Below are 72,089 nucleotides of genomic sequence, written 5' to 3'. Positions count from 1 at the left end.
TCTAAATTTCGGTGTTCGGTTTTAATTGGATCTGAATAGGCCAATCCGAAAATCCGAATTTTCAAAAAATCTCAATCTGATCCGATCCGATTTAAAGTTTGGATCCGATCCGAATTGATAATTCGGTTTGGATTGGATTGGATTTCAGTTTTTATCCGAATTATGGACACCCCTAATGATGAGTTTTATTTGGAATAAAATATTATTATTTTATTAAAATACTATTTCAGCATATGTACGGATTCCATAGATCAAATTGGATTAAAGATTGGATTTCGCGTGGAAAGCGCGTGAAAACCAGGCAGTCGCCAAGCGACAGAGTGTTTTTGCGGCAACAGCTTGTAGTTTTATTCCTTATCAAATTATATACTTTTCCGGACTATTTTTATTATAAATAGGGTCCTAAACCTCCGTTTTTATTCATTCACAATCACCTAATTCTCTCTATTCTCTCTTGAGCAATTCTTGCTATCTTTCTTTCTCTCTTTCTAAACTAGCTTTTCAAACACAATTCTGCATACACAAGATCTAGAAACACCTAGCCAAGTTCGAAGTTCTCTTTGCCCTAGACGTGAAAGGTTGATAATTTCTGAGGGTTTGGTCCCAAATCTAATATAAACTTTTTAACTCTTTCTTTCATTTATTTGATTTAACTCTTTAATTTTATTATTTTCATTGAAGTTTACTAACACGTGTATTTTGTTATTAGAAAGAGGTACGAGCCTTCTAAGTAAGTGTAGACACCCATTTGTGTCTCCCCAAAACGAAACCCAGTGATGAATACCTTTCGCTTCGAACCATAATCGAATGAGGTGAAAGTGTGAAAAGTCAAGTGTTGCGGTTAGTTTTTATTAAAAATCTTTCTTTCTGTTTTCGAAAACCCACTCTGTTTTATAAAAACGTCCAATCTAGTTTATTTTGGTCCATGATAAAGGTCCAATAATAGTGTAGTTGGATGGGGCTTGAAAAGACCTTTTCAACGATATATTATAAGCCCAATTCCGATGAATAATGAGGAAGTTATGGCCAAAATACTAAACTGGGCCAAAATCGGATTTTACCTACGACCCAATGATCATGAGGAGGGTCCAAAGGTTTAATCCTATTCCTAAACTAATTAGGATTGATTAGAATCTTATATAAGATTTTAAAATATCTTAATTATCCTTTTTTGAAAAGATAAGATCATGAAATTTGATTTAAATAAAAACTTTCCTTCTTTATAAAACTTTCCTTTTTTAAAGTCCTAATTCTATTCGAATTTAAACATGTTCAAAGACAGTCAGATATTATTTTCGTGCCTCATATTTTTTATCTAGACTTTATATGGTTGGATATATCTTGAAATTATCTTTCCAATGATATATTATAATATTAATTCCGAGCTATAACGAAAAAGATATGAAAGGAATACGAAACTCTATCCAAAAATGACACCCTTCCATTGTTTCGGACATATCTTTTTATCTACAGAAGATTTTAATCTGATTCCAATTGCATTAGAAAGTATACTTCAAGAGCTTTCCAACGACATATATATTATATGACTTATTTGGACTTCTAGGTCAAAAGATATGATAAAAACATAATCCGCAAAAACTGTCTCTATCGCCAAACGACAGGTTTGTCACCTCGCGACAGACCCTGTCGCCTGACGACAAGATGAATTTCTGGCGACAAGATCGGCTTGTTAGCGAAAGAGTGGAGTTTTATTCCTTATAAAATTCTATGATTTTTCGGACTATTTTCCTATAAATAGGGTCCTCGACCTCTGTTTTTATTCATCAACTCTCATTAAGAATTACTTAATTCATTCTTTCTCTCTCTTTCTAAGATAGCTTTTTTATTAAGCACAATTCCGCATACACAAGACTTAGAAACACCTAGCCAAGTTCGAAGTTGCCTTCGCCCTAGACGTGAAAGGTTAATAATTTCAAAGGGTTTGGTCCCAAATCTAGTCTAAACTTTTTAACTCTTTCTTTTCAATTTATTTAACTTTAATTTAATTATTTAATTCTTTATTCTTTTCATTGAAGTTTACTAACTTGTGTATTTTGTTATTAGAAAGAGTATGAGGCTTCAAAGTAAGTAGATTAGCTTACTCCCTATTTCTTTCACAATGTAGAAAGCATGTTTTTTTAATGTTTAATTCCTAGTATCATGTTAGGATGTTATTTAATGCTTTCTAGTGTCATGTTTAGGGTGCCTTTATCTATTTCTAATATCATGTTAGTACCATGTTAGGTTTAAAGCTTTGAATTTTATTATTTAGTGACATGCTAGGAATTGTTATTAATGTTGTTAGTATCATGCCTAGGATCTTGCTATTATTATTAAGCTTTATTATGCCTTATCATGATTATGATTATATTATTATTATTATGCTTATTATTATGTTGCTTGATATATTTTATTGTTATTGCTTGATCACACCTTTTATGCTTGCTAAAGGGAATTTGTACTTGAAATCACGCTTAATAAGATGATTAATAATTTGGCTTAGGCTAATGTGATTTTAATTCAAGTGATCGCCATAATAGTTTTATTTGTGCATTAATATTCAACCAACATAGATTAAACAGGTTAGGTATAATATAATGTTTGTATGTTATTCGAAAAGCGCACATGAATACGAGCAGAACAAAGTAGAGGCCTATTTTATAGGGCGGGTCCTTTCTTTTGTAGATTGGATTCGTATCCTCATCCCCGAACCCTATTTGGTTCAAGACCTTATGGAGTTGATGTTCCTTTTGGATTGTCTTTTGGGTTTACAAGTTCCTAAAACTTGTTGGCGACTCTTTTGCTCTAGCTTTCTTCCCTTTGGAACGCCACCATACTTAAGTGTATGATCATAGTGAGGTTCAAGTTTGGGATAATAATGCTTGAAATATTCCCTACAGTGAGTAAATTAGCTTACTCCCTATTTTAATTCAATGTAGAAAGCATGCTTAGATTTGATTAATTCCTAGTATCATGTCAGGATGTTTTTATTGCTTTCTAGAATCATGTTTAGGGTGCTTCTTATTATTTCTAATATCATGTTAGTACCATGTTAGGTTTAAAGCTTTTATTTTTATTGTTTAGTGACATGCTAATATTTGTTATTAATCTTGTTTGTATCATGCCTAGGAACTAGCTATTATTATTAAGCTTTATTATGCCTTATTATGATTATTATTATGTTGTTTGATCTATGTTTAATTATTGTTATTGCTTGATCACGCCTTTTATGCTTGTTAAAGGGTATTTATACTTTAAATCACGCTTAATAAGATAATTAAAAATTTGGCTTAGGCTAATATGATTTTAATTCAAGTGATCGCCAATAATGGATTTGTTTGTGCATTAATATTCAACCAACATAGATTAAACAAGTTAAGGATTAATATAATGTTTGCATGTTAGTCAAAAAGCGCACATGAATAAGAGTAGAATAAAGTAGATGCCTATTTTATAGGGCGGGTCCTTTCTTTTATAGATTGGATTCGTACCCTCATCCCCAAACCCTATTTGGTTCAAGACCTTATGGAGTTGACGATCCCATGGATCGTTAAGGGGTGTAACCTTCACCTCGTGAACGGTTTACAAGTTCCTAAAACTTGTTGGCGACTCTTTTGCTCTCTTTTCTTTCCCTTTGGACACCAACGTACTTAAGTGTATGATCATAGTGGGGTTCAAGCTAGGGGTTATGATGCTTGAAATATTCCCTACAAAAATGAAACCTCTACGAATTTGGACATTACAAAGTAACTACAATTGAAGTGAATAAACAACTTTCTTAAGCCATAAGTGTATGCACGTTCTAAGAAATCTAAGGTTGATTGAAACATAGAATATGCTAAGCGTAGAGAACTAGGTATCACACTCCACTTTCTTCCCGTTCAATCTTACCGTCTTCTCCCTACTAGTCTCAAATCTCCCTCTAGTGAGCATCTCAATGGTACCTCGAAGGAACCAGAAAACGAGAAAGTTTTAGGCTACTCGACATCTTGACTATGCATCCCTTCCCCTTAGGCTAAAACTCATAATTCCCTCCACCGGAAAGTAACTCAACCTCTAGGTCGAAAGGTCTTTCCCCATGGTTGTAACGTAAGGGCACAAGGTGAGGGTAGGCTAAAATTTAAAATTTGGTGGTATTCCTAATTAGTGAAGCAAAGAGTGATCAATCCTCAACACTATAATCAAGTAATCACCAAACAAAAACAAACTAACACCCCCAAGCTTATTCAAAGCTATACTCACAAACATATATACAAAGGCATAAGCACTTCTCCCCAAGCTTAAATGAAGCATTGTCCTCAATGCTTAGAAGGAGAAAAGAATACATCAAAATATTTTTTGAATTTTTCATTTTTCACTTTTTTTTCGTTTTCATAACAATTGTCCTCGCCTCTTTTAACTATGGACGGCTTTTACAACTTGCATATGCATGTCCTTGCCTTTTTTAACGTTGGACGACCTTTTCATTTATTCACTTGCCATTATTAACAAAGTATACAAAAAACACAAGCTTCCTTTCTTTTTGAACCAATGTCCATGCTAACATACCACAAACTCCCAAATATGATCATTTGCTTCACAAAAACCAAGAATGGAAAAAAAAGAAATAAAGGTTCAAGAATCTAAAGATGTGGCTTGGAAAAAAGAGTAAAGGCTCAAATGGTAAGCAAGTAGGCAAATGTAAACCAAAAAAGAACAAAAATGACGAAAACTATCGATCCTAGAAAAGAAAACTTACCACCCTGAAAAGATGCATTTGTCCTTCTTAGATGGTTCGGTCTCGGTCTCAAGAACTATGAGTCAAGATTCAAGATTGGGTCTGCAATAGTCAAGGATCCATGCCGCTCATACAAATAATGTTGAAGGCTTGAAAAATTATAAACCTCACACGGATGTAGCAAAAACTCACTATTGGTGTCAAATCAACTATAAGGAGAAACTACCAAACATGCCACAAACTAGTAGACTCTGGTTTCATGATCCTCGTAGTTCTAAAACATGCTACCTTAGCATACGCCATCCTAGAATCAACCGAACACATTCTCAAACCGTGCATACCATTACTACCTAGGAAGGTGATTATTCAAAAGCAAAAGTTCATTGTATATTTTCCAATTCATAAGAGAAAGAAAAATGAAAAAGCTTCAAAAACTCTAAACAAACCAAAATCAAAAAGAAAAGAAAAAGGAAAGGAAAAGAAAGAAAAATAAAGAAAACATGGAGATAAAGATAAAGGAAAAGTAAGAGAAATAAATAAAAAAGCAAAGATGCAAGCAAACACACATAATTCCCAATCATCATACAAGTGATCAAATGGCAACATCGCCAAAGATCCCAAACACTCTAGGTATTATATGCATACATCCTCGAACCATTCAACTTATCCTAAAACTAATTCTATTCTATGCATCCAAGAAAGGAAAGGAATAAAATAAGGGAAAAAGGAATTATCTCACCGGCATTCCAAGCAATGCTAAAATAATAAGGTGAAGTACCAACCACCTTAAGAAGCTCTAAGAAACAAAGCATCACCATCAAAGCCATGTGAGAAACAAAAATAGAAAATAGAACTAAAGACAAAGAAAACGGTTAGTAACTTCAAAACAAAATAAAAGAAAGCAAAGTAAGAAGGAAAGAAATTAAAAAGAAATAATAAGCTAAACTAAACTATCAAGAAAGGAAAATAAATAAACTATTAAGAATTAAACTACAAAACAAGTAAGCTAAAGAAAACTACTCATAAATCTAACAACTAGCACTAAGCTACAAAATTTGGATTCATAGGATTTTGGATTTAACGGTTTTGGATATTAGGGCTTTGGACTTGAGGGAACAACAACAAGCATCATCAATGAGAAATCACCACAACAACATCAAGAATGAGAGAAATAGGCATGAAAAGGAAGCAACACCCAAGAGAGATCAAGAAAGAGACCAACACTCAAGAAAGCATAAGAAAACAAAGCAAGCTTCAACAGCAAATTGGCTACCGAGACACACCCCTAAGAAAAGTAAAGTTCCCCTAAGCTAATCACAAATACATCTCAACATCCCATCAATACGAAGTAAGCACGCGTAAGATAAGGGATGGAGGCAAAAGGCACAAAAATGAGGGAACAAAGAACCATCACCACTACTACTCGGTCCGGCGCCATCGTGGTCATCGAAGGATGGGGGATCATAAGGATCCCACCCTCCGGTGAACCCGGGTGCCCAACCATAATGCCCCTTAAATTTTTCTTGTTCCCAAGGGGCAAGAGGGGTAAATTGATCGGGCAAAGCGAGCGGTAATGGGAGATTATGGTGCACATAGGGCTACTTAGGATCACCACTATAGTCGCTCCCTCCGGGAGCACGATAATCGTAGTTACCATGTTCATCGGGTAATGAGCGAGGCTCGGTAACGAACCCCGGAGGTCCTTGCTAATATGGGTACGTAGGTACCCCATCATCCCCATAAGAAGGAATAGGTCCTAATTGGGGTGGATAATATGGGTAGTTAACCGGGGGAGTGATGTCTCCCCGATTAATACCCGCATCATAAATTTGTTTTTGTTGGAGAAACATACGTTGTTGCATCTCTGAGATGCCCCTCATTTGATTGTAGAGGGCCTGATCATACATGCCCTCCAATAGGATTTGCATTCCCCTCATTTGGGCACTAAGAGCATCCAAGTCGGAGTTGGCATATTAGTGTTGTTGATCTTGATGTTGTTGTTGTTGCGGTTGTTGTTGTTATTGTTGGTTTTGTTGATGTTGTTGTGGCTCTTCTTCTTCTTCCATCTCTTCATCATCATCAAAGTAGGGGTGGCGATGAATCATGGGGACATACCAAATGTTGGGCACATTCTCTCGGTGGAGAGAAGTCAAGGAAGGGTTAGGAAGATAGCACCAATGCTCGTTGTTCCTAAGCCATTTGAGTACCTCATCATCATCATGCTTAGCCAAAAATTGAATCTGTTTTAATTGCTTGACGTTGAGGTAGACGGAATCGGCATCTCCCACCAGAGTGAAAATGGCAAATAACGAGCGAGATCAAGGTTGGTCGCAAGCCTTGTGACCATACCACCACATGGAATCTCCCCGGATTTCCTATCGTGTAAGCCTTGGCAATACTGCCAAACATGCACCCCAAATTCAAACGTCCTCGGTACTCTTCCCTAGTCGCCAACCGAAGTATTCGGAGCTCTAATTGACTCATTTTTTGCAATTCTTGTTTCGGGATTACCGAATATCCCAGGAGTCGATAGAGAACCCGTAGACATGGTTGGTAGACCTTGCTAATTGCGGCGGACCGAGTCTTAAAGTTGTTTTCCCTCGAGATGAATTCCACCAATTATTTTGATTATACTCATTATTGAAGAAGAACTAGAGATCCAATATATCCGAGTTTGGATCAAAATCAATGGTCACATTAAACTCCTCTAGAGAATGATCAAAATGGTGGTTAAAAAGTTGAAATCGAACCTGGTAGTGACCACCCTCCACGGCCACAAGATCGACCGTAGCTAGAAACTCAAAGGTGGGCTCAACATATGTTCGGAAGCTACGATTTACGAATGTACCCATGCGGAGGTTGGCAAATAACCCTTAAATCCTCATCTATACCCATCTTTACCATGTCCGAACGAAAGTGATGGCAAGTGGGTTTGAGGGATCGGGTTTTTCGTAGCTTGGCAAATCTTGTCTTTTGAATAGGGCCGTTAATTTTTGTTTAAGGAAGAGGAATGGGTTGGCTAGATTGAGAAGTAGAAGGGGTAGGAGTGGCATCATCGATGTGATGTTGGTTTTTTGTTTTTCTAGGATGTTCTTGAGGGTTTTAGACATGGTTAGTTTTTGAGGAGATCAACCCAAAATCCGAATACACACAACCACGACCACCACAAGAGAACCAACGAGCAATCAAACTTTCCAAAAACACACTTCTTAACCAATACCACAAATCAACTCCTTACTACCAAGATTAAGCAAATCAACCTTCACAACCACCACACTTCCAATACCATCAAACAATTGTTTCTAAAATCAATCACTAACACAATACTATCATCAACAATATTCACCAAACTAAGATCAAGCAACCATACTACCAAAATTCGATTTCACCAAATCACAACAAACTTGCACAAATTAGCTACAAAATCAACAAACAACACAATGTAAGCAAAAATCAATCATTAAACAACACAAATAGCCATCCAAAATCCAATTTCAATCATAAAAATCATCAAAATACATACTACTACTATTCACTACCATGAACTACTTAAAACATGAAATTATATGGTATAATAAAGCAATTAAGAGTAAGAGAAGATGATTATACCATACAAGAAGCAAGTTTGAGCAAGTTTTAGCCAACAATTTCCACCCACACGAAATGCCACAATTTAGCTGAGGAGAGAGAATGGAGCTGAGGTTGTTATGGGTGAAAGGTAGTATGAATTTGTTGAAAATGGAAGAAATATAAGAGGATTTAATGATTTTTGAAGGAAATTTGGAGGATTTTGAGTGAAATTTGATGAAAGGGAGTAAGGGTCTGGTGCAGTTTAGAGATGAGGGTGAAGGGTGTGTTTGTGAGAAAGAGGGGAAATGAGGAAATGAGGGAAACTAAAGAAGAGGAAGAAAGAATAAGAGGCTCGGCATAAGGGGGTGCGCCGTCGCGCGACTTGGCAGCGCACCCGCGCTAGCTAGGCTCCCTTATGGTTTTGCTCATTGGTGCGTTTATTGTGTGGGCTTATCAATAAATACCATCCCGAGGCTATTGAACCCACTAAAAGTGGCAGTTTCAAATCAAGTTGACAATCCAAAATTATGATAGCACCACTATAAACTCACCAAGTGCAAACTTTCTTCTCAATTAAGCACAAATTTTCCTATTTTATCTTACTAACATTTCTTACCCTTTTGCCACAACATTTGATAAAATGGCCGCAATGATATTTACAAACGTTTAGACATTAGGTAAGATTACTAAACCTTAAACACAATCGTTTTTGGTTTGTAAACAAGCAAAGAACTAACTTGCTTTTTTGAACATGACTTTGAATGCAAAAGCCATGTCATTATCCTAAATATCTCAAAAACAAAAATAGGATATATACATAGGTCCATCTCAATATCATGATTATATGAATGGCCTAAACAATAGCAAGTCATTAGAATTACCCAAAATTAGGGGCTCCAAGACTTGTGAAATAGCAAGAATGCGTATAACCGAACACATAAGGGCTCCAATATCAACAAAAAAACAAAATGATATATTCATGCCATTCGAGCTACTTTCGAGAATCGTCTATACTACAAATGGTTTACGTAGTTCGAGCCTTACAATTTTCAAATGTACCACAATGATTTAACAATCATGGTGTTCCTTTGAAAACTAAGTTTGCAACTAAATTTGGCCATTAAACAGGTTACATACTCGAGCCATTTTCAAATTCAACTTCAAAAACTAATCTTAGTGCATAATAATTGTTTCAATACTTCAATTTACTCTAGAGATTAGAGAGTATGACTAGTATAGAACAAAAGAAACAAAATCATGATGCATAAAACATACTTGCTCATACGAAATTTTAGTATTTAATCATTCATCATGAAAATCGTATCAAGACACATTATTAACATCCACTACAACAAAAGCACTCTTGTGCCACGGAATTAGCCACGAGAAATTAGATATTTGTGGCACAAGTATTTTTTGTAGCCATGAGAATATTAGTGGCAAACTTTACAATATAATACAATTTTATAAAGTTTTAGCCACAGTCAATTTATCCCGTGGCTACATTTTAGCCAAACAAGCCCACCAAAAATGTAGCGGGAATTTAAGCTCCTATACGCAAGTGATTATTTTGGAATTTTCAATATTGATAAAACTCATCACTTAACACCTTATTCTTGATAAATTGATGTTTTTTAAGGACATATATTCTCTCACATATAAAACCTAACTTTCTTATTATATTTTTTAGGATACTCATACTCTAGAAATTTCCCACTCTTCCTCACTTGCCGGCATGGATATAGCTCCAATTTCTTCCTAGCTTGTAAAATCCTTTCCCTTTTGCTTGAATTAAGAAACAAACTTCACATAATTAGTGGTTCATTACTTCAATTTTGGGAAATTCTATAAAAATTGACGGTTTGAGTTAATTTTGTACGCCGACCACCGAGTGACGTTGGCTCATATTTTCAATTCATTTATTCCTTTCTTCTGGTGAGTTGTTCATCTTCCCCCTAACTTTAGTTTCTATGTTAAAAAAAAAACCTTACTTTTGAATTTCTAGGTATTTCATTTTAGATTGAATTGGGAACATGGTTAATCATTATTATTGTCAAGTTTGATGGGGTTTGTTTGATATGGGGGATTTAAAATTAAGAATTTTTCATGGATTATTATACAAGGGGCTTATCTCAAATCCCACTGTTAGTTATCAGACAAACAATTTCATGAGTTAAAATGTAAACAAAAGACTCCTAAATTCTAAATTAAGGAGTCTTCATTTTAAATTATTCTCCACTGTTGCACACATTAGAATTTCGCAAGGAGGATAACATCTACTTTCTCGAGCTTCAAAACAGTGACAAAATTCGAACCCAAAAGAAAGAATTTAAAAGTAGCAAGAATAGACGAAAAAATTTGAACAACATTTCATTTTTCCTCTTACTTATTCTTATGAATGACCAATATTACTAGACTTAGCACATTTCTTTGTTAAAACTATGAATGGTAAAAAAAACGATTTAAACACACTAGTTTAATCGTTTCAAAGATCCTAGTTGTTATCATAATTAGACGAAACACAGGATTTCTAGACCAATTTCAAGCAACATATATGAAATGGTCTAATTATTAAAAACAAACAAGTCATCGAAGTCACCCAACATTGGGGGCTACAATATTCAAAAAAAAAATTGGGGGCTCAAAAGCCCAAAGTATAGCCAAACTACTCTAGTTCGATGATGTCTTCAAGAATTTCCTAAACTAACTAGTTTGTGCAAATCTTGAGATCACAGTTTCATAAGTGAATAATAATAACCACTGGTTATTTTTTATTATTGATAAAACCAATTTTGCAACTTATGCATGATAAAAAATAAACATGAGTCACAAGAACAAATTCATGCTATTATTTTGCCTTTTTCCCTTTTATTTGTTTGTTTTTCGTTCATTTTTCAGGTTGAGATCGTGATTCAAGGATTCTCGAGTCTCCTTCCCTTATTTCACATCATTTTAGATGCCTCTCGCCTACCATTTGAGTTTCAAGTTTGAATGAATGCAAGGGTCAAGTTTTCGAGTTGGTGCATTCATGCGGTGGGGGCACCATTCTTGGTGTTGAACCCACTGTGGAGGCCATTTCAAGACTGCCACCTTTCGTGTTCATCTACATCATCAAGTGGAGCGCACGAAGATGAGCAACATCGATGAATGGAAGGGGATGCCTTGCTCCTAGGCGCGGGCGCGCCTCCTTGGGTCTTTGTTCCGTACCCATTTTTCAGCAGGCGCGCTTCCACCTTGGAGAGGCCACGCCTTTCTAGGTCTTTTGGGGACGATCTAACCGACTTTCTCTTAGTTAGTTTTACTATTTATAGATTTTTCTTCTATTTTTAGAGAGAGGATTAATTTGAGAATCATTAGGAAGAATTAGAGGATAATTGTAGAGAGAGAAAGAGTTGATTTGTAGAGAGAGAAACTCTTGATTGATGATTGAAGATTGATGATTCTAAGAATTTTCTACTTTGATTTGGCTCAAGTTGTAAGGATTTATTTTACTTTAATGCATTCTTTAGTTCTTGATTTCAATTGTTTTGTTAATTGTTCAAGTTTGATTGATTTTAGTTTGATTAAATATGATGATGATAAATTTGTTGTTTAGCTTAGTTTTGATCTTGATTTCCATGGATTGTGAGTAGTTTACTTGCTAGGGTGATGGTGAAGCATATATGAGTAATGGATTGATGTTAATTGGGGATATTTGATGGAGTTGATGATGTGATTAAATTAGTTGATTGATTATGTGCATGTGTGTGATTGATTGAAGAGTAGCTAACTTTCATTGTTGCACTAGATTGCATTGTAGGTTTACATTGATACGGACCATTGATTTGTGGCCTACCATTGTAGCTAACTTACAATGGTCCGTATCAATGTGAACTTACAATGCAATCTAGTGCAACAATCAAAGTTGGCCAATCTTCAATTAATCACACACATGCACATGATTCATCAACCAAATTTAATCACATCATCAACTCCATCAATTATTCCCAATTAACACTAATCCATTACTCATACATGCTTCACCATTACTAGGGATGTCAATGGGGCGGGGTGGGGCGGATGTTGGCCTTCCCATCCCCATCCCCACCTAATATTTTCATCCCCATCCCCATCCCCATCCCCGCGGCGGGTCCAATTTTCATCCCCATCCCCGCCCCACCGGGTACAACTCCAAAACAATCCCCGCCCCACCCCCCACTTGGATATCCATCCCCACCTTATCCCCACCAAAGACCCGCCTAATCCCCACCCAAGATCCACCTAATCTCCGTATCTCAAATAAACAATCTTACATAATTAATACGAATTATAAAATAAAACATTCTACACACATTTTTATGTTATAATATAAGTTTCATACAAAGTATTATAATTAATATTGTATTTCACGTAATTATTTTATAAATAGAATAAAAGTATGCAATTTTGCTTTAAAAGATATATAGATGTGGGTATGAGGTGGGGATGGGGCGGGTATGAAGTGGAGCGGGTGGGGCGGGGCGGGGATGGGGCGGGTACAACTTAAATCCACCCCCGCCCCATCAACCATGGCGGGTATGGTTTTTATCCCCATCTCCGCCCCACCACCCGCCAAACCGAGACCCATCCCCGCCCCAGTGGGGCGAGGATGTGGCGGGTCTCCTACTTGACCCGCCCCACTGACATCCCTAACCATTACCCTAGCAAGTAAACTACTCACTAATCACGTTAATTAAGATCAAAACACAACTAATCTAAAATTTCATCATGATCATATTAAGATATCTAAAATCAATACAAAAATCAATGAAACTTCAATCAAACTTCAATCAAACATCAAACAATAAACAATCATATGAAAAACAAATGAAATCAACTAAAATCAAACTTATATTGAAATCAAAGATGAGTAAACCTTACAAAACTTGATCAAAGATCAATTGGAATGAAGAAATCTTGAATAATCAACAATACACGATGAATTTCTCTCTCTTCAAAGTAGAGTTTCTCTCTCTAAAAAATATGATCCAAGCTCTAATTTTCTCTCTAATTCTTATGAAAATCTAAACAAAAAAGAATATCTCCCTAAAAATGGAAAGAAACTACTATATATACAAGGGAGAAGTTGGTTATGACGTCCAAAAATAGACCCACGCAGATGCGGCCGCACATAGGGAAGGAGAGGGCGCACAGAGCAGGGTACGGGCACAAACCCAGGGGTTGCGCCCGCACGCGCCTCCTGTGCGGCCGCACGCGCCACCTGTGCGACCGCAATGACCCCATGTACGCCCGCACCTAGGAGGGTCTCCTCCTCCCCTTCTCCGATCTTGATGATCCTTGTGCACACAACTTGGTGATGGTGATGAACATCAAAGTAGGCAGCAAGTATATGAGCATTTTGGTGGGTTTGTGTCATAGATGATGCCCCCACCGGTCTTGAGACTTGCACTTCGAGTTCCTCTAAGTTTGAAGCTCAAAATGCTAGCACAAGGCATCCAATGTGATGATAAATGTTGGAGGGAAGCTCAGAAATCTTTGGATGCTCGATCATAACCTAAAAACAAATGAAAACAAACAAATAAAAGAGAAAAACAACCAATAAACAAGGAAATGCACAAAATAAATAAACTAACTACGAAAAGTACAAAGTAAAGAAATAAAGAGCAAAACTAAGGAAAACTAAGGAAAAGAGCTTCAAAATGAAATGAAATTCATCCAAAAAGAGATTAAATGAGTGCCATAAATGTCACTCATCAAATTCCCCCAAGCTAAAATTTTGCTCGTCCTCGAGCAAAACAAAGCAAGAAAGAATAAGGATGAAAAATTTATTAAAAATGAAAAAGAAAGACTCAAGATAAGAATGTACACTAAGACTCACTGTCGTAGGAATCATGGTTGTTTTTAGCTACAACAAGCCCTTTAAACCCCAAAGTCGCCTATGAGGACGAGTGAAGTCTCGTAAGGGTGTCCTAAGAGTTTACCCACAACTCTCCACCAAACATCAAAGGGGCAAATCCATAAAAAGAAAAGAAAAAAAAATGGAAAATAAAACCTTTGCGAAATGGACTTACATTGAGACTATAATGCAGATGAATGAAAGTCTTTCTCAAGTAATCAAGGTATGCACTTTTCAAGATATCCAAGGTTGATTGAAACATAGGGTATGCTAGGCATAGGAACTAGACATCAAAATCCACGTTCATCCTAAACGATCTTACCGCGTTCTCCCCAATAGTCTCAAATCTCCCCTTAGTGAGCATCCCAATGATTCCTCAAAGGAACCGGAAAAAGAGATTTTAATTAGGCTACTCGACAATCTTGACTATGCATCCCCTTTCCTTAGGCAATGACCCATGATTCCCTCCCTCGAATAGTGACTCAACTTTCTAGGTCGAAAGGTCTTTCCCCAAGGTTGTAACGTAAGGCATAAAGGGTGAATGTAGGCTAAAATTTAAAATTTGGTGGTTTTCCTAAAAAGTGAAGCAAAAGGGTGATCAATCCTCAACAACACAATCAAGATATTACCAAACAAAAGAAACACCCCCAAGCTTACTTGAAGCTATACTCACAAGAAATATATACAAAAAGCATAAACGCTTCTCCCCCAAGCTAAAATGAAGCATTGTCCTCAATGCTTAGAAGGAGAAAAGAATACATCAAAATATGTATGAATTTTCACTTTTTCAATTTTTTATACTTAAACATGCAATGTCCTTGCCTTTTGCTAAATTCGGACAGCTATTTCTATAATGCAATTTATTTGTCCATGCCTTTATGATTAAGGACGGCTTTTTCTCAAACACTTGTCATTATTCACAAAGAAAACTTAACACAAACTTGCACACATAAAAACCAAATTTCCAACTTCTCCACCACGAACTCCATCAACTATGAACAATTTTCTTCTCAAAAACCAAGAAAAGAAAGAAAATGAAACAAAAGGCTAAAGAACTAAAGATGTGGCATGAAAAGAAGGTATAAGGCTCAAATGGTTGCAAGAAGGAAATCGTAAACCCAAAAATAAAGATGATACAAACTATCCTAAAAATGAAAAATACCACCCCGAAAAATGTGCCTTTGTCCTCCCTAGATAGCTCAGACTCGGGTTTAAGAATCATACATCAAGCTTTATAGATTAAGTTTGCATAGTCAAGGATCCACGCCGCTCATGCAAAATAGGTTGAAGGCTTGAAAAACGATGAACCTCACATGGATGTAGAAAAAACTCACTAGTGGTGTCAAATTAACTATAGGGAGCAACTACCAAGCATGCCACAAACAAGTAGAATCCGGCTTCATGATCCTCCTAGTTCAAACCAACTACCCTAGCATACACCTATCGTAGAGTCAACCGAACATAGTCTCAAACCGTGCATACCTTCACTACCTAAGAAGAAAATCATGCAAAAGACAAAGTCCAATGTACAAAGTCCAACTCATAAAGAGACAAAAAGGATAAATAAGCCTCAAAATCATACCACAAACAAGAAAGAAAATTAAAAGGAAATAAAGGAAAAGGAAAATAAAAGAAAAGAAAAGAAAAAGAAAAGGAAACATAGATAAAGGAAAATAAGAGAAAGGGAGAAAAGGACTAGAAAGCAAGTTAATCACATATAAATCCCAATCGAAAAACAAGTGATCGGATGACAACATCGTCATCAATCTCAAACACATTACGTGTTAACAAGTATTCATCCTCGAACCATTCAACTTCCCCTAAACTAATCCTAGTCTATGCAACCAAAGAAAAATAAAGAGAAAAATTAGAGAGGTCTCACCGGGCTATCCATGCTTAGCAAAATAAACGAGGGCAAAACGAAACCACCTTCGTTGCGTTCCAAGACCAAAAGCATCGTTAAAAATCCAAGTGAGAAAAGGAAAAATAAAAGAAGCTATAAACAAAGAAAAAGGTTAGTAACTTTAAAACAAAGAAAAGAAAATAACAAATAAAAGGAAATTAAACTAATCAAAAACTATAAACAACTAAGCAAAACAAGAACTATACTATCAAAGAGTAAAAGAAATAAAAGAAAGAAAAGTGAAGAAAACAAGAAAAACAACTATCTAACTAGAAAGCTAAACTAAACTACAAGATTTGGATTTAAGGAATTTGGATACAAGGGAGCAAACACAACAACATCATCATAGTCAAATCATCACAACAACAACATCAAACCAAGAATATCGAGCAAACAATCATGCATCAAGAGGGCTAAAGATCAAGAAAATAAAGCAAACCAAACAAGAAGAGCATAAAAATCAAACAAGCAAACTAAGTATGCATACAACAACAAATATTGGCTACCGAGTCAAGAATTAGTTCCCCCAAGCTAATCAATGATACATCTCAACATCCCAACCATACAAAGCAAGCACAAAAACATAAGGGATGGAGGCAAAAAGCACAAAAAGCAAGGGAACTAATGACCATTACCACCACTACCACTAGGCCCGGCCCCATTGGGGTCATTGTTGCCCACGTGGTCATCGAAGGTTGGAGGTGGATAAGGCTCCCAACCTCCGGTAAAGCCATCGGGCCACCCATAATGCCCCTTAAAGTTATCTTGTTGCCAAGGAGCAAGAGGGGTGAAGTTATCGGGCAAAGCTAGCTCGTAGGGGTGGTTAGGGTCCACATTGGGGTAGTTAGGATCACCCCTATAGTCACAACCACCGAGAGCCTTGTAATCGTAATTACCTTGCTCATCCCGGTAGAAGCGACACTCGGTATCGGGAACGAAAGGTCCCTGCCAATACGGGTGCCCATATGAAGGTATAGGACCTTGCTGGGGCGGAAAGTAAGGATAGTTAACAGGGGGAACAATGTTCCCGCGGTCCACTTCCGCATGATAAAGTTGTTGTTGTTCAATGAACATACCTTGTTTTATTTCCGAAATACCTCTCATTTGGTTGTAGATTGCTTCGAAATCTTGATTATACATGCCATCTAAGCGGATTTGCAAATCGCTCATTTTCTCACTAAGTGCCCCCAAGTCGGCACTAGCATAAGAATGTTGCCCTTATTGTTGTTGTTGTTGTGGAACTCGTTGTTGTTGTTGACGTTCTTGACGGTGTTGTTGCCAATTTTGTTGTTCTTCTTCTTCATCATCCTCCTCCTCATCATCGGAATCAAAGTTGGGGCGCCGATAAGACCTGGGAACGTGCCACATGTTCTCGGTGTTGATCCGGTGGAAAGAGGTCAACCCGGGGTTAGGCAAGAAGCACCAATGCTCATTATCCCTCAACCATTCATACTTCCCATATTCATAGAGCTTGGAGATGAATTGCACTTGCCCCAATTGTTTCAAGTCAAGAAAATTAGTAGTGTCATCTCCAATTTCCTTGCAATAAGGCAAGTAATGATCGAGGTGGAGGTGAGTCAAGAGCCTAGTAACCATACCCCCACACGGTATCTCACCGATGCTTCGGCCCCTCAAAGAAATGCAATATTGTGCAAACACATACCCCAAGTTTAAACGGCCACGATACTCGGGACGGGTGGCCAACCACAAGATCTTGAGCTCTAACTTGCTCATCTTCCCCAACTCTTACTTGGGGAACACAACAGAGCCTAAAAGACGGTGTACCACCCGAAGACAAGGTTGGTACACACTGTAGGAGTTTATAGGTACTACGCAGCGGAAATAAACATGAATCATATTCATACAGTACCTAATCCAAGGATCTAATGCATAACACATAAAGCACAAATAATCGTACCTTTGAAGCGTGATTCCACGTGCGATCGAGCAAGAACAAAGGGAGATAAAGAACCCCAAGCGTGATTCCTCTACTTGGTCCACGGGCACAGATTAAGACCTCCACTAATGCTAGTTAGTCGTGAAAGAACACTTCTATCGACCTTCTACGGAGATGAACAAACGATCAACTAGCCAAGAACCACCGCGCAGCACCACGTGGCCACTAGGGGTGGCCGGCCGTGGGTGAGAGGGGAGTGAGAGGGGCGTGCGTGTGAGAGGGAGAGAGTGAGGGCTTTTGGATGATGGTTGCTTGATTCACAATTCACTGTATGTCAATTGTAACTTGTGTGTGCAACCCTAGGCAAGGCTATTATTTATAGATCGCATCTCTAAATAATAGTCCAAGTCCAAATCCAAGCCCACTTCCTAATCCCACTCAAACTATACTTAGCCCACTCATGCTTATGACTAATTAATTGCTCATGAGGCCCATTAATGGGCCTCTAACTTGCTTAACCCAATAACCTTGTGTGTGACCAATATAGGATCCATTCTAAAGGGCTTTGGGCTATTTGACTAGCCCAAAGATCATCTCTCATAGTCTAGCAACAGAGGATGACGCCCCAATGGAATGAACTTATTATCTCCATAATAGTGATCCTTGATATATCTAGTAATTGCACTTATCGAAGACACAATTCCTTCAATCTCCCACTTGTCTGAGACAAGTGCGCAATATTCAAATTCCTTAAGTCATTTTGTGTCGATTTGATAATATGATTGCATCTTATGTAATCTATATTAATCTACAAATCATTTCTTGAAATCCGAGTTAGAATTACAAAACAAATGGTTACTATGTAACACATTTGAGCACGGCCATGCATTTTCTGAATTCTCCCTCTTCAAGAGGCCAAAACATGACACATTCCTAATTTAATAGGTAGACTCTATCCAATCTTGTGGCAACCAAAGCTCCCACTCAACTTCTGAAATAACCAGGAAACACCCTTTATAATCTCCAGTTACGGGAAGACGTTTGAATGTACCACAGTTATATCATCCATTGAATGAAATCAATGTTCCACTCATGTCAAACGAATCCACTAATATATCCGGAAGTTCTATACTTGAAATTCAAAGTTGGTCTATAGTTCGATCATGCATCATTCATGCATATCCATGTGATTGACCGAGTATCACTACACTCCTATAGCCCATGAAACTGCGCTATCCAATCAATCTTAACATGCTAGTTCAATATAAGAAATCATTTATGTCCACTTTAATGATTCCGAACTAGGAACTTAATAATATATGAATTTTGTTCACCTGTGGGGATTCATTCAAAAGGTCATTAACCTAGTGAGCCCATCAATTCATAATTATTTTGGACATTTTATTTAATATTGAAACCACGATTAAATAAGATTGAAACTTTGTTTCAATTGATAAACATAATTCTGCAAGCTAATGTATTTACTTTTGTAATATGCTTTCTCAAAACATACACAACTAAAATTACATAACTTGCTTCAATCCAAAAACCTTAGTATGGCTCTTATACCTTGGTCATGGAAGGGGTTTAGTAAGTAGAGTTCATGAGACATTCTCATAAACATGAATTTTGCAATTTCTAAGTCTTATAATCATTTTTATCTCCATACACTAAGAATTTTCCTTCGCCCTTTCGCAGGGAACTTTGGAATTTCTAATTTGTATTTCAACGTTACATTGGATTTCGATTAAAATCTACCATCACTTGTTCTAAGAACACGTGAATCAAATAGACGAGTATAGTCCATGACATGCATGATGGATCCTTTGCGAATTGCATAAGGATCATCACTCAAAATCTTAATTTCATCAACCTTTCTTAAAGTATTGAATCATTAAGCAATGTGCCATGTTACATGGGATTGAAACTCCTTTCAATATAATGTTGAACCCTATAAGAATCTTATCAATATAAGCTTCTTAACCAAACTCAAACATGATTCGAGACCCATCTATATAGATCTTGAATCCCAAATGTACTCATCTTCTTCTTCAAGATTTTCATACAAAATGCATTAACCATTACTTGACTATTCAAGCAACAAATAATCGCTCTTTGTACTAGACCAAGAAGACTTCATAGCTCCCACTAAACGTCTTGTACACTCAAGACCTTTTCCTTCATTTTACGAGAACATCAAACGATTTGACTAACTCGCAAAATTAAGAACATTAACTCCCTGATGCTAACTTCAATCCATTATGGATCTTTTATGCATCCCTAGGATTATTGGATCTCTAAACTTTTGATTGTATCATATACAAATCTTATTTCATGAACAATTTCAAGAAAGTGTTTTGAAATCCATCTATCAAATCTCATAAGGTAGAAATCACTAAAGTATCTTTAATAGATCTTTGCAACATGACTAATGTAAAGGTTTCATTGTAATCATAGTCATACTATAAATTAATTGAATCCTTTAAGAAGTCTTTACTTTAGTTAGAAAACATTTTTCTTTCTTGTCTGCTTTGCTTACAATGGGTTTCACCCAATTTAGGCAAATTATTCAAGTGTCATACACTTGCTTACAGATTTAGAATCTATTTCAGATTTCCTGGTTTTAAACCACTTGGAGTAATAACTTGTCAAATCATCTTTATTACTTGCATAATCATAATGTTCCAAAATAAATATTTTAGAACTCTTAGTCAATATGAAATCATATTTCTTTGGCTAAGTTTTACGTATGCTAGTCATCATTGTGGGTTTTTATGCAACAATTGAAACTCATACAACAACTTTGTTTAGCTTTCAATGAGAAATGACAATAGAGGATGTGCACTTGGAATGTACTACCTTCGACACATGGTTATTAATCCCATTACACTTAACGAGACCACGCGTTGTCATTTGTATCATGAGGTGAATCATGCTCATATTGTTGCTGTTATTCGATTGCTTCTCGAATTTCTTCAAGAATTTCGAAGTCACTTTTCTTGAACTCTTTCAAGGCTCTCGAACTTTTCAAGATTCTTATACTCCCACTTGCCTTTTGAGGAGGCATATTTAGCATAGGGTGAACCAACCATGGTTTGAACCACGTTTGTTTGTTGCTTTTCTCAAACTCTTTTGAGATTTACACTACTCCCACTTGACCTTTTGGAACAATTTCCATAAGGGCACCTACTTGAGCAACAAACATTTTGTGCTAAGCATGGTTGTGTAGTAGTACCCCGTGCTTTATTTAGGAATCGAATGTGCATTAAACGTTTCAATACAACTTTTATTCCTTGCTTTGTAGAAAGACTTTATAAGAACTTTTCTTATCCATATCACATATGAAGCCTTTGCTACTTTTGATTTGACGTATGTAGTTTTTGTTTAGTTTTGTAGCTTATCTTAAAAGTATATCCCTTGAACAATGGTTGGAAGATAGGGTATTTTCATCCGTTATCAAAATATATCTCATATAGATTGATAGCTCCCTTCATAAACACTTCACAAGGTTTTCTTTCGGATTTTGTTGTAAAACGATTTCACAACTCTTGGATGTTTATCAATGTGTTGGCTTAAATTCTCATTATTACGATCATATCACAATATTTCGAATATGTTGCCAATTACATGTCTTGACTTAAATTTTCACAATTACAATCATATTGTAATGTAATCATTTTCTTGTCAAGTTGATACTGAACTTCATACTGAACATTTTGAACTTTTCAAAATCTTCACTCTTGTGCTTCAACTAAGCACAAGTGATCATATCACAAATGAAGTTTCAATGTCCGTCTCTAGCCTTGAACCTTTGGTTTTCTTACATCGATATGTATTCGACCTCGAGTTCACATCATCATTTCTCTAAATGGTGACTTAGTCAAAATTTCAAATTAGAAAGATAATTACATATATCAATAGATTCATAATCTAATGATATTGAAAGTCCATCCTTTTGGATCTTCCGCATGCAATTTTCATTTTCATTCGAATTAATTGATATTTTAGAGAAAATTGATATATATAGAAATGGTTTAATTATTTCTATCATATAGAATTTTAAACCTATTTAGCAATTCAAAACACATTATAACTCAATGAAGCATAGAATAACATTTATTCCACGTTTTGAATCTTCGATGCTTAGGCATTACTAACATTGAATGGTGTTTTGATAATGGCAAGAATGAATAACATTTATTTAATTCTAGCCAATTATTAGTGGTGAAATACTGGTTCTACTTGTAAAGTTGCAACTTTTGCTTCCAAACTTATAGATTCTACTTGTGAAGTAGCAATATTTGCTTCTAAACTTGTAGATTTATTTCTCCTTTAGCAATAACTTCTTCCTTTAGTTCAATCACATTGTGCAATGAATGATCTAAACAAGACATCATATGTCCAAGAAGTAGCAATATGCCAAATCAATTTCTATAATATAATTCTTAAATTGGAACATTTCCATTCTTTTACCTTCCAACTATATGAGGTAGCATCTAATCAATTGGAATTGATCCATTTAATTTGAAACATTTGTTGTTCATAACAACTTTTAGTATGTAAGTAGTTCTAGGTTTGAGAAGTAGCAACTTGTTTGCATTTCTTGGCCTAAAACATCTTAATGCAATCCTCATATATTCCTAAACCTTTCCATTTGAGCCACTTAGAACATTTCTCTTAGGTTCAAAATGATACTTTGCTCAACTATTTTAAGCACTTTTCATGATTTTGCTAAGTCTATTCTATCATTATTTATATTTGAGTTTAATCAAGTATTAAACTCTATATAAAATAGATGAAGAATACTATCATTTGATCAACTTTTGATCATAGAGATTTCCAATCACTTTCTTATATTCAATCATATTGAAGATAAGAGATTTTATTGGATTTCTATACTTGTCTTTTGGAGGATTTGTACCTCCCATCTCATTATATCTTTTGAAACATTTTTCAAAATGAAGATGTGTTGGTATTTTACTCAAACATTTTGAATATAACCAACCTTAGACATGTGACATGAATTTCTAAAATTTGCCTTTTAGAACAATCTTAGCAAAATTGGAATATAGGTTTATGGATTATCTTTTAAACTTTTTGAGAACGTTTCTCAACTTTATTTTCAATTGAGGAAATTATATATAATAATAAAATTAGAACGACATGTTACTTATAAGTAAACGCAAAATTCAATTATGTTTATTAAATTTAAAGTACCATAAGCGAATTGGTAACTTTAAAGCACTCTATTCAATTTAAGTGATCCCAACTTGAATTAAGTGATTCCAAGATCCTTTATTCGTGCAATAATTAACCGGACTGAGGCCCTGTCATCAACCATTACATTTTCAAGGTGAGTAAACTCTTTACTGATTACAACTCTTGTAACTCTTGGTTGAATAATTAATCATCACATGTTTAATTATTACCCTTAGCTTCAAGGTTCTAAACTGATCTTTAGGTAACCTTGTTGAATATAACCAATTAAAAGTGTAGAACGTGATCTACCCCCACTTCCCCAAGATATATTATGATGCTCTGCTGAGGCCGACCCATCACAAACGATCAAGGTTTTCGTCGGGTTTTTAATTGGAAAAGCTGCATCAATATTACTGGGATCTAGATTTATTATGTTGTGATTAAATAGTGAACTCTAGCGCATTATCACAAAACATCAATAAAATCTAACATGCATAAAATACTGAATGCATAAATAAGACATAGCATGGCCCCTAATCCTAAGAAAACTAATAAAGTAAATGCTCCCACTTGAATCATCATGGATCGCATCCATCTTGCTCCTTTGGGCCTTCACTTCATGGGCTTCTTGGATTAACTGCAACCTGTAATTCTACTCTATTCTATCTACTACTTAAATAAAATAAAATAAAATTACAAAATACTTTATCGGTACGTAGACCGTACTAAGATTACAAAAATACATCACGATGCGCAGATCGTATTTAGCAATCTACTGGGCCATACTAGTCATTATATAGCAATAAACAACATCATATATTATAAAATTGCCACATAATAAATCACTCATCATGCTTTCCTAAACTATAACATCGAATGATCATAATTAAGGAAACATGGCATCTAAATATCTCATATTTTAATTAATGTAATTAGATAATATCATATATTATTCATGATCATCAATAAAATATCATATATTCTAAATTAGTCATGAGATAGAATCAAATCTTATTTTAATCTTAAAAGATAAATTATATTTATCCTCAAAGATTATCCTAACAAAGTTAGGAAATTTTATCCTAATTACTAGCCAATCACAATATTTTAAATCAATTATATCCAAAAAATAATTATGGGATAATCACATTATTTAAATCAATTATTATCCTTTTGGAATATGCTCAGAATATCCTAACAAATCTTATCCAAAATTAAACACTTTAATTTAGGATAATTACTAATTTAACAACTTAAATATGGATAATATCAAATATAACAACTTTTGAATATTTGATTTTATCCTAAAATAAAAGATCTTATCCAAATAAAACCAATTTTATCTTTTAAAATAAAAGATCATATTTTCAAAATATTTTAACTTATCCAAAATAAAATTGATTTTATCCCAAAATAATTCATAATTATCTTGAAATAAATTTTCAAAAAACTGATTTTTTGTTTTTATTATTAAAATGCGCCAGCCACCGTGGTGTGGCCAGCCGAAGCTAGCCACTGTGGCCGTACACCGTGAGGTTTACGCTGCTATAGGCAGCGACGCACAGCAGCAGCAGTGCCGCGCAACTGTTGCACGGTGCTGCTGTTGCTGCCCCTCCTCGCCCCTCCCTCCGGACCACCTGGTGCGGCAGTCGCCATGGCAGCGCCACCCAGCCGCGGCTGCCGTACCTTAAGTCCTTTTTTTTTGTTTCAATTTTAATAAACAACTTTTGTTAAATAAAATTCATGTGGTCCATGATAAATTAAAACATAACTTTTATGCTAATTCATCCAATTAAAATTAAATTCACAATCTAATTTTAAAACTAGGGTTCTTCATGAAAATAATCCCCAATTCAATTTAACTCTTAAATTAAATAATTTGATCATGAAAAATTCATAATTTATCATGAAATCAAATAGATTAAATTCATTAATTACATAGTAAACGAATTAAATCAAAACCAAAACATAAAATTCATAATTTAGGGTTAGGGTTTCGAAATTTTCGAAATTAGGGTTTGGGGGGTCGAAATTTTCGAGCATAATAGGGCAAAATCGGATCTCTTCATGGCTATTTTGAGCATTATTAAATTAAATTCAATCAATTCCAAGAGTTAAATCACATTTAATATAATAATTGACCCATAATTAATTATTCTCCCTCCTAATTGAATTAAAATTGTGGATTATCAAAGAATTATTGGCAATATGCGTAAATGCAATAGGCTAACGGATACCACAGTAGGAGTTTATAGGTACTACGCAGCGGAAATAAACATGAATCATATTCATACAGTACCTAATCCAAGGATCTAATGCATAACACATAAAGCACAAATAATCGTACCTTTGAAGCGTGATTCCACGTGCGATCGAGCAAGAACAAAGGGAGATAAAGAACCCCAAGCGTGATTCCTCTACTTGGTCCACGGGCACAGATTAAGACCTCCACTAATGCTAGTTAGTCATGAAAGAACACTTCTATCGACCTTCTACGGAGATGAACGAACGATCAACTAGCCAAGAACCACCGCGCAGCACCACGTGGCCACTAGGGGTGGCCGGCCGTGGGTGAGAGGGGAGTGAGAGGGGCGTGCGTGTGAGAGGGAGAGAGTGAGGGCTTTTGGATGATGGTTGCTTGATTCACAATTCACTGTATGTCAATTGTAACTTGTGTGTGCAACCCTAGGCAAGGCTATTATTTATAGATCGCATCTCTAAATAATAGTCCAAGTCCAAATCCAAGCCCACTTCCTAATCCCACTCAAACTATACTTAGCCCACTCATGCTTATGACTAATTAATTGCTCATGAGGCCCATTAATGGCCTCTAACTTGCTTAACTCAATACCCTTGTGTGTGACCAATATAGGATCCATTCTAAAGGGCTTTGGGCTATTTGACTAGCCCAAAGATCATCTCTCATAGTCTAGCAACAGAGGATGACGCCCCAATGGAATGAACTTATTATCTCCATAATAGTGATCCTTGATATATCTAGTAATTGCACTTATCGAAGACACAATTCCTTCACACACGCGCATCCTGTGCGGCCGCACAGACCCCCTGTGCCCCCGCACCTAGGAGGGTCTCCTCCTCCCTTTTTTCGATCTTGATCATCCTTGTGCACACAACTTGGTGATGGTGATGAACATCAAAGTAGGCAGCAAGTATATGAGCATTTTAGTGGGTTTGTGGCATAGATGATGCCCCCACCGCATGCGTGCACCGGTCTTGAGACTTGCCCTTTGAGTTCCTCTAAGTTTGAAGCTCAAAATACTAGCACAAGGCATCTAATGTGATGATAAATGTTGAAGGGAAGCTTGGAAATCTTTCAATGCTCGATCATAACCTAAAAACAAATGAAAAGAAACAAATAATAGAGAAAAATTACAAAATAAACAAGGAAATGCACAAAATAAATAAACTAACTACGAAAAGCACAAAGTAAATAAATAAAGAGCAAAACTAAGGAAAACTATGGAAAAGAGCTACAAAATGAAATGAAATTCATCCAAAAAGAGATCAAATGAGTGCCATAAATGTCACTCATCAAAATTCTCATCAACAAGGTGGATTTGATAACTATAACGGTAATTATAGGAACCAAGGAAACCAAGGTTTCCGAGGTAACCATAACAATCAAGGTTATAGTAATCAAAACCAAGGACAAGGGTATGGAAATCAAAGCCAATCTCAAGGATTTGGTGGCCAATACCAAAATATTGGCAACAATCAAGGGAGAGGTAATTGGAACAATCAAAATCGGGGGAATTTTTAAAACAATCAATGGGGACCCCCACCCGGATTTGGTCCAAGACCTCAAGGCAATGGTGAAAATTCCTATTCTCAACCTTTATCGTCCAAGTCCAATTTGGAAGAGTAATTGAGAACCAAACAAAAAACTTGAACACCTATATGGCGGTGAGCGATAAGAAATTTAATGAGATGATGACACATAACAAAATGCTTGAGACACAAATCACTCAACTAGCTAACACCTTGAAAGATTTTGCTAGTCCTTCTTCATTACCTTCTCAAGGAGTGGATCCTAAGAAACCCGTTTATTCTATCACCACAAGGAGTGGAAAAGTTCTTGAAGAGAGAGTTACTAAGGATTGTGAGGAGGATGAGAAAAAGAGTGATTCAAGTGAAGAAAAAGAGAAAGATGTGTCAAAGAGTGTGAGCAAATAGGAAAACAATGAGAAAAAGAAGAGTGTTGAGAAAATACAAGAGGAAGTGAGAAAACCCGACCTTCCAAACCCCTAAAAGTTTATGAGGAATAAATTCAATGAACAATTTGGGAGGTTCCTTGACATGTTGAAGGAGGTCCATCTTTCTATCCCTTTTACCGAAGCCATGACCCTAATGCCTAGATCTATTAGTTCCCAAAAGCAAGAGTTGAGGATGTTCCCCTTAAGATAGGTGGTTTCACAATTCCCTTAGATTTTATTGTGCTTGAAATAGAAGAAGATGACCACATTCCTATTATCTAAGAGAGACCATTTTTAGCTAATTTGGGAGCTTTGATTGATGTTAAGGGAGACCGTATCACATTGAGAGTTGGTAACAAGAAGGAAAGCTTTGAGCTAAAACCGGTGCATGAATCCTTATCCCTTGTGAAAGGAATCAAGAGTGATAATTCCCTTCGTTCATTTTGATAATGTGTATCTGATTGATTCTTCATCTAACAATGTTAACGAGGTTTTTGATGATGTGCTTGTGAGTTTTGATTGCATGAAAGTTAATGAAGAAAAGAAGGAGCTTTCAAAGGCTAATGACGAAGAGGTAATTGACATTCTGCGTCGGTATGAGCTTTGTCCTCAAGAGGTTGATGATTCAATGGAAGTGGATGGTGTGAAATCGTCACAAAAAGGAACAAGGCTAAGAAGAAGGCAAGAGCTTCTAGAAAGAAGAGAATGAGATTGAAGTTGAAAAACGAGAAGATTGCATGTTTTTGAGATTCAAGCAAGTGAGGTTTCATCAAGCAACAATGAGAGGTTGCTCAAGAATGAAGAATAATTCGTGTCGTCCACCTCTTTGAAGAAGGTGGTGTTCTTTGACCCTCCACGATTTGGAGGAAGGGTCGAGCTTAGGACAATAAGCAAGCACTTCCTGGGAGGCAACCCAAAGATTTCTAATGGTTTCTTTTGATTTCTTTTCCTTAATTTTCTTTCTTTTATTTTCCTTTCTTTCACTTGTTTTTCTTTTGGATTTATAGGTTTAATTCTAGGAGTTGGATTAATTCAAGTAAGCATGAATAATGGAAAGTTGTTTCGCGGTTTTTGATATGATTATAATCGATTTTATCAAATTTTGATGTAAAAGGGGAAGAAATGTTAGTGACGTAAGATAGGAAAATTTGTGCTTAATTGTGAAGAAAGTTTGCACTTGGTGGGTTTATAGTGGTGCAATCATTATTTTGGGATGTTGAACCCACTGTTAACTTGATTTGAAATTGCCACTTTTGGTGGGTTCAATAGCCCCGGGATCGTATTTATCGATGAGCCCACACAATAATCGAACTAAGGAGCAAAAGCATAAGGGTGTGTTTTAAGAAAGGTCGCGCGGCCGTGCACCTCCTTATGCCGAGCCTCTTATTCTTTTTTCTTCTTTCTTTTCCCTCATTTCCTTATTTCCCCTCATTTCTCATGAACACACCCTTCACCCTCATCTTAAAACCGCACCAAACCCTTACTCCTTTTCATCAAATTTAACTCAAAGTCCTTCAAATTTCCTTCAAAATCATCAAATCCTCTTACATTTCTTCTATTTTCAACAAATTCATACTACCTTTAACCCATAACAACATCCATTCTCTCTCCTCCATTGTTGAAGCTAAATTGGGGCTTTTCGTGTGGGTGGAAATTGGTGGCTAAAACTTGCTCAAACTTGCTTCTTGTATGGTATAATCATCTTCTCTTACTCTTAATTTTTTTATTATACCATATAATTACATGTATTAAGTAGTTCATGGTAGTGAATAATAGTAGTATGTATTTTGGTGATTTTGATGATTGAAATTGGATTTTGGATGGTTATTTGTGTTTTTTGATGATTGATTATTGCTTACATTATGTTGTTTATTGATTTTGTAGCTAATTTGTGCAAGTTTGTTGTGATTTGGTGAAATCAAATTTTGGTAGTATGGTTGCTTGATCTTTGTTTGGTGAATATTGTTGATGATAGTATTGTGTTGGTGATTGATTTTGGAAACAATTGTTGGATGGTATTGGAAGTGTGGTGGTTGTGAAGGTTGATTTGCTTAATCTTGGTAGTAAGGAGTTGATTTGTGGCATTGGTTAAGAGTGTGTTTGTGGAAAGTTTGATTGGTCGTTGGTTCTCTTGTGGTGATCGTGGTTGTGTGTGTTTGGATTTTGGGTTGATCTCCTCAAAAACTAACCATGTCTAAAACCCTCAAGAACCTCCTAAAGAAACAAAAAACCAACATCACCATCGATGATGCCACTCCTACCCCCTCTACCTCTCAATCTAGCCAACCCATTCCTCTTCCTAAAACAAAAATCAATGACCCCATCCAAAAGACAAGATTTGTCAAAATACGAAAAACCTTACAATATGGAATGCTCTTTCTAACTCCCACTCAAGCAAAGAATTCTCAAGCCATGCCATGACTATTTATAAGGAAGTATGCCTTGTGAATTTCACTCATCTTTCAATGTGGGACTTTTCACAAAAAGATCCCACATGGAAAGATTGGTGCATTCAACCCTTAGTTAAATAAACAAACGAACAAGTAACAAGTGTCACATGGTTAGGTCTAGACCACTTTCTCACTTGGTCCCCAAGGCATTTCACATGCAATGTGAACTAACCATGTGTCACCCAACCTTGAGCCCCAAGTTGGGTTTGGTTGGCCCATTTTCTTTTGGCCCGTGTCCATGACCCATCAACCCGGGTCCACGGCCATTGCCACATGTGTCGCCACCGTGGCGCGCCGCCACCATGGCGCTGCCACGTGGCACGCTGCCAGTTGGTGGCTGCCACTAGGTGGCTGCCAACATGGCTGCTGCCACTTGGCGGCTGCCACTAGGTGGCTGCCAATGTGGCAGCTGCCAACATGGCTGCTGCCACTTGGCGGCTGCCACTAGGTGGTTGCCAATGTGGCAGCTGCCAACGTGGCTGCTGCCACTTGGCGGCTGCCAACGTGGCGGCCACGTGTGCTGCCACGTGTGCTGCCACATGGAGTTTTTGCCATGTGTGCTGCCACGTGGCACGCTCCTATTGGGCATGCATTCCTAGCCTTTTGTGTGGCTAGGATTTTACTTGTTACTTGATGCATTTTCTCGTCTCGCCAAATCCTAAATTTTGGCTCGACATTTGAGATTCTCCGACGTCCGACGCTTTGTTTTGACCCTCCAAGCTCGAATTTCCGACGTCTAAATGTTTAACACTCGGGCAACGAATTAATTCGTCGAGTCGGTACGTATATTTTGCTTGGGGGTGACCCGAAGGGTTCAGTAAAGATAAAGCTGTAATATTAATTATATTAATATTACTGATCGAAAGCGGCCTCCACCCAGGCATTCCAATCACTTGACCTTGCTGAATATATTAGCTTTCTAATAATTCTGATCCCACTATCAGAATAATACACTTGTTCGAAGGACACCATTCCTTTCAATCTCCCACTTGTTTTTCCGGACAAGTGTGCATTTAGTGTATAGCCCCTTTACTATATCTCTTCATGTCTCTTCATGAACTACAAAGTAAGATTACTCGTCATCTCTGTTACGTCCAGAAGTGTTTCTCAAAATCTGTGTTTGACTGTCAATAAGCAGATGTTTTCTAAAATCCGTCTGAGCACGGCCACGCATTTTCATAGTCTCGGTCTTCGAGAGGCCTTGTAAACGACAAGACATGTTCCCTATTGTTAGTAGGGGGACATTTCCAGTCTTGTAATGTAGCTTCTCTTACTAAGAGGACCTACCCGCCAGATATATGTCGTTATAATCCCCAGTTACGGCAGACGTTTGGCAGATACCAAAGCGGACTAGTACTCAAACAAGAGATCTCCCACTACTCATGGTCAAAGGAAAAGAGTTCCGATAGTAATAATGAGAAAAATACTTATGACGATTTTTAAATCTCTTAAAGTATTCTTATAGGTCGATCCAGTATGGTTCTAAACCAATACCTGTGCAAATGATTTATATCCTCATAGCACAAGAAACGGTGCTATAAATAATACTACACACTAATCTCTAATGGTCATTAATCGTCCACAAAAATATGACCTTGATTCGGGATAATTTTTGATTAAAATATACAATGTTCACTTAATAGGTGTTTCTTTATCCAAGCCATTGACTTGATACCCTATTTTGAATATTTATTAAAATCGAATGGACTCATTATTTAATTCTAAACCACAATTAAATAGTTTTGTGGAATATTCAGAAATATTTTATTCCACTATAGCCCCTTTCTAGAAATACACTACTTAGAGCAACAAACATTTTGTTCTCAATTAGGTTGTGGAGGTAATGCCCGTAGTCTTACTTGAATGCTTACCAAGAGACATGTATATAGTCTTTGGTTAAAAGTTCGTTGTGCAACAAACAGTTAGCTCCTACTTGAGTTATCTTAGTCTTTATTGAGCCATTCAGCTCCCACTAAGCCACCTAGCTCCCACTGAGCCACTTAGCTCCCATTGAGCTAGTGAACTCCCACTAAGACTAAGAGCCTTAGACATGTACTTAAAAAGACTTTTAGAAGTTATTTCTATCCATAACTGAATATGGCATCTTTTCTTAGCTTCGACATACTGTTTAGCATAACATTAGTCATTTGTGCAAATCTTTAAGAACTTTATAGGAAGATTTGTGAACCATCATCGTTCGAGTCATTTTCAAATGACACCGAGGTCTCCGTGAAGACACACTATGTTCTTTGTGGAGTTATTTATGGAAATTTCCATTCATAACTTTGAGTTGGTCACACTTGGCTCAAGCAAACATCGCTTGATCTAATCTACACGTTTTGATATCTTGCCAAGTCGATTCTGTACTTCACTGAACTCTTGAGCTACTCAAGTCAAGTTTGTTCACATTTGATGAATATAGCCATATCCTTTGAAATTCTTTGTGAAACGTTAAAGTAATTGAATCCTCTTTAGCCTTCGGAGTCAATTGTCTATACCAAGAACAATAGCTCTCTGCTTTGTCGTTTTCAACAAGTAAGACTTTCTTGTCTTAGAACGATTCCAATTTGAGCAACTATCAAGAGCCTATCTAATAGAGCCTTGAGTACGTTCTTGTCGACGTGACATTGCTAAAGATGTTTGGAACGCAAATCAAGCCCATGACTTGAAATTAGTGAGTTTATCATGTTAGGGAAATATTTTTTTATAATCAAGCATTCTTGACTCATGCTTGGATAACAATGCCATTCAAATAAATCTCTCAACTATTGCTGATTACTTTGAATGTGAGTCTTTCCGTATGTAAACGGATCAATTGCTGATTATGGAACATAATAACCATTACTTGTTCCAGCCTTTGGCTTAAAATATCTTTAAACAAAACATACGACTTTACAACTGATGTAGCTCTACTTGCTTTATCCTAAGCTTGTAAATCGATAACTTAGCTTAACTTGAATAGTTTGAGGTCACTATCATAGTGGAACACTCAAGCAGTATCCGATACTTGTGAAGATAATGAATCGCTAAGTTAACTATAATAACATGAACTCATGAGTTGAAATGAAATCTAATTCCTTTTCTTCGTTCCTTCTTTCCTATATTTCTTATCATACAATATCTTATAATCTTACTTTAAGAATCATTTCTTTAAGTACCTTGAATCTTATACTTTGTTAGGCATAATCAAGCACCTAGTGCGCCCTAAAACAAAGTTCCATCTTTTCCATTAATTCTTACTCGAATTACTACATCAATGAGTCCTACTCAATTATGTATGATGCGAAAAGATATGTTGGTTGTCAAACATTGACAATCTTGAGTTTGCAACTCAATACCTCATGTTTTATCAAAACTACCTAGTATTTTGAATACATGATGTCCAACCGTCCTTTCGGACTTAGTTATAAAAGTCATTTATGAGAATTGTATTTTAGAAATGTTTTTCCATTGTTTGAGAACTATTCTCAAGGATTTCCATAATCAATCATGGAAACGATATCATTTGATTTACAGTACTATAAATATAAGTGCAAAGTATAACCATTTATCAAGAACATAATAAGTTTGAAATAGCATTCATGCAAACTTCAATCTTATTAAACGTCTTATTTACGCATAAAAATTATCCCTATTTGGCGAAAATAAGGCGATTCCAAGATCCGAAGAAACAAAGAGTGGTTAAGCATGCTTTGGCTTGTCTTAAACACTCAATCTTCTAGGGTAAGCATTTCCTTGCTAATGGCTCTAAGCCACTCTTGGTTAGACAATCGTTGCATCTAATGCATCTTTGACGATGTATCTCTTTTGCCACAGTATGTGAGGACTCCTCACTCATACCGATGAGTTAAACCGAAACCAACGTGCACACCCGGTGTGCCTTACGCGCCTTGGAGAAGTGATGGCACCTTGCTTTGGCGTAGCCTACCATCATCCTCGTCCGGTCAATAAGTGTCGTTTTGGAAAGGCAAGTTTGACTCAATATTATTAGGGACCTAGGATTTCTATGTTGGTTGATTTAAGTGAACTTAACTAATCATCGCATTATCAAGAAAACCTAAACATGCATCTAACGAATAATTCACACACACACACACACACACACACACACACACACACACACACACACACACACACACACACACACACACACACACACACACACACACACACACACATATATATATATATATATATATATATATATATATATATATATATATATATATATATATATATATATATAAGCATAAAATATAAAGCGAAATTATAGATGCATATTGGCAACTAGCATGATCCCTTGAATTCATCAAATCTTCAAAAGGTCTTCCTTTGCAGTTCATGGCTTTGTCTTCCAAGATACACCGTCTTCAAGACTTAACCAAACTATGCAAATACTAGTGTCTACGACTAGAAATAATCTAAATATAAAAGTACAAAAATACTTAACGGTGCGTAGACCGTATTTAGATTTACAAAAATACATAACGGCACGTAGTCCGTATTTTCTATCCTAGTCGGGTCCCACTAGTTGCCATTTCGTAAAACCTGTGAGACAGAATATACATTCCATTCATCCATTCACTATTTGTGAATGGCCCATGCAATTTAAAAAATCAAACAAGTAAAATGCATTTAAACAACGCGGGCACTAGTAACTAATCTAGGTGGTTAATCCGATTAACACGCCTAATTAAAACTAGTCAAAGTTGTTTAATCGATTATGTAATTGACGTCATTAATAATTGAAGCTCCCACTAAGTTCCGCATTTCCCTTAATTAATCTAATTAATTAAGTCGGTAGCACCCAAACTTGTCAAAATATAATTTTGCCAAAGCCGCTCAAAACCGAGGCCTAGCCTCCCAAAATTTTAATTAAAATAAACAATATTAATTAAAATAAATAAAACGGAAAAATAAGCAACATTAAGCCTATTACGGCTAGTCACCTCACCGCACCAAGCATACGCACACACCCAAAAATCCGCACACACGGCCCACGGCACGCGGCCACATGCTGCTGCCACGGCGCGCCCGCGCGTGGCTGCTGCAGCCTGTGTGTTGCTGCCGCCGTGTGGCCGCACGCAAGGCGGGGCAGCCACTGTGGTAGTTCTTTGCCTCGTTTTGCGGGCCATGGCCTCGAGATTTGATTCCTTTTCGCGAGACATAATTAATTAATTCTAAATTAATTTTAGAACTAATTTACTGAGCAAAATAAAATTTTAAACAAGTCTAACTTAATAATGTTTTTAAAGTGCAAATAACCAAAATAATTCCAAGAACCATTCTTAATTAAATTGGTTTAGCTTGATGCAAAAATAAATTGAGGCAATTTCTCACTTTCAATTTAATCAATTTAAATTAAACTTGAGAATTTGACAAAGTAAGGCACTAGTAGAAAAAAGCATTTGGCCACCGCTTCAAAACCCCCCTATGCCACTGGTTTTGAACCGGTGGGCATTTGGGGGGTGGCAATAGTCTGATGCAAAGCCACCGGTTCAAAACCGGTGGCAAAAACTAGTATTGCCACCGGTTAACCGGTGGCAATAACCCTTGGCGCTTTTTTTGGTCAGGGTTATTGGCACCGGTTCCTGTTCAAAACTGGTGCCAATAATGGCCAAAAAAAATTAAATTTTTTTTTTTTTTTTTGCATTTTTTTCGCTTAAAATGATATATAAACACTAACATATACATAAACTTACTTATTTTCATAAAAAAAATGATGTAATATTACAATTTTTGTCCAAAAAATTAAAATAAAATACAAGGTTACAAACAAAGAGGCTGCACAGTAGCAGCACAGCAACACAGAAGAAGCAGCAAAGAATTGCGATAATGAAGACATTTGTAGCGCTCAGCTTCATTCATAACAGACAACAGAGATATATGATCAGAAATACATATTCAAGGCTTCACATAACTATCTGCAATCTGAAAAAAAAATAATAATAATAATTAACAAATGATCTTAAATCAGAGCTGACAAAATAAGTTAACATCTAAAAAAACAAGACAATGTATCCAATTGAAATTATCAATGGATTGACGAATAAATGAACAACACCATGAACATGAACATGTTTTTAAACGGGAGGAAATGTGGAAGTAGTCTTGGCAAGCCCTCCTCTATCAGCAGATTAGCATATAGCAGATTAGCAGCAGCGAGAGTTGAACAGCAATGGCGTAGAGCATAGCAGCAGCATCAGCAGCATAGAAGCAGTAGCGTAGACCAGAACAACAGCAGGAGCATAGAAGCATGCAGCAGCAGTCTTGTGATGCGAGGCAGCATCAGCATATATAGAAGCATCTACATATATAGACAGCATCAGCAGCAGCTGTTGCAGCAGCCGCCTTGCGAGGCGGCAGAAGCTGCAGCAGCAGCAGCCGCCTTGTGAGGCAGCACTTATATGATATATGACCTTCAAAACTGGGTCTTATCTAAATAGAGAAAAAAAAAATCTCAATAATTCACATATATGATATATCACCTTCAAATATTTGTGACAATCACTTCAAATACAAGAAAAGGTGTTAAGTATATCCATTGTATCTCATAAAAATACGAGATGAAAAATTATTAGCCAACAGAAGCATTAATTCATGCTATTATATTTACTGTATATATATATATGTTACAAACAAACAAGCACGACCTCATTTTACCAGGATGGACTCGTAACCTTATCAACAAGAATTTGACAACGTAAGGGAAGTTGGAAAAATGTGAACTTTAATGTTCAAATGAAAATTCCAACATCTAAATTTTGTGAATCCTTGAAAATTATATCTTCCAACATGAAGATAACCAAATTTCTATCACAAAAATTGAAAATTTATGTTTCCAATCAACTCAAAATGATTAAAACAACAAAGTTTAACATAAAATAACATGGAATTTAGTGGTTTTTAAAGTTTCAATCACTTATCACAAATAAAGATTGAGTCTTTAACACTTAGGAAGCCTCAAAAATAAAATTTTCACACTAAAAAGCAATTAGTTTGCAATTATGTGAAAATAAATCAACCTTTAAGCATCAAATACTACCAAGTAAGTGTGATTTAAGGGGACTTAAAAATGCAGAAAATAATGCAAATAATCAACCACATAATCAACAAGTTATGCCATTAATTTCAAGGTTAGAAAAGACTTAAATTTTTTTGCAAAAACAAAAATCTCTTGAAAAAGGCATTTTTGGTCAGAATTTGGCTAAAATCACAGGCCCCTTGTGGTAAAAACCTTTCCAGAACACGTTTTCCACCCAAAATTCACTAGTCTTGGGCGAAAATCAGGGTTCTGGGCCAAACTCGACATTAAAAACGGGATTTAAATAAATAAAACCGAGCTACTAATCTAATTAGCAACTTAAACCAGAAAAATAAGCCAAAATAAACCTTGAAAAACATGATTATAAAAATAAACGAGCGGGGCTCCGATACCGCTGTTGGGGTTTGGTGAGTCCGACTCACCGCGGAAACAACACCGACCCAAGGAACCACTCGCAATTAATAAAACCATAAAGCATAAATAAATAATCACAAGAAAGGAAGAACGAATCATACCCTTGAAGCGAGGTTCGCCCTTACAAAACGAGCTCTTACTTGAAAGCCTCGAGCACCGCAAGCGCTGTGCCTCCAACGGTATCCACCCACAACGGACGAACACGACTTTAAGGTCCGCTACCTTGGAGTTAGCAAAGTCCGACCAAAACCCGAGTGTTAATAGAGTTTAAAAGTTTTCCCAAAAATATGGAATGCTCTTTCTAACTCCCACTCAAGCAAAGAATTCTCAAGCCATGCCATGACTATTTATAATGAAGTATGCCTTGTGAATTTCACTCATCTTTCAATGTGGGACTTTTCACAAAAAGATCCCACATGGAAAGATTGGTGAATTCAACCCTTAGTTAAATAAACAAAGGAACAAGTAACAAGTGTCACATGGTTAGGAGTGGACCACTTTCTCACTTGGTCCCCAAGGCATTTCACATGCAATGTGAACTAACCATGTGTCACCCAACCTTGAGCCCCAAGTTGGGTTCGGTTGGCCCATTTTATTTTAGCCCGTGTCCATGACCCATCAACCCGGGTCCACGTCCATTGCCACATGTGCCGCCACCATGGCGCTCCCACGTGGCACGCTGCCACTTGGTGGCTACCAATGTGGCGGCTGCCAACGTGGCGGCCACGTATGCTGCCACGTGGCATGCTCCTATTGGGCATGCATTCCTAGCCTTTTGCGTGGCTAGGATTTTACTTGTTACTTGATGCATTTTCCCGTCTAGCCAAATCCTAAATTTTGACTAGACATTTGAGATTCTCCGACGCTCGGTTTCGACGCTCCAAGCTCGAATTTCGGACGTCTAAATGTTTAACACTCGGGCGACGAATTAATTTCTTCCAAATTAATTCGTCGAGTCAGTTCGTATATTTTTCTTGGGTGTGACCCGAAGGGTTCAGTCAAGATAAAGCTTTAATATTAATTGTATGGGATGATATCTGGGCATGACCGATATCTTGTGAAAACACACGACCGGGTTTTAATAATTATAAGAAGATGCTGATATGTTGCAGAAAGAAGACATGTCGGCCTGCCGAAATTCAACACGTGGCAACAGAAGCTCAACACTTGGCACAAAAGGCTCTGCATGGATGAGAGCCACCTGTCAAGGTAAACTATTATAAATAGTAGGTAAGACCTCATTAATGAGGGAATTAATTATTCTCTCACTCTCTCTTTCTCTACTTTCTCTCTCTTACTTATCTTCTTTTCTCAAACACTTTCTGACTTTATCATCGGACTGGTTATCCCCGGATCACACCGGGGTTAGCTAACTTCTTCTCATTGTGTAGGTTCTCAGCTTGCCGATAGGAGTATCAAAACCTCAAGTTCGAGTTCTTGGAGAACTTAGGATCAGACAGAAACAATTTGGCGCTAGAAGGAGGGGGCAGTTGATCACTTCTATCGCCTAAGAACCTCACACAAAATATATATATACAACAACAATAATCATGGCCGGAAACAATGGAATACCAGTAGGACAACCCCATGTGGAGATAGTGGATGAAACCCATACCCTAGAGGGTAATCAGTTCCATATGCCGATAACCCCCCTTGCAGGAGGAGGAGAGGCAGAGGATCCTATGGCGGCATTCACTCCAGACGAGTTGGAAATAGCCGCAAGAGTGATGAGTGCAATGAGTAGGAAGAGGAAGGAGGCCGAGGCAGCACGGGCTGAAAGAGAAGCTGCTCAGGCAGATAGAGGAACATTGCACCGTAACTAGGAAGAACAATATAATCAGTTTGAGAACTCGTCGAGAAGACCCCGACATGAGTCGTCAGTAAGGACGCATACAACATCACGGCAGGATGAGCAATCCTCGAGTCATGTTGCGAGTACCAGAACTCAGCACCAAAGAAGCTCGCAAGTAGAGGGTCAAGCAGTACGCACGGTAGTGCAATTAAGGGCATCCCCATTTGCCCAGCACATCTTAGATCAGCCAATGGAGAAGGTGAAAATGCCGACTTGTAGGTATGATGGAAGGGGGGATCCGGCAAGATTCATAACGTCTTATGAGGGACACATGATGCTGTACACTAACTCGGACGCAGTTTGGTGTAAAGTCTTTCCGATAACTCTGATTGGGGCTGCAGCTGATTGGTTTAACAACCTTGAAGTTGGATCAGTAGATAGCTTTAAAAGACTGACTGAGATGTTTGTAGGTCAGTATGTCAGTAACAGCGTAAGGCAGAGAACCTCTGGAGAATTGATGGTTGTGGAGCAGAAACCGGATGAATCATTGAGGGATTACATCAGGAGATTTAACAATGAAGCAAACACCATTCCGAAATTGCAACAGGAAATAGCTGTGATGGCTCTGATGAATGGGTTGGTTGATTCGGATTTTAAAAGATATCTTACAAGGAAGAGCCTGCCGACATTGGCAGCGGCGTTCAGTAAAGCTCATGATTACATAAAGAGCGAAGAGTTGATGAAGACGAGTAGCAGGCATGTGGTTGCCGGAAAGGGGCAAAGTCAGTATGGGGGGACCTCATCTGGAGGAAGCAGGCCGAGAGCTCCTGCCCCAGGAAGGGGAGGAGGAAGTCGGCAAGATACTAGACCGGCAAGGCTGCCGATGAGATACAGCACTTACACCCCCTTGAATACACCAAGGGCAGCAATCTGCTCAGTAAACCAGAACAGAGAAGATTGGTCAAGACCGATTCCCATGAAGGCAAGGCCAAGGGATGTAAAGAAATATTGTATGTTCCATAGGGATGTGGGACATTATACGGAGGAGTGTACACAGTTGAAGGATAACATTGAAGAGTTGATCAAGAAAGGACACCTAACACAATACCGGTTGAATGCTGGCAGAAACCAGCAACCGGCACAAGCAGTTGAGAGGCAACAGATAGAAGCAAGGCCCGAAAGGACACAAGGAAGGATAGTCCGACAAGGGGATGCAGGAATACCGATGTTATCTACAGGAAGGGTAGTTGTGATAACGGGGGGACCGATTCATGAAGGAACGATCACTGGGGTAAGGAAGCATTTGGCGGAGCACCGTCATTTGGTTTGTGCTTTGGATGTGGATAACCGTCCTCGGCCGGCATCAATACCCCAAGTTATGTTCATAGAAGAGGATGCACGAGGTGTGGTGTTCCCGCACGATGATCCATTAGTTCTGATAACCAAGATCAATGGGGCAGACATCAAAAGAGTGCTGGTGGATGGAGGCAGTTCAGCGAATGTGTTGTTTATGCAGGCATTTAGTGAAATGAATATAATAAGGCAATACCTGAAGCCGGTATCGTACCCTGTGATTGGATTTAATGGGTCAACAGTGAGGCCAGAAGGGAGCATTGTGTTTTCGTTAAGGATGGGTGATGGGCCACAGGCTAGAGATGTGATGGCAGAGTTTCTGGTGGTGGATGTCAAATCGGCCTACAACGCAATTATCGGCAGACCGATAATTCATGACATGCAGGCTGTCGTGTCAACTTACCACTTGGAAATAGCCTATGTGTCAAACCTGGGTGCTGTGGAGCAGGTGTATGGAGGGCAAGTTATATCAAAAGCTTGTTATGTGACAGCTCTGAAAAATCTGGTTGGTAATGCCACGGTGCCGAGCAACCCAAAAAGAGAAAGTGAGCCAACAGCTCAGGATTTAACCATGAAAAACTTTGATGCAAGACCTGAGGAAACACCAAGGCCTTTACCGGGGGGAGAAACCGCCCAAGTTGAACTGCAACCAGGTGACCCGAGTAGGACAGTGAAGGTTGGGGCTGATATGGATGTGGACACTAGGTGTAACCTGATAAGCTTGCTGCGTGAAAATGCCAACGTCTTTGCGTTCTCGGCCAGTGAGATGCCGGGAATACATCCAGAAGTAATGGAACATAAGTTGAACGTTGATAGAAAGTTCAGGCCGATAAGGCAGAAGAAGCGCAATTTCTCAACTAAGAAGATAGAAGCAATCCAGGCTGAGGTGAATAAGCTCTTAGCGGCAGGGTTCATTGAGCCTTGTACATACCCAGAGTGGTTGGCAAATGTGGTAATGGTGAGAAAGCCGACAGGGAAGTGGCGAATGTGTGTGGATTTCACAGATCTAAATAAGGCTTGCCCTAAGGATTGCTACCCACTACCCCGGATAGACAGATTAGTAGACTCAACCTCTGGTCATGCCATGCTTAGTTTTCTGGATGCATTTTCAGGACATCATCAAGTCAGCATGCATAAGGCTGACAGGAATAAAACAACTTTTATAACAGATGGTGGTGTATATTGTTATAAGGCAATGCCGTTTGGTTGAAAAATGCAGGGGCAACCTACAGGAAGTTGGTAGACAAGATTTTTGAGAAGCAGAAGGGACGGAATGTTGAGGTGTATGTGGATGATACAATAGTAAAGAGTAAGAACAAAGAAGACCATATAGCAGATCTGAGGGAAACATTCGAGACTTTGAGAAGATATCAAATGAAGCTGAATCCGGAAAAGTACGTTTTTGGGGTGAGATCAGGGAAGTTTCTAGGCTTCATGGTCAGTGAACGGGGAATAGATGCGAATCCAGATAAGGTGAATGCGGTTCTTCAAATGAAACAACCAAAAACCATTCGTGATATACAGAGGTTAACAGGCAGGATGGCAGGATTAACCAGATTTATCAGCAAATCGGCTGATAAGGCACTTCCGTTTTTTATGGTACTAAGAAAGAATAAGGCATTTGAGTGGGGAAAAGAACAAAGTGATGCCTTAGAAGTAGTGAGGAATCATCTTAGATCTCTTCCCACAATTGCCAGGCCTGAGAAGGGAGAAGTGTTGCAGTTATACATCTAGGCGTCGCCAAAAACAGTGGCAGCCGTTTTGTTAGTGGAAAGGAGGAAACAACAACAGCCGATTTACTTTGTCAGTCATATTTTGAATGCGGCAGAGCGCAGATATCCAGTGATAGAAAAAATGGCGTTGGCAGTAATAGTGGCAGCCCGGAAGTTAAGGCCTTATTTTGATGCGCATTCGATAGAAGTTCTCACCAATCATCCCTTAGAGAAATCATTGCGCAAAATGGATACATCAGGTAGATTACTGGCACGGGCAGTTGAGTTGTCGGAGTATGAAATAAGTTACAAGCCTAGAACGTCAATTAAGGCTCAAGCATTATCAGATTTTATTGTTGAAACCACATACACAGATGAAGAAGAGGAGTTGGGAACATGGCAGGTATCAGTTGATGGATCAGCCACAGCAACAGGGGCAGGGGCTGGAATTGTGTTAACGGCTCCAGATGGAAAAATGTTTGAATACGCCATGAAATTTAAGTTCAATGCAACAAATAATGAGGCCGAATATGAAGCTGCGATAGCCGGAATGCAGTTGTCAAGCAGAAGCAAAACGGCTAGTTTTGACAACTGATTCCCAACTGGTATCAAGTCAATTTAGTGGGGAGTATGAGACTCGAGAGCCGACAATGGTGAAGTATTTGGAGAAGGTGAAGCAGTTAGCGGCGCAATTGCAGTACTTTGAGATCAAATTGGTTCCGAGATTGAAAAATGCCCAAGCAGATGCACTGGCAAGGTTGGGAAGTTTAAGCTTCAATGACTTGGAAAGAACAGTTATGGTTGAGATTTTAAAGCAGAGAAGCATAGATGAGATGTCGGCAGATGTCTGTTGTGTTGAAGTGGGGGATCAGCGGTATGATAAAATACCGGCATACATCGTTCATGGTGTAGGGCCAACAGATAAAGGGGAGCTGAAAAGGTTACGGAAGGATAGTGCGTGGTTCGTTATGTACCAGGGCCAATTATACAAAAGGGGGTTTTCACTGCCGTTGCAAAGGTGCATAACGGATTTTGAATCAGCAAGGTTGATAGAAGAATTACACGAGGGAAGCTGTGGTAACCACCTAGGAGCAAGAGCCTTGTCCAGGGAGGCAATGAGAAGGGGATACTACTGGCCGACAATGAACACAGATGCAGTGGCTTATGTTAAAAAATGTGAGAAGTGTCAAAAGTTTGCCCCAGTTATCAACTTACCCCCAAATGATCTAACTCCGATATTGAACCCAATCCCTTTTGCCCAATGGGGGATGGATATAGTAGGCCCGTTCCCATCGGCCACAGGTGGAAGAAAATATCTGATAGTGGGAATTGATTACTTTACCAAGTGGATAGAGGCAGAACCAGTAACGAAGATAACGGCATCGGAGGTAAAAAAGTTTATATGGAAAAATATCTTCACGAGGTTTGGGTTGCCGATGGCAATGGTTTTTGATCATGGAACCCAATTTGACTGTAAGCCAGTCAAAGATCTCTTAATGATGTATAAGGTGAAGTTTGCTTATGCAGCAGTATGCCATCCACAGTCTAACGGCCAAGCGGAAGCAGCAAATAAGCAAAACATAACAGCAATAAAAAAGAAGATTGAAGATGCAAAGGGTTTATGGGCAGATTTGATACCAGAGATATTGTGGGCAAACAGGACAACAATAAGGGAAGCCACAGGTGAATCACCTTATAACTTGGTTTTTGGGACAGAAGCAGTCATACCAGTAGAAGTCGGATTTCCGACATTTAGGGTTCAGCATTACTGTGAAGACCAAAATGATCTACTCTTACGACAACAATTAGATTTCCTGCCAGAGCTAAGAGAGAAAGCAGCAGTTAAGTCAGCTGCGTTTAAAGAAAGAATGTCCAGAGCATACAACAGAAGGGTATCTCATCGGCCGTTAAAGGTGGGAGATCTGGTACTACGAAGAAAAACAGCAACTGGTAAGGGCAACGAAGATGGGAAGCTGACTGCAAGTTGGGAGGGTCCTTATCGAGTAAGAGATATCGTCATCCAAGGGTCGTTTTACCTAGAAACTCCGGATGGGACACCTCTAAAAAATGTATGGAACTCAGCTGTATTGAAGAAATACTATGTGTAATAAGCAATTTTTATTTGAAGCTGATATCAAGAACGATATCGGTGATGAATGAAGAAATATTCAGACAATGTGCATTGAAATAGGCATCCTCCATTTAACAGAACATCGTTAAATGGGACGGACAGCTCAAAACTGCTTCCATGAAGTTAACGGCTATACAACCTGATCAGTTGTGTACATTAACTCATGAGGTTGCTGGTTCAAAGTATAATATCGGCCAAATCAATTCGGTTATACGCCGATATGAGGCGTAGCTCAGAATGTGATCGCCGAGAGGGTACCTAACTGGCTGAAACAACAAAGCAGTAGGTGACCGATGTTATAATCTGAACCACCAACAACCGGTTATGACTCAGTATACATAGATCTAGAACGAGCTATGTACACTGAGGGGAGCAGGGAGTGGTATGGTATTTATAGGTATCCATCGTACGTTGGTAATTTTTAATACGTAATGATATCTGTCATACTTTGGTAAATTTTAATGATACGTAATGATATCTGTCATACTTTGGTAAATTTTAATGCAAGTTTGGTAAAGATCTTATGTCTTCCAAAGCCGAGGTCTTGAAATCAGATATCTTCAAAAGCTGATTTTTTAAGAAGTTTTCAATGGGAAGTTGTCGGACTTCAGATAAACTATCAGGTAAACTTTTATTTCTTGCAAGTTCTTTTATATATGCTGAAATAGCAAGGCAATATAGTTATCATAACATTGTAAGTAGGAGCAGATTATAAAATGATAAGCAGAGAACAACACAGTTATGATAAAAAGTGTAGAAATTTGTGGATAGTTGGCAGACAACGAAAACAAAAATAAGTTTACACAGCAGATAAAATTGACAATCGACAGGCATCACCACAAAAAAGGGGTATATGCCGATAAGACAGCATTGTCAAAAAACATGTTCATACATACAAAAGACAATAAAAGAGTTACAGCTGGTAAGGCCCTATGATACAAGACCCACAAGAGGATGTCGGTGATGACTGCCCGCCCCTTCAGGATTGTGCATTCTCAGGCACTGGGGAATCCAAAATGCTGGGGTTGTTGGGGTCGTCATCAGCAGTTGGCGCCAGGTTATACAAGTACTCGTCAGAAAATTGCTGCGCCTCAAAGCCGGAAGGGATCTTGTAGGCTTCCTCGCCGAAAGCCTTTTCAACTTTTGCCCAATCGTCCTTTTTCCAACCGGCGGCGTGGGCAATACATCTCTGAGCAACAGTCCAACCTCCATCAAAACGATCTTGGAGTTTGGAGCAGAACTCGTCGGAGGCTAGATAACGGCCAACCGCTCTCCGGCGGATACCAGGTTTGTCGGCTTCCATTTTTTGAACCTTTTCTTCAAGGCTCTTAATTTTAACTCTGGCATCCTGAAGATCTTTTTCAATTGAGGGAAGCCGCTCAATGGCCTTATTTTTCTCAGTGATCTGAGTCTTTAAACTCTGCACCTCTAGCTCGAGGTTGGCGACCCTCCCCGCCTTGATCTTTAGCTCCGACATCTCTTTGTCGTCCTTCTCTTTTATTTTCTTCAAGTCATCCAAAGCTTTTTCAGCATTTTTGATGACTTCCTGCATGGCACTTTCGCTGGCGGAGGCTTGATGATGTTTCTCCTGATAGTAACGATACATCTCAACCAGCTCTGTGCCAGACATGACGGCCTACAAAAATAGGTATATCGTAAAAATAGGGAAACCGAGAACGCAACATAAAAATATAAAAAAAATAATAATAATATATATACCTTCATCATGTTATGCATATGAGCAGCAGCAAGGGGGCTGATTGGACCAGCAGGTCTGTCCATCGGCAGCGTCAGGTTGCTCAAGAGCCGATAACCGAGATTCCCACCTTGCATTGGGTCGTCAGTTATCATAGATTCATTCCGGCCGACATCCATAACAGGTTGCCACCGGTCACCGGAATGGCCATGAGGGACGGCGAACCCCTTCAAAACTTCATCTGGAAACCTTCCAGAGACACGTTCAATCCATTGATTGGACCGATAAGTCAGGGCTGGGATGCTGGAATCTGACCCAATCGTTGTAGGAGCAATTATGGTGGTTGCCTGTGGTTGACGAGGGGATTCAGCAGAAGTGAGATCTTCGATCTCAACACCCTGAATAATCTTCTTCACAACAGCCTCAGGGCTTTTAGCTTTGTCGGCAGTCGGGGTCTTCTCGGACGCCGATTGATCTTTTTTCTTCTCGGCGCGCCCTTCAGGTTGCCTAGGGCTGGAGATCACAATTCCACCTCGCCGATTGGCTAGAGGTGTTAACTTTCTTTTCATGGCGTTATCATCAGCCATGATCTCAGCTCTTCTTTTAGCACTGATAGCCGGAGCACGGCCGCAAATGGAAGCAAGGGTATCGTAGGGGCTAGAAGCTTTGGGGCAGCGCCTGATAACCCTTTTCCCGTCAGAAGATAGGCCGAGTTGTTTGTTGTCCAACTTGTCAATACCTGGGAACAAGGAATGTAAGTTCAATCAGTTAGATGTACATAATCTTAAAAAAAAAAAACACAACAAAGAGGAAAGAAAAAGAAGGAAGAGAAATTCGATAAGCAGTACCATAATCGTCAGTCCAACACAGACCGACATGTGATAACGGCGCGTTGCCCAGAATGTAACTTACATTCGGCACCCACACCGTAGGAACAATACGGACCTTGCCGTCACCTTCATCAAACTCAGAGACGTCAAAATGATTAACGGCTCTCTCTTCATGTTTCCCAAGATCCCTCTCAGGGATTGAGTCAAAACGGGGATGAGGTCGGAAAAAGGTTCTTCTTAGAGGATAATCCTCAAGAACCGACATGAAGAAGAACCTCACTTGTCATCCCTTACAACTTGTCAGTTTTGGGTGGACGGTGTATTTGCGAGGTTGAGTATACAAAGACCACCACCCATCCGACTGACCGTCTCTTTTCAAAGTAATCAGTCGCCTAAAAGCGTTAAGGGTTAGGGGATAGTTTTGATATAACATGACCCAGATGGTAGCAATAACGGCCCGGATAGTAGGAGGAGTAACCTGAACTAAACAGACGTTCCAGGCTTTTAAAATTTTTGCCACAAAGGGGTGCAGAGGAAAACGGAGGCCGAAGTCTAAATGCTTCATGTAAACGGCCACAGAACCTGCTGGGCAATCTAACACCGAGGCTCCAGATGGGGGAACCGACAGCTTATACCCGTCAGGTAAGTTGAAGAATTTCTTAGCACGATGGCAGTAATCTTTCTCAATTGTCGTTTTCCTAAAGTCATCGCTTATCTTTGCCTTGGCCACTTTTCCATCTTTGGCAAGGGTAATAGGTTGACGGAATTCAGCTCCGTCGGTCTCGGAATTATAGCCCTCATCCAGATTCTCTTCCTGAATAACTTCAGCCGTCAAGTAGACAATGTCGTCCCTACTCTCATTGTTGACACTGTCTTCTTGAGTCTCGTCATCTCCTAAAACCGAGTTGACAGCTGAATCGTGCACTGGAGATGACGGACCTTCCATGGGGTTTGCAGGGATATCATCCGTAGGTTCTTCTTCGGAAGAACTTACAACCTGACCTTGCCCAGGTCTTTTGCTGGATTCAGCTGCCTTAGCGGCCTCAGCGGCTTCACGGGCAGCAGCTCGAGGCTGATAAAGTGCGCTGAATACACTGAGAAGCGTACACCGAAATTAGGAAGAATCCGTTAAATGCACTTTTGTTGGAGAGCAATTGCGATTGAGAAAAATTTGGAAGAGGATGAAAGTGTGATAAAAAAAACGACGGAATTTTTGATCTAAAAAGAAAAACTGAAGAGTTAGTTGAAATGAAAGGCGGTTCAGAAATCCAACGGGCCTGAATCAACAATCAATTTCAAAAAGCAACGACAGGATTTGTGACACGTGTGTTAATTTTCCCGCTTCAAAAAACAAAAAAAAAAAACGGTTACACTTCAATTTTATAGCAAGTAGACCTTGTCTGCTATCGGCACACAAGGTCACTTGGGGAGGAAAACGGAGTTTTTCGCTCCCAAGTATTTTATAGCAAGTGGACCTTGTCTACTATCGGCACACAAGGTCACTAGGGGAGGAAGACGGAGTTTTTCGCTCCCAAGTATTTTATAGCAAGTAGACCTTGTCTGCTATCGGCACACAAGGTCACTTGGGGAGGAAAACGGAGTTTTTCACTCCCAAATATTTTATAGCAAGTGGACCTTGTCTGCTATCGGCACACAAGGTCACTTGGGGAGGAAAACGGAGTTTTTCGCTCCCAAGTATTTTATAGCAAGTGGACCTTGTCTGCTATCGGCACACAAGGTCACTTGGGGAGGAAGACGGAGTTTATACAAATAATGCAATACATGGCGTTACGGCACAAAAATTGTCCTCTTACATAGGTAATAGTAAATAGTACTAAATATAGCAGGCAAATATAAAACTTCTCAGCAAAAGAATATAGGGCTTAAATATATATATATATATATATATATATATATATATATATATATATATATATATATATATATATATATATATATATATATATATATATATATATATATATATACAAGCTAATTTGTCTATATACAAGTCAAGCAAGTAAAATGAATTGTGACAACGCCAAGATCGCAAGATCAGTAATAAAACTTTGTTAGTAAGCAGTACTTGACAGAGTACAAGAAACGTTGCTACAATAAAATTTACAGCATAAGGAAAAGTCTGGAGAATGAGATGTGGAACCCAAAGTTTGTTTCGTTAGGATCAGCTTGTTACTCTTATAAACTGAGCACGATGATGAATAATCATACGTCCTCACTTGGGGGGCTAATTGTATGGGATGATATCTGGGCATGATCGATATCTTGTGAAAACACACGACCAGGTTTTAATAATTATAAGAAGATGCTGATATGTTGCAGAAAGAAGACATGTCGGCCTGCCGAAATTCAACACGTGGCAACAGAAGCTCAACACTTGGAACAAAAGGCTCTGCATGGATGAGAGCCACCTGTCAAGGTAAACTATTATAAATAGTAGGTAAGACCTCATTATTGAGGGCATTAATTACTCTCTCACTCTCTCTTTCTCTACTTTCTCTCTCTTACTTATCTTCTTTTCTCAAACACTTTCTGACTTAATCATCGGAGTGGTTATCCCCGGATCACCCCGGGGTTAGCTAACTTCTTCTCATTGTGTAGGTTCTCGGCTTGCCGATAGGAGTATCACAACCTCAAGTCCGAGTTCTTGGAGAAGTTAGGATCAGACAGAAACATTAATTATATTAATATTACTGATCGGAAGCGGCCTCCACCCAGGCATTCCGATCACTTGACCTTGCTGAATATATTAGCTTTCTAATAATTCTGAACCCGCTATCAGAATAATACACTTGTTCGAAGGACACCATTCCTTTCACCGTCCTCAGGCGGCACTCTAATTTTTTACCCGTCTCCTAACGGGTGCATAAGTTTAAACTTCTCCAAGTTGTCTTCCATGTGCTTTCTGTCTCTGGCAGAGACGTGGATTTTGAAGGGATCTTCCTTCTCTTTCCAATTCTTCCTCTCCTCCTCCTCGCAATCTACAAGCGGTGACAAGAGGTCGTCACTACTCTCAGAGCTGGAGGCGGAGCTGTCGCTCCCAGATTCCTCCTCATTTTGTGAGAAGGGTGCAGATACGGCTTCATCGCCGCCTTGGTCGCATTCCTCCAAGAAGGAATCCGCTGGAGTAGAAGGGGCATGCGGAGGGGATCTCTCCAAAACCGTCTGGTTTTCCCGACCAGACGTTTCTCCCTCAGGCGTTTGGCCGCTTGAGCCCTCGTTCCTATATTCTGGATCTGGGGCCCTTTGCATTGTCCGACCCATTTGTCCAGCATAGACACGTAAATGGTCGAAATCCAAGCAAAAGGGTGGTCCCAACACCCCGAGACGTCACTCCCAGTCCTAGACTCAGCCGTCCCTAGTGACCGGCTGGACTCTAACCTAAGATGTGCCGTGTGTGTTGGTGGTGCATCCATTTATTGCAAGAAATATGTACAAGCGGTGTAAAATGAAAAGAGCTTAGAGAGACAGAGACGGTACCTTGATGAGTGTCATTTATGGAACTCATTTGATCTCTTTTAGGATGATTTTCATTTCATTTTGTAGCTCTTTTCCTTAATTTTTCACTTTATTTCGTTAGTTTGTGCTTTTCGTGGTTAGTTTCTTTATTTTATGCATTTCATTGTTTATTCGTTGTTTTTCTCTTTTATTTGTTTGTTTTCGTTTGTTTTTAGGTTGTGATCGAGTTTCCAAAGATTATCGAGCTTCCCTCCTACATTTCTCATCATGTTGGATGCCCTGAGTTAGCTTTTAGAGCTTCAAATTGGAAGGAACTCAAGGGGAAAGTCTAGAGACCGGTGCACGTATGCGGTGCAGGCGTCATCTTTGCCACAAACCCACCAAAATACTCATTTCAAGACTGCATACCTTGGTGTTCATGACCATCACCTAGACATGTGCACGAGGTTGAGCTAGGACAAAGAAGAGTTGTATAGAGACCCTGCCAGGTGCGGGCGCGCACGACCAGGGTGCGGCCGCGCACCTGCTAGGTGCGGCCGCACCTACCTGGGTGCTTTATTCCGTACCCTTCTCCGTGCGCCCGCGCCTCCCGAGGTCTATTTTTGAACGACCTAACCGACTTTTCTTTTGTATCTTTGCTATATATAGTCTTTCTTTCTATTTTTAGAGAGAGAATGATTAAAGAATTCAATTAGATTTAGTTGAAGAACTTTTAATCATATTTTTAGAGAGAGAAACTCTAGTTTTGTAGAGAGAGAAATTCATAGTAAATTGTTGATGATTCAAGATTTCTTAATTCCAATTGATCTTTGATCAAGTATTGTAAGGATTACTCTTCTTTGATTAAATATATAGTTTGACAATGCTTCATTTTAGCTTGGGGGAGAAGCATTTATGCTTTTTATATATATTTCTTGTGAGTATAGCTTCAAATAATCTTGGGGGAGTTGTTTTTGTTTGGTGATTTCTTGATCGTGCTGTTAAGGATTGATCACCCTTTTGCTTCACTTTTTAGGAAAACCGCCAAATTTTAAATTTTAGCCTACCTTCACCCTTTATGCCTCACGTTACAACCTTAGGGAAAGACGACTTTGGGGTTTAAAGGGATTGTTGTAGCTAAAAAAAACCGTGATTCCTACGAAAGTTAGTCTTAGTGTACATTCCCATCTTGAGTCTTTCTTTTTCCTTTTTAATAAGTTTTTCATCCTTATTCTTTCTTGCTTTGTTTTGCTCGAGGACGAGCAAAAGTTTAGCTGGGGGAATTTGATGAGTGTCATTTATGGCACTCATTTGATCTCTTTTAGGATGATTTCATTTCATTTTGTAGCTCTTTTCCTTAGTTTTTCTTAGTTTCGCTCTTTATTTTGTTAGTTTATGCTTTTCGTAGTTAGTTTCTTTATTTTGTGCATTTCTTTGTTTATTCGTTCTTTTTCTCTTTTATTTGTTTGTTTTCGTTTGTTTTTAGGTTGTGATCGAGTTTCCAAAGATTCCCGAGCTTCCCTCCTACATTTCTCATCATGTTGGATGCCCTGTGTTAGCCATTGGAGCTTCAAGTTGGAAGGAACTCAAGGGGCAAGTCTAGAGACCGGTGCACGTATGCGGTGCGGGCGTCATCTTTGCCACAAACCCACCAAAATACTCATTTCAAGACTGCATACCTTGGTGTTCATGACCATCACCTAGACGACCAGGGTGCGGCCGCGCACTAGGGTGGTGCGGCCGCACCTACCTGGGTGCTCTATTCCGTACCCTTCTCCGTGCGCCCGCGCCTCCCGAGGTCTATTTTTGAACGATCTAACCGACTTTTCTTTTGTATCTTCGCTATATATAGTCTTTCTTTCTATTTTTAGAGAGAGAATGATTAAAGAATTCAATTAGATTTAGTTGAAGAACTTTTAATCATATTTTTAGAGAGAGAAACTCTAGTTTTGTAGAGAGAGAAATTCATAGTAAATTGTTGAGGATTCAAGATTTCTTAATTCCAATTGATCTTTGATCAAGTATTGTAAGGATTACTCTTCTTTGATTCAATATATAGTTTGATTTCACTTGATTTCGTTTGTATTTCATATGCTTGTTAATTGTTTGGGTTCGATTGATGTTTGATTGAAGTTTTATTGATTTTTGTATTGATTTTAGATTTCTTAATATGATCATGATGAATGTGTTGATTAGTTGTGTTTTGATCTTAATTACCATGATTAGTGAGTAGTTTACTTGCTAGAGCAATGGTGAAGCATGTATGAGTAATGGATTATTGCTAATTGGGGATAATTGATGGAGTTGATAGTGTGTTTAAATTTGGTTGATGAATCATGTGCATGTGTGTGATTAATTGAAGATTGGCCAACTTTGATTGTTGCACTAGATTGCAATGTAAGTTCACATTAATACGGACCATTGATTTGTGGCTTGCATTTACACGATTGAGGTGTCTTGTGATGTTTCCTAGCTAGAGTTTATCGTAGTTGACGCTAGTTAGACCTCTAGGAGAATAGCTTGATATACTCTATTGGTTGCATGATTGATTTTCCCTCACATTATTTGACTTAGCCAATTTGACCTCCCAATTAGCCAATTCCATTATGAATGCATGTGGATCCAAGCCCTAGTGCTTATCATATTTGATTTCTTAAAGTTTATTTGCCGTGTTCGTTCTAGCTTTAGAATTAACAACCCTACCTATAGACTTCAGGATAGCTTGACCATAGACAATAGACTTTTGCTCAGCATTCCTTTGGATTTGACCCTTGACTTACCATATACTTGTATAGGGTTGGTTAAGTGTTTACAAATTTTGTTTGACCGGTTGGGGAGGGTAGATAACGACCTACTTTCCATCATCGATCATACCTTTAGATTTGATATCTGAAGGTAGGCGGAACCGGCTGTGTAAGGCGAGAACGAACTTTCGGGCTTACGCTTGACTCAGACGAAAGGATACTGCTCTCTCTAAGTTTTCACTCTCGAAAATTTTTGTAAACATACAAAATTATGAGGGGTAAACGGCTATACATAGAGGGTAAATTCGGGGGCATTCCCGTAATTTACTCAGAAGGTGAACAGTTACTTTTTTGCGGTAAAATTACCACCAACCGGAGCGTGGCGTGTGTCACAGACGCCACGTGGCGTGCCACGTCACATCTGTGAGGGGCAAATGTTTAGGGTAATTTTACCCCGCCACATGGTCCAACTAGAGGATGACACGTGTCAGCCCTAGGATGGCCCAAAGTGAACCGATCCTTGCTTGACACGTGGCACTCCAGATACATGGGATAAAAGGCGGCCTTCACGGCCCAAATCCCGAGAAAGTCGCAATGCGGCGCAGCCCACACCAATGACCTAATTAGGGCCACAAATCCCGAGGACCCTATAAATAGGGAGATTCCCCTCTTTTAGAGGGCACGTTTTTCCATTTATTACACACTAACTCTTTGATAGAGACATCTGAGCTTGGAATCCGAGCAGATACCCTCCTAAATTTCTGCACCTTTTTCTCTCCCTTCAAGTTACTAACTTGATCGTTGGAGGCGGAGCTCCTACCACCCGGAGTCTCCGTTTGTTTTGCAGGTACAGCTCGCGCAGGACCAATCTTTGTGATATAACTCTCCCGAGGGACAAAAACAACCAAAACAGCTTTAGCCATATTTAGTCCTTAATTAAGTCTAAGCACTTAGTCCCATGGTCATACACAAGAGTCAAAGCATGTCACTTGCACTCACTAATAAAGCAAACACGTAACATGTATGTCACACTTTGACCATGTCTAGAGAGTCATGAATGCGTGTTTCCGTCATTTTTTTAGGGGGGTAATGATCGCGGGATTAATAGTGTCGTTGGTCTACTAACCCTAATCAAATTAGAAATTTATAAAACCTAAACTACCCTAATACGAGTATAGGGGTAAGTAAAGGGTCGAACCCAAAAGGACTAAGTGTATCAATTTGTGCTAATTAGATTACTAGGAAAGCTTGTGAGGTAAAGAGAGGTTCAACTAAACACTACTAAGAGCGAATAACTAAAACTAGGGAAAGTGGAATCCAATTACATCAATACATTCAACAATATCATACAATTAGATGAAAATGACCTTGATTAGGAACAATCAACAAATTTAACTCACTCTCGCACAATTAAGCATGTTAATTATCCTACTAAACTAATTCACTCTCGTGCAACTAGCCTAGCAAAGGTATGGAAGAATTTAGACCCTCAACCAACTCACTCTCGCACAATTGATTGAAAGCACAATTAAGAACATAGAATCAATTAGCTAGAAAGATCCTAATCCATAAAAGCATCATCCATACACAATAATCAAGAAACAACTCCATACTAATCACAATCAATCATTCAATTAATTAACATAACCTTCATCCATTTCCCTAGAACAAAATCTAAGCTAACATAATGAAGAAAGACATGGAAAACAAGATAAAATAACAATACAAACAAGATTAAACAAATAAACTAATTAATCTACTCAAAATAACAAATAAATAAGCAAAAACAATAATAAATGAAAGCAATAAAGGTGAGAGAAAGTTAGGAAGACTCATTGAATAAATGAGAAGAAAAATCCACCAAAAATGCTTCTTCAACCTCTCAAAACTCCATGAAAATCCAAGCTTTCTCTCTCTAAACTACTCCTAAACTAGAGAGAGAAACTCCTAATCTAACCCTAAGAGAGAGAAAATAAAAGAACTAAACTCCTCTAAAACTAATCTAGGGTAGAATAAATTGTTGAGAGTTGTGAGGAAATAATCCCAAAGGGGTATTTATAATACAAGTTAAATAAAGAAAGAAAAATAAATAAAATAAGAGAAAAATAAATAAAAGAAAAGAAAGGAAATAATAAAACATAAAGAAAAGAAAAACAAAATGGAAAATGTTTTCAAAAAGAAAAAAAAACAAAATGGAAAATAAAATCAAACCCCCCCCCCCCCCCCAAAGTCATCAGACCCGTAAAAAAAAATAGCTCCAAATCTCCAACTTCGTTCTGCTGCTCTACGATCTTCCATCAACTCCATCACACGCATCATCGCCGTCATCGCAAGCATCAAAAATCAAATCACAATCTCAGCCGTTGGATTTCAAAATGTTTAAGGAATCACGAGAAAATCACGTGATTTTGAATGACCCATAGGAGCGGCCGCGAACACCCTTAGGAGCGGCCGCTCGCACCTTCTGCCAGGAATTGGTGTAAATGAATGAAATGGAGCGGCCTCTTCGGTTGAGTGTGTGCCCGCTCTGAAGGGTCTTCAATTTGAGGCTCAATTGGACATGGGTTGCTGCGATTTTTGGCCGCTGCTGTGTCGGCTTTAATTGGTGGCTAACGGTGGTTCTGGGTGATGGTGATTAGAGGAGTTTTGGTGGTGTATTGGTTGTTGGATATGCGTGGTTGCTGCTGCGGGGTGGTGAGAAGAGGAGATTGGGCGTTTCAGTGCTGCAATTGCTGCGGTTTGGAGTCGGTTTGTGGAGGTTGAGATTGGTGGCGGCTGGTGGTTGTTGTTGCGAGTGGAAGCAGGGGAGTTGGCTGCTGTTTGTTGTTGTTGGTTTTGTTGTTGTTCTGGCTGGTGGTTGGGTTGAGGTGAGTGTGAGGTGGAGATGGAGATGGAAGTAGGGGAGCAGGGGAAGTGTGGTGTTTGGTGAAGTGGAGGTTAAGGTGGTTGTGTGGTGAAGGATAAGAGGTGGGCAGCAGGTTGTTAGGGGCAGCAGCTAGTGCCTCGATGTTTGGCTCAAATCATGTGCCTCGAATCTCGGACTTTGAACTCGAACACAATCCTACACAAACCAAGAAAACCGAGGAGAGGATCGGGACATAAAATAAAATAAATGAAATAGAAATAAATAAAAATGAAAATAAAAATAAAGGACGAAATAAAATAAGACCAAGACAAATAAAATAAAATAAATAAAATAGAAATAAAAATAGAAAACAAGGGACATAAAACTAAACTAAAAATAATAACTAAAACTACGCAAGCAAATAAAATAAAATAAAATACGAAAATAGACTAAAACTAATAAAATAAAGAAAATAAACTAAAACGATCCAAAAATACTCAAAATAAATATAAAAGACGAGAATAATAAAATAATAGAAATAAAGGATAAAAAAGGGTGAAATTATTGGGAAAATAAGCCGAGAAATGACTCGATAAATACCCTAAAAGTGACATATAAGTCACTTATCAGGTAAGTCGGATATTAATCCTCCAAGTAAACTACTTGTTTGAACCCATTCCTTAAAATATGCACCCTATTTTTGCTTTTCTTTTGCTTTTTAAACCATAAAATCAAAGTCAATGTGAGTCAAGTCATTAAAACGAAAAATGGTTTAATTTACAGCGCGTGGTTAAGAAAGTTAGGGCGTCTAATCAAGGACAACACTTTCGTTCAAGTCTTAATTTTTTATAAGCCAATCGGTCGAAAAAGGAAAGCTAAGAAGATAATGGCTAGTCAGGAAGAAGTTAACGAACTCAAAGGACAAGTGGCTAACATGGTTGAGTTGAAGAATCTGATTCTTCAAATCAATGACCCTGTGAAACAACAACAAATGGAGCTCATCCAAGAAAGTTTGGGTAGATTATCCTATGACTATAGATTCCATGCCATTAACTCACAAGGGGTCTCGGTGGACAAGGATCTTCTTCCGCGGAAGTTCAATGCCAACGACATCCCAAAGTTCAAGGCAATGGATAACCCTTATATTCATTCAAGAGCCTTTGAAACTGTAATGAATATTAAGGGAATAGATAAGAAAGCTTTTCATTCTGTGTTTTCTCTATCTTTAGAAACCGTTTGTCAGCAATGGTACTTTTCTCTTGATAAAGAGAAAACCTCTAGTTGGGAATTAATTGTAAACGCTTTCATTGATAGATATAAATGTAATGTTCAAGTTGAAACTGATCATAGGGAACTTGAAATACTTAAACAGAAAGAGAATGAAGGCTTTACTTCCTTCTTTAATAAATGGAGGGAAACTTCCGCAAAGATGGTTAAGGTGCCAAGTGAGAAAGAATCCGTGAGGATGTTCATCAAGAACCTCCAAGACAAATATTCTAAGAATCTCAAATACCAAAATAAGTTGCACACTTTCAAGGCCGTCTATGACATTGGTATCAATATTGAAGACGACTTAGCTAAGCAAAAAGCTGCTAACAATAGTAACTCTAATAGTGGCTGGAAAGGCAAGAAGAACGACAATCCTTCTTCTTCCAAAACCACCCACTCAAATAATGTTAGCACCTTTAACTTGAATGAAGTCCTCGCTATTAATAACCAAGGACAAAAGAAACCATTTAGGAGACATTTTACTCCTATTGGCATGAGTTATGACACCGCATTCGATCGCTTACATGCAAAAGGTCTTATAACTCCCATTGGACCATTTGAGGACCCACCTGTCAAAAAAAGAACGGCTAGCTGGAATCCCAACGCACATTGCAAGTATCATCAGGGTAGGGGGCATCTCACAGAAAATTGTTGGAAGCTAAAGGAATCTATCCAAGATTTAATTGATAACAATAAACTTCCATTACCCCCTGCAAGAAAGAAGCCAAGCATCAACACTACACCACTGTCGAATTCCTTGGCCATTTCCGATGAGGAAAATCAGGTTGATCCCTCGAATCTCATTAAACCTGTCGAAGCCATTGAAGAAGAGGAGGAAGTCTTTGAGGATGCTAATAGTTATTTCCCTTATGGATAAGAACCCGCGACTAAACAAGAAGTGTGTATCCTTATACAGGTTATGTTAGAAGCAAGCAAATTGGTACGTGAGGCCACTGAGGTTTTAAAAGAACGAAACGCATTACTCAAAAGTAGACCTCCGCCTAAGGAGAAGAAATCATTTTCACTCTAAGTAATTGACACACCCAAAAGGAATAATAGGCCATACACTCCAATTGGGACTTCGTATGCAAATATGTTTAAAATGCTCACCGAGAACGGTAAAATCCAACCTCTCGAACCGAGACCATTTGAGTCATTAAAGAGGACATACAGGTATTTCTGTCCTTATCATCAATCGTGAGGACATACTATAGAAAACTGTTTCAAATTCAAAGTGTTAGTCCAAAGATTGATCGATGACAAGAAGCTAGTCCAACTTCCACAAGATGCTACCATTAACGGAGTTTGGGACAGTGATGATGAGGATGTCTACCTCAAGGATGTCGAAGAAACTCCACTTTCGGTAATATATCCGGTAGGCAACATTTGAGATGAAGAGGATTCACCTATAGATGTCCTTACAAGATCCGAGAGAATGCAACCTCCCATTGGTACACAACTTATTCCCACCGTTCAACAATTTCCCATACCAATCATAGAAGACAACGATGTTGTCAAACAATTGAAAAAGACCAAGGTCGAAATGAACGTATGGAAACTTTTAGCTACATCCCGAGAACATAGAGTTACGGTCATGGATGCTTTAGCTAAAGTAGGAATAGATTCGGACACCACTCCCGAGGGGTTAGCTAACTTTCTCACGAGTGATCTCCCAATTCCCATCAATTTGATCACCTTTTCCGACAAAGATCTACCACCGGAAGGTGATAAACGTAACAAGGCTCTAAACCTCACAGCAATCGACAAGAGAATGAATGTCCTTATGACTCTTGTAGATAATGGATCAGCAAGTAATGTTTGCCCACTTAGAACTGCGAGGATGTTGAGGATAAAGGATAAAGATTTGTCTCCCTCAACACAAGGAATAAGAGCCTAAGACAACTCTTGTCGTCAAGCGTTAGGTACAATCACTATGAATGTAACAGTGGAAGTAATCGAACACGCCATTATATTCCAAGTGGTGGATATTAAAGCTTTGTTCAACTTATTGTTGGGACGCCCTTGGCTTTATGACCTAAAGGCCGTCCCTTCATCTCTTCACCAACAAGTGAAAGCCATAGTTTGAGGAATACCAATTACAATCGATGCTTCACCCATGAGGATCAAAACAGTAGAAAATCCGATAATCAATGTGGAGCACAATGAGAATGATGAAGATCTGTGGGGCTTTAATGAAGAGGTCTCCTTAATAGAGGAAGATGAAAGGACCCATCTTCGCTATGACCTCCACTCCAACATGATAACTAATGCTATCTTGAGAAAACAAGGACACTTCTTTGGAATGACTCTAGGAAAGAAGAAAGGAATAGCAAAACGGATGGGACTACCTAGCCTCCCTAAATTAGATACTTTCGACTCTCGAAGATCGAAAGCGAGCCCGGGAAAGATCAAAAGCGCGTAGGATTGCTCGCACACAAAAGCAAGTAATCCCAATGGATCAATACCCTCTTACTTTAAATGGACAATTCATAAGAGAGGGAGAAGATTATCCATGTTATGAATTTCCGGAACCCTTTGTTGTAAATGGCATAAGGCAACCTGGATTCGAAATATTTCTGGATTGTTACTTTCTAGATGAGATCCCAACTCCTAGGTATAAGGAGAAAGCACCCCCATGCTTTGACTTTAATGTCATGGGACTTCTCTTTGAGCGAGAAAAGAATGAGTTAAAATATACAGAGGATAACCCCTCACTCATTCAAACAGTCCTACAAAGCGAAAGCTTAGATCCTTCAAAGCTTATCACTCCAGCAGAAGATTTTGTGCGAGGATGGCGCAAGACAGTGAAGGTGACTATTGCAAACGGAAAGAAAATCTTAATAACTACTGGACAAGGGCTAATGTTCGAAGAATCGTCTGAGTCAGAGTCTGAGTCCGAGTCAAAGTCAGAGTCTTCTTCTATTGAGTCCTCTACGTCTTTAGTTGTAGCACCTCCCTCTAGCTCTTCTACTTTAGCATCTACTCCTAGGATAGTTAGCAATCAAGTCCCAACGGACATTTCCTTATTCGATGTAATGATTTCTGAATTCAATAACATGTCTACTTCTCCTTACTCCTCGTGTTTTTCCTTAACTCAAGATGACAAGCATTGCTTAACTAACAATGAAGATGATAAAGAAATCATTAAAGCAATTGAAACACTTGAAAAAAAAACCAGTAATTGAAGACACTGAAACGGTTGATGTCTCAAAAGATCCAACCATTAAAAGAGAAGTTAAAATCGGACTCACGCTAAATAAAGAAGAAAGAACCGATTTAATAAATCAACTTAAAGAATTTATCAATGTATTCGCTTGGTCATATGACGATATGCCAGGCATTAATAGAAAAATAGCTCAACACACTATACCGCTAATTCCAGGAATGAAACCTGTAAAACAAAAGTTACGTCGAATGAAACCCAACGTAGCTCTTAAAATAAAAGAAGAAGTACAAAAACAAATAACTGCAGGTTTTATCAGGGTATCCAAACACCCCGATTGGGTCGCGAATGTAGTCCCAATTCCGAAGAAGGATAGTAGAGTTCGAATGTGTGTCGACTATCGAGATCTAAATAAGGCAAGTCTAAAGGACGACTTCCCTTTACCACACATTGATATCTTGGTAGATAATACAACAAATCACGCACTTCTCTCGTTTATGGATGGATACGCAGGGTACAACCAAATTATCATGGCCGAAGAAGATGTAGAGAAAACGACATTTATAACACCATGGGGTACAAACTGTTACACGGTGATGCCATTCGGGTAGAAAAACGCGGGTGCCATTTACCAACGTGCAGCAACTGCCTTACTACATGACATGATGCACAAAGAAGTCAAAGTATATGTATATGACATGATTGTAAAGTCCAAAGACCGCCCAGGACATCAAGTAGCCTTAAGGAAATTCTTCGAGAGGCTAAGGAAATACAATATGAGGTTAAACCCATCCAAGTGTGCTTTCGGAGTCACCTCAGGCAAACTCATGGGATACGTTATAAGCTCTAGAGGAATAGAGATAGACCCAACCAAGATTAAGGCAATCATGTCAATGCCGCTGCCCAAAACCGAGAAACAAATTCGAGGATTTATTGGCCGGTTGCAATACATAAGTAGGTTCATATCAAAACTAACAACAATATGTGAGCTAATATTTAAGAAACTCAAGAAAAATGTGCCAGTTTTATGGGACGAAGAGTGTCAAAACGCCTTTGAGAAGATCAAAGCCTATCTCGCCAATCCTCCCGTATTAGCTCCAGCGCTTCCAAGAACCCCTCTTAGGTTGTACTTAACAGTCACCAAAGAAACAATGGGAGCTATACTCGCACAATAAATAGAAGGAAAAGAAAACGCTATCTACTACTTAAGTAAGAAGATACTCGAATACGATGTACGCTATACACCACTTGAGAAATCGTGCCTCGCATTGGTGTGGGCCACAACCAAGTTAAGACACTACATTCTTGTTCATACAGTCTTCATAGTGTCTCGAATGGATCCTCTTAAGTACTTATTCACTAAACGGGCGCATTTAAAGGTGGATAGTCAACATAGCCCAGTTTGATGTAAGGTTCATGCCTCAAAAGGCTATTAAAGGATCTGTGGTCTCGGACTTCTTAGCGGATTTCCCGATAGAAAAGTCGACACCAATACACGATAATGAATTTCCAGATGAAGATTTAATGGTCACGGAAGATGACACTTGGACTTTATACTTCAATGGAGCCTCAAACCAAAAGGGATGTGGTGTAGGAGTACTACTAGTATCACCTAAAGAGGAACACGTTCCAATCTCCATAAAGCTAGATTTCAACGTTACCAACAACACTACGGAGTATAAAGCATGCGTGGTAGGCCTCGAAATAGCTTTGGCATTGGGTGTAAAGAAACTCTGAATATTCGGATATTCATCCTTAATCATCAATCAAATCTCAAACCGGTGGAAAGTAAGGAGCGAAAGCTTAGCCCCTTACCAAACCTATCTAGAAACTCTCACTGGTCAATTGGAAAAGGTAGAATACACATATCTACCTAGAGAGGAAAACCAATTTGCCGATGCCTTGGCAAGACTAGCCTTAATGGTTAGAATTCCTAAGGAAATTGAGCAAATGCCTCTAACTATAGAAAAAAGGCATAAACCGGCACACATCCAAGCTATAGAAGATGATGAAACAGTCCAAGAGGAAGAAGAAGAAGAAGAAGAAGAAGAAGAAGAAGAACCATGGTATACGGACATACTCAATTATGTCACCAAAGGAGAATACCTTCCTCATGCTGACAAAAGAGCAAAATGAGCTTTGAGACTTTTGGCTTCCCAATACGTACTCATAAATGATGAGTTGCACAAAAAGGTACCTAAAGGTCAAGCTCTCCTATGTTTAGGCAAAAAGGACACCCAAAGGACTATGAGAATATTCCACAAAGGAGTATGTGGAACACATGTTAACGGCAAAATGCTAGTCCAAAAGATAATGCGAGAAGGGTACTTTTGGACTACCATGAATAGGGATTGTCATCAATATGTAAAAAGATGCCCTAAGTGCCAAGTTTACGCAAATTTACAGTATGTTCCTCAATCCTTACTCTATACCTACACATCACCATGGCCATTCTAACATGGGGAATTGACTTAATCGGAAAAATCACTCCCCCTGGAACATGAGGTCACGAATACATATTAGTAGCAATCGATTATTTCACAAAGTGGGTTGAAGCACAATCATACGCTAAGCTCACCGCAAAACATGTAGCACTCTTTATCGAAAGGAACATTATATGTCGATACGGATGCACACATGAGATGATAAGTGACAATGGAACTCACTTTCAAGCCGAATGCGAAGATTTGTTACAAAAGTATAGTATTCAACACCACCATTCTTTCCCTAACAGACCTCAAGCAAATGGAGCAGTTGAGGCGGCTAACAAAAATTTAAAAACTATCATCGGGAAAATGACAGAAAATTACGAGGATTTGCCTGACAAACTCCATTTTGCACTTTGGGGTTATCGCACGTCAATTCGCACATCAATAGGAAATACCGCATTCATCTTGGTCTATGGAATGGATGTTGTATAACCTGTAGAACTAGAAATACCTTCTCTACGCATTGCGTTAGAAAGTAAACTCGACAAAGTTGAATGGACTAGAGCAAGGTATGAGGAGCTAATTCTACTCGATGAAAAGCGACTGGAAGCTCTACATCATACCCAATGCTATCAAACTCGTATGGCTAGACACTTTAACAAGAAGGTCAAAACAAGAAACATCAAAGTTGGAGATTTGGTGTTAAAAGCATTAAGGAAAAATGTGTTGGATCCAAGAGGCAAATTTAGGCCCAATTGGTCTGCACCATATATTGTCAAAACAATCTTGTCAGGAGGCGCAGCAAAATTAACTGACATGGATGGCAATGAATTCTCAAACATGACAAATCTTGACTAACTTAAGAAGTACTACCCATAATTACTTGAGTAGGACACTCAAGAGAGCTACGTTTAGCCTGATTCCTTAGGAAAGGATACATAGGCAACCCGTTAACGGGTACGTCCACTTTAATCATCTAAAATCTCGCATCCCCGCATCGACAAAAGCATAAGCGCAAAATATCAGGAATGTTGCCTAAAAATAGAACTTGTAGCCAAACGACAAGCTCTGTCGCCTGGCGACAAGCAATAAATCTGGCGACAGACTCCAAAGTGAGACGCCAGCTTTCCGCGAGCATTTGGACAATTTTTGGTGTATTCTGGAAAATTTTCGACTTCCGTACTCGAAAGAATATTTCTAGAAAATCGTTTCAAGCTGTTTTCATTGCTTTAAATAACCAAATGTAAAGTTAATTTAATTGAAAAGCTGAAATTGCATTAATAAAATAAAGAATTACATTATTGATGGAATTGAAATAAGGGTTAAAATTAAAATTGACTAAAGAGACTCGAATTGTCTAATAAATTGGAGGAAAAGCAATGCTCTAATCTTTCTTCTCTTTTCTAGGTCTTTTCTAATTTTTGTCAGAGTCTTCCTCTTCTTCCGTCACTTTCGCTAGTAGACATCCATTAGAGGATCTACATTCCACTGGAGTCTTTTCTTTAGGTTTCTTTTCTACCCAAATCTTCTTGTCTGTAGAATCAACTTTTCTTTTGCCTTTGTCTTTATTAGTATTTTTCTTCCTAGGCATCACATGAGTCTTAAACTCAATTCTTTCACCTAGGCGTTCCTTAGCGGGAATTTTCTTGTCACCAAGGCACTCTTCACATTGGTCTTCACATCGGCCTTCTTCTCAATTTTAGTCTTGTCCCTTTGAGATGTACCAATCAGCCATTTCTTCACATCATCAGACAAAGAGGGTGGAACCTTTTGGGTAATTACTTCCCATAAAGGTCTAGCACACCAATACTTGTCAAATCTATCAACTTCTTGTGAAATAGGGAATTCGTAAGGACGACGAAGATCTCCGGAAGGAATGGTTTGGTCAAACCCGTTGATTGATGGTGAAATGGTAGGTCGTTGGGCTACCTTCCCCAAACGGTCAAACAAAATTTATACACTCAACCAACCTCTATACAAGTATAGTAGCAAGTCAAGGGTCGAACCCAAAGGAATAGTGATTGATAGTCTATTGTCTTGCGCTAAGCTATTCCGAAGTCGAAAGTGGGGTTGTAAGCTAAAACTAGAGCTAATGACAACAAATAAACTTCTAGAAAATCAAGATGATAAACACTAGGGCTAGGATCCACATGCATTCGTAATGGAGATGGCTACTTAGGAGGTCAAATCAACTAAGTCAATCAATGTGAGGGAAAATCAATCATGCAACCAAAAGAGCATATCAAGCTATTCTCCTAGAGGTCTAACTAGCGTCAACTACGATAAACTCTAGCTAGAAAACATCACATGATACCTCAATCGTGTAAATGAAAGCCGCAAATCAATGGTCCATATCAATGTGAACTTACAATGCAATCTAGTGCAACAATCAAAGTTAGCTACTCTTCAATTAATCACAGACATGCACATGATTCATCAACCAAGTTTAATCACATCATCAACTCCATCAATTATCCCCAATTAACACTAATCCATTACTCATACATGCTTCACCATTACCCTAGCAAGTAAACTACTCACTAATCATAGTAATTAAGATCAAAACATAACTAATCAACAATTTCATCATGATTATAATAGAAATCTAAAATCAATACAAAAATCAATGAAACTTCAATCAAACATCAAACAATCAACAATCATATGAAAAACAAATGAAATCAACTAAAATCAAATTTATATTGAAATCAAAGATGAGTAATCCTTACAAAACTTGATCAAAGATCAATTGCAATGAAGATATCTTGAATCATCAACAATACACCATGAATTTCTCTCTCTTTAAACTAGAGTTTCTCTCTCTACAAAATATGATCAAGCTTTAATTCTCTCTCTAAAAATCTAATCAAAAATCTATGAATGAAATCTAATATGAAAAACTAATCAAGTCCATCTAAAAATAGAAGGAAACTACTAAATATACAAGAGAGAAGTCCGTTACGTCGAAAAATAGACCCACGCCTGTGCGGCCGCACATGGGGGAGAAGAGGAGGCGCACGAGCACAAACCCAGGGGGGTGCGCCCGCACGCGCCTCCTGTGCGGCCGCACAGACCTCATGTGCGCCCGCACCTAGGAAGGTCTCCTTCTTCCCCTTCTTCAACCTTGATCATCCTTGTGCACACAACTTGGTGATGGTGATGAACATCAAAGTAGGAAGCAAGTATGTGGGCATTTTGGTGGGTTTGAGGCATAGATGATGCCCCCACCGCATGCGTGCACCGGTCTTGAAACTTGCCCTTCGAGTTCCTCTAGACTTGAAACTCAAAATGCTAGCACAAGGCATCAAATGTGATGATAAATGTTAAAGGGAAGCTCGGAAATCTTTGGATGATCGATCATAACCTAAAAACAAATGAAAAGAAACAAATAATAGAGAAAAACAACGAATAAACAAGAAGATGCACAAAATAAAGAAACTAACTACGAACAGCACAAAGTAAAGAAATAAAGAGCAAAACTAAGGAAAACTAAGGAAAAGAGCTACAAAATGAAATAAAATTCATCCAAAAAGAGATCAAATGAGTGCCATAAATGTCACTCATCAAATTCCCCCAAGCTAAACTTTTGCTCGTCCTCGAGCAAAACAAAGCAAGAAAGAACAAGGATGAAAAATTTATTAAAAATGAAAAAGAAAGACTAAAGATAAGAATATACACTAAGGCTCACTGTCATAGGAATCACAGTTGTTTTTAGCTACAACAAGCCCTTTAAACCCCAAAGTCGCCTATGAGGACAAGTGAGGTCTCGTAAGGGTCTCCTAAGAGTTTGACCCATAACTCTCCACCAAACATCAAAGAGGTAAATCCATAAAAAAGAAAAGAAAAGAAAATGAAAACAAAACCTTTGCGAAATGGACTTACATAGAGACTATAATGCAAATGAATGAAAGTCTTTCTCAAGTAATCAAGGTATGCACTTTTCAAGATATCTAAGGTTGATTGAAACATAGGGTATGCTAGGCATATAGGAACTTGTTGAGATAATATTTGGAAGATAATATTTTTAGGAAATATTGTTAGCTATCTTTATGTAAATATTTGATTTGATATTATTCCTAAGGCTAAGATAATTAGGAATATTTGATTGTAACCTATATATGTACTTGTGGTGGCATAATGAAATCTTGAGGAATTGAGTTAATTTGACATGGTATACAGAGCCGAGGTTTAGGTATCCAAAAAAAAAATTCAATTAACTACAATTGGTGATGGCGAAGGAAGACAGTGATGTTCCGCCACCACCACCCCCTGTTGATCTAGAATATCATCTGGGATCGAGTGATCATCCCGAAATTATTATTACCCCAATTAAGCTACGTGGAGAGAATTATGACGAGTGGGCGAAGGCTATGTGTCGTGCTTTGATTCCGAAGTGGAAGTATGGGTTTGTGGATGGCTCGTTGAAGGAGCCTGCTGCCGATTCTCCGCAGAGGAAGCACTGGATAGCAGTCAACTCCATGCTTGTCTCTTGGGTTAGTAACACGTTGGATGAATCATTGCGTTCCACCGTCGAAGATTATGACTACGTGCGTGAATTATGGGTACACTTACAGCAGCGATACTGCGTTGTAAGTGGTACTAGAGTATGTCAATTGAAGAATTCTTTGGGTGAGTGCAAGCAAGCGTCCACGGAGTCGGTGACGGAATATTTTGATCGATTATCCAAAATATGGAAAGAGTTGCTGCAATATTCTAGAGTTCCGAAGTGTTCTTGTGGGCAGTGTACGTGTAATATTGCCAAGCAAGTAGGTGATATTCGAGAAGAAGATTACTTACATTATTTCTTGATTGACCTAGATGATCCGTATGAGGCAATCCGGGCTCAATTGTTGGCGCAAACACCCTTGCCTCATGTGGATAGTGCGTACCAAGCAGTGATAAATACCGAGAGACTTCGCTCTAAGGATGGAAAGTCGAAGGACAATGTTATGGCATTTAAAGTAGACTCACGAGCTAAGTCGAGCTCAGGTGAAGGTGAAAGATCCTTTTTACCCACTGCAATCGGGAAGGTCATGATAAAGAGAGTTGTTATCAATTGATTGGTTTTCCCAAATGGTGGGATGAAAATCGCAGAGGAGATAGAGGCCGCGATCGAGGTGGTCGTGGGGAAAGCAAAGGAAGTCGTGGTGCTAGTGGGGGCCGAAATTCTGCTTCTCAGAGTACTAAACATAGGGCGAATGCTGTACAAGGGGGAGTGAATAGTGCAGCGGGCAGCAATAAATCTTCCTCTACGCAAGGTCTTGCGGGTGTGACATCTGACCAAGCTCAACAAATCAGATCATTGAATTGTTGAGTAATAAATCTAAGTCTCGCTTAGAAGGTAAGACAAAAGTCCCGTGGATCGTAGATACCAAAGCCTCTAATCATGTAACGAATGATTTGTCAATTATGAGGAACATTAAAACAATTCAAAATTGTCCGGTAGGATTACCGGATGGTCAAACGGTGAACGCGAATCAATTGGGTTCGGTTACACTAGAGGGTGGTCTTGTTATTGATAATGTTTTATTTGTACCAAATTTGAATTGTAACTTAATTTCTGTTACTCAATTAAGTGCTGAGTCAAGATGTACAATACAATTTACTAACAAAATTTGTGTTATTCAGGACTAGTCGACGAAGATGGTGATTGGCGTGGGTGAACGAGAAAACGGACTTTTTTTTCCGAGGCGTGCCGCAAGTGAAGGTGCTAGCAGTGGATTGTGTGGTAGATCTTTGGCATCAATGCATGGGTCATCCGTCGGAGAAAGTTTTGAGGTTACTTCCGCCTGTGAGTAACTCAATTAGAAAGAATAATAATGTGTGTGATGTATGCCCTCGTGCAAAACAATCTAGAGATAGTTTTCCTATTAGTGAAAATAAAGCTAGTGATTTGTTTAATTTAGTTCATATAGACTTGTGGGGGTCTTACAAAGTTCCCTCGTCGTGTGGTGCTAAGTATTTTTTGACAATACTAGATGATTATTCTAGGAGCGTTTGGATTTATTTATTAGCAATAAAACTAAAGTTGAATTTCATTTTCTCAATTTTATTGCCTTAATAAAACGTCAATTTAATAGAGATATAAATGTGGTTCGGAGTGATAATGGAACTGAATTTAATCATCTTAAGGAATATTTTGTCAAACACGGGATTATATTTGAGTCTTCATGTGTGGGTACCCCTCAACAAAATGGGAGAGTGGAGAGAAAACACCAACATATTTTGAATGTGGCACGGGCATTGAGATTTCAAGGTGGATTACCGATTAAATTTTGGGGGGAGTGTGCTTTGACGGCTTGTTAAATGATTAATCGTACTCCGAGTCCTATTCTTGGGAATAAAACTCCATATGAAATGTTGTTTGGTAAAACCCCCTCTTATGAGTCGATTCGTGTATTTGGATGCTAGTGTTATGCACATAATCAGAGAAGTAAAGGAGATAAATTTGAGTCTCGAAGTCGGAAATGTATTTTTCTTGGTTACCCTTTTGGAAAGAAGGGGTGGCAATTGTTTGATTTGGAAACTCGGGAGTACTTTGTGTCTAGGGACGTAAAATTTCATTAGCATCCCTTATGTTGAGCACATGAATGACCCTTTGAAGTCACAATTAGAAGTGGAGATGTTGGGTGTAGACAGTGGTGATGAGTTTGAGCAGTGGAACATGGGTGAGTATGTGGAATTTCAGGATGCCGAAAGGGATGGAGCACCTGTTGGGGGTCCGTTGAGCGATGGCATCTCACGGCCTCAGCAGCAGCACACTACTGGCTGGCCCGCTGGTTCATCATCGGGCGCTGGCCGAGACACGCAGCAGGGCAGCCCAGTAGGAGGTGTGCGAGAGCAGGGCACCCCTGTATCGAGTGCTAGGCGTGAGCAGAGCCAGCAGCAGCTCGGTGCAGGGGCTGGACACCAGCAGCAACTCGATGTAGGGGCAGGGCATGCTCAGGCAGATCAGTCCGCAGCTGAGTTGCGGGGAAGTGATGAAAACCGCAGCTTGGGTGCGGAGCATACTGCCGTACAACAAGGTGAGGTCAGTGATACTACTCAAGATGAAGTGAGTGAGGAAATATTGGGCCGAGGACAGCGTGTAAAGTACCCGTCAATAAAACTTCATGATTGTGTTACGCATACTATACGGAAAAATAAAGTCCCCTCGTTGTCATCCGCGGAATCATCTTCCTCAGGTACTCCTTATCCTATAACCTATTTTGTTAATTATGATCGGTTTTCCGAAAAACATAGATATTATATTGCTGTAGTGACAGAGGCACAGATTCCGAGATCCTTTAAAGAGGCAATGAAACATGAAGGGTGGAGAAATGCAATGGCATCCGAGATTAAGGCTTTAGAAGATCAAGGTACGTGGACCTTGGAGACACTTCCGGAAGGGAAGAGAGCACTAGGAAGCAAGTGGGTGTACACTGAGAAGAGAGATGAGGAGGGGAAACTGATTAGATTAAAAGCTAGATTGGTTATTTTGGGTAATCATCAAGAGGAAGGCATAGACTACAATGAAACGTTTGCACCAGTGGCAAAGATGTCTACAGTTCGTACTTTTCTGGCTGTAGCGGCGGTGAAGCAATGGGAAGTGCATCAAATGGATGTACACAATGCCTTTCTACGTGGAGAGTTGGAGGAGGAGATTTACATGAAAGTTCCCCCTGGTTTCAGAAAAATAATTCAGACAAGGTGTGGAAAATGAATAAATCGTTGTACGGGCTAAAATAGGCGCCAAGGTGTTGGTTCAAGAAATTGTTCGTGGCTCTTAAGAAATACGGTTTCAAGCAGTCATATAATGACTATTCGCTGTTTACTTTGACGAAAGGAAAATTCCAATTGAATGTGTTAGTGTATGTGGATGACATGATTATTGCTTGTAACAGTAAATTTGCATTGGAAAGTTTTAAAGCATATCTGTGTGAATGTTTTAAAATGAAAGATCTAGGAGCCGTGAAATATTTTTTGGGTTTAGAAGTAGCCCGTAGCAAACATGGATTTTATGTTTGTCAGAGAAAGTACGCCTTGGATATTATTTCAGAAACAGGATTGTTAGGTGCTAAACCTGCAGACTTTCCCATGGAGCAGAATCACAAGCTAGCAGTTTCAGGGGGGGAAAGAGTTTGCGGATGTTGAGAGATATAGGTGTTTGGTTGGACGTCTAATATATCTGGTTGTGACTAGACCAGACTTAGCATATTCAGTACATATTCTATCTCAATTTATGCGATCTCCAACGGAATTGCATTGGGAAGCAGCTTTGAGAGTAGTTCGTTATTTAAAGAAGTGCCCGGGCCAAGGTATTCTTTTTTCGATCTGATAGTGCTTTGCAATTAGAAGGATGGTGTGACTCAGATTGGGCAGGTTGTCCATTGACTAGACGATCTTTGACTGGTTGGTTTGTGTTGCTTGGTTTCTCTCCTGTGTCGTGGAAGACCAAGAAACAACCTACGGTGGGTACAAGTTCGTCAGAAGCAGAGTATCGGGCAATCACGGGCGTGACATGTGAGTTGAAGTGGTTGAAGAGAATGCTTCGAGATTTAGGAGTTGAACACAAGCAAGGGATGAAAGTTTTCTGTGATAGTCAGTTAGCTCTACATATTGCTAATAATCCAGTTTTTGATGAGCGGACCAAGCATATTGAAGTTGATTGTCATTTTATTAGAGATGCGATTCAAGAGGGTCTCATATGTCCATCATATGTGTCTACGAAGTTACAGTTAGCAGATATCTTCACGAAGGCGTTGGGAAAGGCACAATTTGAGTTTATTCTTCGCAAGATGGGCATTCGAGATCTACATGCTCCATCTTGAGGGGGGATGTTGAGATAATATTTGGAAGATAATATTTTAGGAAATATTGTTAGCTATCTTTATGTAAATATTTGATTTGATATTATTCCTAAGGCTAAGATAATTAGGAATATTTGATTGTGACCTATATATGTACTTGTGGTGGCATAATGAAATCTTGAGGAATTGAGTTAATTTGACAGAACTAGACATCACAATCTACGTTCATCTCAAACGATCTTACCGCGTTTTCCCCACTAGTCTCAAATCTCCCCTTAGTGAGCATCCCAATGATTCCTCGAAGGAACCGGAAAAAGAGATTTAATTTAGGCTACTCGACAATCTTGACTATGCATCCCCTTTCCTTAGGCAATGACCCATGATTCCCTCCCCCGAATAGTGACTCAACTTTCTAGGTCGAAAGGTCTTTCCCCAAGGTTGTAATGTAAGGCATAAAAGGGTGAAGGTAGGCTAAAATTTGAAATTTGGTGGTTTTCCTAATAATGAAGCAAAGAACGGGCCCTTTCTTAGAGTCGCAATCAAGTAATCACCAATCCAAACAAAAATACGTACACACCCAAGCTTATTTGAAGCTA

The 72,089-nt window shown here is 38.7% G+C and overlaps 1 protein-coding gene and 1 pseudogene across 1 annotated transcript; both read left to right on the top strand.

The window, feature by feature from the left end:
* Positions 1 to 42,791: 42,791 nt before the first annotated feature.
* On the top strand, positions 42,792 to 44,249 carry LOC145594095 (uncharacterized). The gene is made up of 2 exons (XM_081650431.1): positions 42,792 to 43,564; positions 43,802 to 44,249. The coding sequence occupies exons 1-2, from the start codon at positions 42,792 to 42,794 to the stop codon at positions 44,247 to 44,249; spliced, it is 1,221 nt and encodes a 406-aa protein (XP_081506557.1).
* Positions 44,250 to 66,933: 22,684 nt separating this feature from the next.
* Positions 66,934 to 69,271, top strand: LOC145594093 (uncharacterized; annotated as a pseudogene).
* Positions 69,272 to 72,089: the final 2,818 nt, after the last annotated feature.

The sequence above is a fragment of the Chenopodium album genome, chromosome 19, assembly GCF_948465745.1.
Source record: "Chenopodium album chromosome 19, dcCheAlbu1.1, whole genome shotgun sequence".
In the NCBI taxonomy this organism is placed as follows: Eukaryota; Viridiplantae; Streptophyta; class Magnoliopsida; order Caryophyllales; family Amaranthaceae; genus Chenopodium; species Chenopodium album.
The sequence above is the reverse complement of the archived record's forward strand: the minus strand, read 5'-3'. Positions and strand labels throughout refer to the sequence as shown.

Coding starts and splice junctions, on each gene's coding strand:
- LOC145594095 (XM_081650431.1), top strand. CDS start 42,792: ATGGTGAAGTATTTGGAGAAGGTGAAGCAGTTAGCGGCGCAATTGCAG. Junction 43,565..43,801: donor TGGAAAAATATCTTCACGAG/GTTTGGGTTGCC, acceptor GTGGGCAAACAG/GACAACAATAAGGGAAGCCA.